A 72,089-nucleotide genomic window follows, 5' to 3' on the forward strand; every position below is an offset into this window, starting at 1 on the left:
TCATCTATTGCAGGTTCGTCTATGTCATCTGACAGATGGGCGTCCCCATCCTCTGCTTTAACCTCAGGATCAAGTATTTCATCAGCAATAGGTGAGTTGCTGTCGACTTTTTCCTTCTGATGTACTACTAGGATTTTAGCTTCTCAGTTATCTGAACTTTTGTTCATCCTTAATTCCACTTTAGTTGCCTTGTCGGGTAGAACTTGGCAAGGAATTGCAGGCAGTTGTCGTCTACGAAATACCACACAGGAAGTAGAAGGTTTCGGTGCATAGTTTTTATCTTTCCTTGTCCATCTTCTCTTCTTTATAAACTGGAATGGTAGTATTATGCTGCCTCAGTACTACAGATGGTTCATATTCCCATTTATCGGCTAGTTGATGGGTTCCTTCAAAAGCTGATATCTTAATCAGCCATCGATCAACTGGTTTCAACACTGCACCTCTAATTCGGGTGTCGCAGCCTTCTTTTTGCTTCACGTTAGCTTTCTTACCTGCCTCTACAGCCTGTTGCTGTGCATAAGTCAATCTCTGTGTCCGTCGGCAATGCATTTGGAATTTGGTTGTTGTTCATCTGTCCTTAAACCAAGAGTAACATCAATTGCTAATCTAGGGTTCCTTCCAAACATAAGCAGAAATGGTTTATGTCCCTTAGATTCATGTCGTGTACAATTGTATGTGTGGACAATATGACCAACGTATGCCTTCCAATTGCTCTTGGGTGGTTTTCCAACGATCTAAGCATAGTTAATAATGTCCAGTTGAATCTTTCTGCCATTTCGTTTCCTTGTGGGTGGTAACAAGCAGTTCTTGATTTCTGCATTCTTATGAGTAGCATAGTTCTTTAATGATCTTTCCCTCAGACTGTGCGCCGTGGTCTGAATGTATCGGCTGAGGAATTCCATAATGGACGATAAAGCTATTAAAGAAAGCTTCGGCAGTGGTTCTAGCTGTTTCATTGCGAGTTGGTATTGCCTGTGCATATCTAGTGTAATGGTCTGTAACTACTAATATATCCACCTTTGATCTCTCAAGCTTTAGATAATCCATGCAGACTAACTCAAGAGGTGCTTAGGTTGCTATAGGAACTAAAGGTGCCCTCTGGTTCGTCGGTGCCTTTCTCGTAAGGCAGCGTCCACAATGGACTATCCATGTCTCTGTATCTTTATACATTCCTGGCCAGAAAAACCGGTCCCGAAGAAGAGACAGAGTCTGATCCTTGCCTTGGTGCCCCATGTCATTATGAAGTGCTTGTAAGACTGTTGGTACATGTGCATATGGTAAAACTAACTGTTTTCTCTCTTCTTCATCTGTAGGTACCCTTCTGTATAATATTCCATCCATAAGTACTCAATCTCTCTATGTAGTAGATTCCGTGTCAACTCTTTCTTCGCATACCTAATGGGTGACTTCAGTATCTGCCTAATGCTGTCATCTAGGGCTTGAACTTGTACCCAATCTACCATGCTGCTAATGTCAGTAGCGACCAAATCATCATCAGGAATAACATCTGGATACACGGCCAAACTCTCCACATAACACTTGGGAATCATTGAGCTACATATGGCCTGAACTGCCTCACTGGTAACTGTGCAATCTTCCTTTATGGGTAAACGGCTAAGAGCATCAGCATCTGTATTGTGCCTCCCAGGTCGGTATTTAATTTCGAAGTTGAACGATGCTAACTCAGTCAACCATTTGTGTCCAGTCGCATCAAGCTTTGCGGATGTCAATACACACGTAATAGAATTGTTTTCAGTTAACACAGTAAACTTATGTTGGTCGCCGAGGTTATCTTTAAATTTGTCGCAGATACTCCACTTAAGTGTGTCAAAAATTCTCCTTTAGGGGGTGGATAATTCTTCTCAGCCTTATTGAGTCCTCTCGAGGCATAGTATATTTTTTCTTCTGTCCATCCTGTTCTTGGTAAAGCACAGCTCCTAAAGCATCTCCTGATGCATCGTTGTGGAGTTCATATGGTTTGGTATAATCAGGATAGGCAAGAATGGGTGAGGTAACTATCTTGCTTTGCAATATTTCAAAGGCTTCGTGTTGTTTCTATATCCATGTCCATGTCTTCTGAGTTTTAAGTTTACCTTTTTGATGTTTCTTGTGTGGTGTTGGCATCAGATCATTTAATGGACGGCTGATAAGACTAAAGTTCTGGATAAACCGCCGATAATATCCTACAAAACCCAGAAATCTTCAAACATCCTCCGGTGTTTTTGGAATAGGCAAATTGATATCTTTTTGTAGTCTTAGCAAGGTCAATCTCTACTCCTGTTTCTGATACCGCATGTCCTAAAAACTTGACTTTTCTTTTGAAGAATTCACATTTCTTGGATGCTTATTTCAGATTTGCAGACCTCATTCTGTTAAACACAAGCTGTAGGTCATAGGTTTTTCCAAACACAATTACATCATCTATGAATACGCAGCAGATTTTAATGTTAAGGTCGGCCAAATCAGTTTCCTTAAGTTGTTGAAAGGTTGCTGGGGAGTTTAAATGTCCACAAGGCATTCTGTTGAATTCAAAGAAACCAAGTTCGCCTACAGGAAAAACTGTTCTCTGCTTGTGAGCTTCAGATATTTCTACTTGGTGATATCCACTTTTGAGATCAATAGTGGAAAAGAAGTGTAATATCCACCTTACTAAGTATGTCTATATTGGAAGGCGTATCATGATGGTTATCAGGTGGGATATGTTGAAAGCCACAGGTTGCATTTCACAAAGTATACCATTAGGTGGTATGGTGATGGTTCTAGTGGTGGTATTGCAGAGATATACTGTTTTGGTGCTTTACTATTGAAGAAATACTGATGTAAAGTAGGCTCAACATCTGTCATTTGGTTCAAAAGCTAGATCACTAGTCTGAAGTATAACTGGAGTAGCCTGGTATTGTAAAGCTTTGTCATATCCCACAATTTCTATGGATGAATTTAAATCAGTGGTAACTCTTGACTCTGCATTCCTGATTAACGCTATGCTATTGTTGTTTCTTCTCAGTTGACGCTCTTGTAATTAAATGCATCTGAAACTTAAATACCATGAAGATGATAAATCTGCCCTCTGAAGAAACTTCTCACCGTGCTGCTGATGCAGGTTGTCCATCATGGTATTCAGCACATTAGTTCAAACTAATAATGGTACTTCCTGATCGTACTGACTATTTGGAACAATCAAAATGGGATATGCTTGGCTTGTGGTGTTTCCATGAAAAGTAATGTTGGCCTCCATATACCCTAGGTATGGCAATTTGGTCCGTCCAGCACACTCAATATTAAGCAGGTTGTTTAACTCTCGGAGTGGGATCCTGTTGGCTAAATGTTCTTTGTAATAACTCTCTGATCAAGTTGTTACAGTAGACCCAGTATCCAATAATCCTGAAATAAATCTATCCACTGAGGCTATGTTACAGTAGACCCAGTATCCAATAATCCTGAAATAAATCTATCCACTGAGGCTATGTTGACCTCAAAAAGTCCTGGTGGTACACTGGATCTGTCATAATAGGTACCATCAGTCTTCTTGCATAAACCTATAACCGGCCCTGCGTCATAGGTCTTCTGATGTTTAAATATCTTCTCGAGTGGTCCATCCTTACTGCACATCTCCTAGCAAAATGTCCATACTGACCGCACTGGTAACATTGTGGTAGATCATATATTGGATTTGATCGCTGAGATGCTTGGTGACCTTGAGGCTGGTAATGTTGGTCTTGAGGCTGATAGGATTGATATGGTTGATCTTGATGTTGAGTACGTGGAACATAATCTGGGTTGGGTTGCTGTTGAGGAGTGTCTGAAGCTTATGGTTGAGACTGGGTTTGGTGTTGACCTAATGGATATTGGAATGGTGTGGCTGACTCCACATACTCAGATAACAGTGCTGGTTGACGGAACTGAAAATTGCGTCGCCGTAGTCTGCCATTCAATCTTCTTCTTCTATTGCCTCTTCTTTCTCTTTGGTATTGTTGAACAGGTGGCTTTGGAAGTACCATTTGACTTTTCAGTTGAGACACAGAATGAGTAAGTTGTTGTACCATCCCCTTCAACTCGTCAATCTCTGAGGTACTGTCCACTTGAGTAAAGATTTGAAAATTTGTGGTTTCTTTGATCTTTTACTCGCACTGGTATGGTCCCTCTCTATCTGCCTCAGGGCTATCCTTAGCTTGTTGAAATCTTGGTAGGAATCATACTTGTGGCCACTGATATCCTTCAAATCTAGTCTTACATCAGTTTACAGCATTGAGTGTAACATGGTGTTGACATCCTGGTGCTTCACAACTTGTTTCTCTAAACCTTTCCAATAATATATTCCAGACGAGCGCTCCAGGAGGTAACATCTCTTCGTCTAGCACTGTAGAATGCTGCCAACAATTGCTCCCTGTTGTCCACATTTCCATACATGTTATCTAGTGTATTCAAAATATCTTCCATTGTGGTATCTTCACCCTTGTACATGGCTATTCGTGCTACTTGACCTTGAGGTGAACGGCGAACAGCATACTCCTTCTGTTCATTACTATATGCTGGGTTGCTACCTCATACTTCTACAAATCATATGGTGTGTCTCTTTTACCCTCTCCACCAGAAAAAATATTTCATTGTTGGTGGATATGCTGATGTAGTAGTGGCTGATGGATCATCATTCTTCTTAATCCTAGGTCGGTCATGATCCACCCTTATCTTTAGGCTTCATGGATCATGACAACTTATCAGAGTGTTCCTGTGTTTCCCTTCTTTGTCATCTTAGTACTTGTTTCAGCCTAGCCTCCAACTCTTCTGGTGCACCCGTCTGCAATAGGTTGTTATCTTCTTCACTTAGCATTTCTGATTTGTCATCCTCAGATGTTGTTGCCATGTCTAGGACTATAACTTCTGTATTCAGGAATATCAAAAACTGATTCTAAATTAGTAATCCAAAAACTTAGTAAGTCAAGTTAGTAATAACAAAAACAGTACACTAAGTTAGTAATCGAAACAAAGTACACTGAAATTGAATAATACACAAAATTAGTACAGTATCAAAAGCAACATGTAGCATAATCAAAACCAAAATTAGCTAAATTAGTAACTAAATCACGTAAAACAAGTCACAAAGTTAATAAAGTCACAGCAATAAGCTGTGCAGTAACTCAGTAAACATCTAATAAAAACTACTAATGTGCTCCACTGTACACCAATTAGCACAACTTCACAACTATATATAATAGGATATCCATATCATAATAGAAAAAATAAACAAAAACAAAGAAATAAAACAAAACAAAACATCAAAAACAAATGATTAAGCAAACATAATACAAAGCTTATAGTCAAGAGTCAACGGACACAAACAACAACAAGAAAAAAAAAACAATCAATCAGTGCAGGAAAGAAGTCAAGTGCAAAACATGCAAAAGCAATCAAATAATCAAATAAAGCAAACGATATAAAACACAATTATACACTACTGATACACTACTGATACTCTACTGATACACTACTGATACACTACTGATACTCTAATGTAAAATCAAACAGATGCAAACACACAATACTTACAACCCTTAACACTATTAAACTGATATGTATCCCTGAGCTCCTGAAATGGCTATATCATCACCTGGTATCACAAGCCCCTCTACAAATGAAAACTGAAATACAAATACAACATAAATAATAATGCTCAGAGTAATACCGGTACCCACTATAACTCACCGGTTCCCTGGAGAAGTCAAACTAAAACAAAAATAAAGTGACTGTAATAATTGACTTCATAGTTCACAACACCAATCAATCAGGTACAATACAGCTCTGAAAATGTACAATCTTACAGTATATGGATTTGCTCTTCCCTTGAACCAATCTCTGTCAGTAGCAATCTGTACAATATAATAAGAACAGCAAATAATAATAATAATAACAAAAATAATGAGTAGTCCGCTACGATCTCTTACACATCTACTGCCAGTACACTACAGGTTTGTGCACGCTAAGCCTCCATGACACTACTCACCTTTAAAGAAAAAAATGAGAAAAAAAAACAATACAGCAATCAAAATAGAAATGATAGTATTAGTAGCAATTCACAGCAAAAAAATAATAATGATAATAGACAATCATCCACAAAAATATATGCAGAAAAATAATGAACGATTCATGCAGTATCTACCCTGTTCAAACTATAATGAACTGTCGAAACTGTTCAAACCTGAAAAAGGGTGGGCCAGAGAAAGTATGAACTCAAGGCTGAGATGTACCACTAAGTGATGTTAGTAATGACTAAAAGTTACGGAAAATGCATACATACTGACACATACAAGCAAGAAGAGTATTTACGCTTAACTTTAGTAAAAAAAAAAAAAATTCTATTTATGCTTATGTATATCAAATCTCTCTAAATTCTAAGAGAGAGAGAAAAAAAAAACAAACAAACAAACAAAAACAAACTAAATGCACTGATAAACACAGGACAAATCAATCATATGTATAAACTGACATAAATTTAATAAATCACAAACATATAAATAAATAAATAAATAAATAAATTAATTAATTAATGCAAATACAAGAAATCAACTCACACATAACATGACACCAAAAATAGACCAAGTGCAATGTAATTTTCAATGTATACTTTAATCTCTAAAAAAGTGAATTTAGAAGAAGATAAACAAATAAATACACAAAATAACCAAAGTTCACTTTAAAAAAAAATACAGGGAAGAAAAAATATGAAGAGAAAAAAAAACAATCTGAAGATTCTAAAGTAAAGTAAATTCAAAGTCTAATTTAAATAAACTTCGAGAATGAAACTGAAAATATCAATGTTTATTCTCAAGTGGGTGTGGCTTTACTTCCGGTTTATATTATCATGACACAATGGGGGTGGGGTGGGGTGGTTATCAGTGTCATGTATTCCTCCTAGAAAAAAAAATCACAAGGGAAAATAAATGTAAAAAATAATAATTTCATTTAAAAATAAACCATGTATTTACACTCAATCAGTATAATGAATTAAAATATTCATGACTGATGCATACTAACGAAATACTTCAAGTATCGTTAAAGTTAAACACAATATAATTGTTTTTGTTCAATCTATTATTTCAGAAATTATCAATGTCAACAGTTTCATAAAGTTTAAAGGGAAAAATTCAAATGGCAATTTCTAAATATGCATGGAAACATATACAAACATACAGATTTTAAATGTCATACATAAATCAACGCCAGATCTGGTTCAGTATTCTCCGAAATAAAAAAAAAAAACTGTCGAATCCAAAATAAGAGCTTTCGAGAAAACGGAAGTGCACTAATAAAGTTCAAAGGTAAACACACAGTCGACGCGTCACTAACTGTTTCGTCCCATTAAGTTATCCACATGTCGAAATCCACGTTGGGCCCATTGAAACGCCTGACTAGCTTACAAGGCGTTGAAATAATAAGAGTATATGGTTGTTCTAACACGGTTTATTCAAGATGCATATCAAGATGAAATTCCCTATAAAACAAAAATTATATTATAACTCAAGTGCAAAGAGAGATAACTATATCACCTTTAAACGACTATTAATTGCACCAAATATCTAAAAAAATAATATATATGAACATCGTCATTATCCTATTTACACTCATACATTTATATATGAAAATATATGCCTGAGAAAACATAGCTCAAATGTGAAATATTAGAGGGTTTGCATGCCTATGTGATAGATAACATTTTTTCACCTCTACACAAAATATAATAGCTTGAGCAGAATATCAATGCATGAAACAAGTAATTGATCAAAAAAGTAAATTGTATGATATTATATTTAAAACAAAATACCATACCTCGCATGAGGTGCAAAGGAATCATCAAATATAAATGTACATGTAGCTACTTTGCATCTGTATGTAATATGAATAGGTAAAACTGTCAAATATCTATTGTCACACTTTAATTATCATACATTCATCTAGTTCAAATTGTTAATATCAGTTTTAACTTCTATTTAAATATGGAAATATTCTTTTATGATTTCAACTAGTTTATCAAGTTTACTATAATTTTACACATTCACACTAGGAGTCTCAATCTTCCATAATAAAGGTATAGGATATCAGTAACTAAATGTTAATAAATAAACGTTAACATAAGAATAACTGACCTCTAAAAACTTCAAGTCAACACAACCTTCTACAAACTCTGAGATAAAAAATATATGGCTACCGACTAAAAAGAACTCACTAACCGACACAATGAAAATTTACCTCCAAAACTCAACTACATAAGGTCAGTGTCATGACTGGCCTAGGGTCACTCTAATTTGCATACTAAAAATAAGTAAACACATGTACTGTAAAATCAAAACATACAGGTGTTTCTAAAGGTAAATCAAAGTACTGAAATACTAAGTACTGGTCTATGATCATCTGAAGAATAAAAACCAATCAGTAAAACAAGTCAATAAGTATCATATAGTGCATCAATTATATACACAATAATCATGTACACATAATACAAAAAATACTGTGCTACAGATATATACATTTATGAATGATTACTTCTTTTCTGCTGAATATCCTGGCAGAATACCTAAATTGGATATTCAGTGTTTCACTCTCCCCAGCTTATGTTTTGATATTATATGTCTGTACATAGGAGTTACTTATGTTATTAACATAAAGTATGAAGTTGCAAATCTTTTTCTAGATTTTCCTTTCTTGTAAAGACGCCTAAATAAAGTGAAGGATCAATGATGAACACCAAAAACCATGCTTTCCTTATGCTATAAAATTGTCCTTTGATAAATTCCCAGCCGCAGCCCTTGTTTCTGTATACTACTAGGGTCCATCATCATGTTTCGGGTTTCCAGAGAAAAAAATCTTAAAGCGTTACTTCGGCAATTAGAAGAAATTAGAATGTGGTTAAATAAGGATTTTTTTTAATTTGGCAAATTTCAAAATTTTAAAACCTATTTATAGATTTTTGTTCATGTTGGACAACAAACGTAACATGACATAACTCCTCATTACTTGACAAAACAATAGAATTCTTATGTCAAAAGTCGATTATTAAAGTTCGATTTATCTTTCTTTGTGTATTCAACATTTGTCCATGACGAATCTGCTTGATAATTTTCACCTGATACCTTAATTTATGACGCAGTATTGCACCAAAATCGTGTGACAAGAGGCAACACCAAAACAGACAGAAGACTACATTTGTAGTCCAATCGATGTATAGGCGGAGGAAGAGATCGGGGGAGATTTAGAAAGAATTGTCTAGATGAAGAAGTAGTGTGTGATAAAAAGTAAAGTAACTGGTAAAAGAAAGGAATATAACGTGTACAATTATTTTAGTGTAGTGTAATCTTGGTACAGCAAGATAAATAATGTTGTAATTTTTTTTATGTTTCTGGGGAAAATTTTAGTAAAAAAAAACATTTTTCTTTGTCAAATCGACAAAAAAGTAAGTAAAATAAGATTCCTCTATTGTGACCTTGGCTATACCTATTTGAGGAGGATATTTTACAGTAAGACTTTTACTGTTTTTGTACAATGTATGAGTATTATTGAAAGTCCTTACCTTGGAGTTACTTCCTGTCTTCTGAGTAGACGTCTTTGTCCATGCTTCTATTTTATTTGGAGTCCTGATTGCTATTTTACTTTTTTTCTCTGCGCCTCCTATTTTGGTTGATCTCTTTTTCTGTTACGTATGTTTTTTTTTTTTTATTCTGGTCGTTGTCCCTGATTGTGGTATTTTCATTAAGTTAAAATACGGGTTACCTATATTTTCCTTTCAATGTCCAAAGGGGCGTGCTTTTTCTCTGAACTAGAAAACACCTGTTCGTGAAATCTAGTGATGTTCATTTTTCTCTGACAGTAACGTTCTCCTTACTATCATATCCATCTTTACGATCCTCAGAACTGTGTGAATAATTTGTATATTTTCCAGCTTATTACTTTTAAAGGGGACTTTTACAATACCTTCATATGTGTATGATATCTTGGGGTTGACGAAGGTCAAATTAAGGGAAAAAATGACGCGCCCTCTAGATCTGCTGGTTAGATACATATTTTGCGCAATTTTATCACCTTCGGCCAAATTGGCAATTAATTGTCGCTTGTGTTATATTTAGATTATAATGAATATTCAATTACCACACGATTTTGGATAATCCATATCTAATATGTATAAAACTAAGAATCAAATCTTTACATTTACGGAAGAATTAAGCAAAATTCCTAACTAATTGATAGCAACGAAAACCTTTACTCGACAATTTATCGGTACTACAGAGATGTTGTTTATTTAAGTTTAGTTTTGAAATAATAATGCAATTCTGTGAATTTTGCGTGCATCGGGAACAATTATAACTATTGTAGAATCCACGTGAACTTATTTTTTTCGCTATTCCAAAAACATCGCCTATATAGCCGCTATTTAAATTTCACAGAAATTTCCCGTTAAACGGTTTATATATGACGTTAACAACTAGTTGAAGTTTATTAATACTTTTAATATGCTATAATCAGAGCGAAAAAGTATTTCATTTGTCAGAACGCATCATAATTGTATGTGTTTCACCATCACTGTTGGTGAAAAATAATCCTCATTTTATCTAAAATATCACAAAACAAGGAGAAAATAGTAGAAAGTAGAAATTGTTACATTGTAAATGTAAAAATAAATAATTCAACATAATGCTTATATTTTTTGTCTCAAAATACCTTCAACGCGTTCCAACACTTTGCATAATGTTATTTTAACTAGGAGTTTTGCAAAAAAACCTATTCGGGGTTTACATGTAATAACTCATATCTATTATAATATCTAAAATAGGATGGTGATCTAGACCTGTAAAACACATTACAAAATAATTGTGCTCACTTAACTATGCAATTTACCTATTCCATACTATATGCTATTATCAAACATTAGACTGTATGGTAAGGGTACGTTGGAAAGTATTATAAAAGTCATCAGTATCATTATTAATCAGTCAAAAAGGTAATCTGTAAAAAGAAGATTCTATGGTGCATATCTTTATTGACTTTATAATTGCAAACGTTTTACCGAATTAAACCGGGTAAACTCGGTAAACACTTAATACAACATCAGTCAGACCCTTGAACTTAATATGTTTAATTTTCTAACGAATATATGTTTACTACTCATCTTCATTCACTTCATCCTTGTGTCTTTTAACCCATGTAAGGTTTGCTGATTTATTCAGAAAGTGGTTTATTAAACGTTATAAGGAATAAATTACCTATAAAATATTAAACAGATGAATGTTATAACAACGAATGTGAGGTTCGAATGTTCAGTCTTACGGACTTCGTCGGAGAGAAAAACCCAAACTCTCTATACTTATCTCTTTATAAAGAGTAATCAAGGGTACCAAAATTATAACGGTAATTAAAAGAATATATGGTACTTGTTTGTTATTTTTTGTTATTGTTTCGTATCCGCGTCTATTCTATTTTTTGTTTTTGAAATCTTCAAGCTGTCAATAGTTCCACGCCTGCGCCAAGGGTTGTGGTCTTGATTTAAAACGATGATAGAAAAGATCGAGCTCATAAAAAGTAAAATATTCTATGGCTGTTTTAATCTATAGGTTTAATTTTCATTATTTGTTCCTCTTTCATGGAATTGGTAGAACAGAACTATACTGTTGAAAAAAATATCAGTGGAGTGTTAAAGAATGGTACAGGGTAAGCTTGAATTGAAGTCATAGCTCACACACCCCTCCCCCACAAAAAAAGGAAGAAGGAAAACAAACAAACAAAAACAATGATTCAATTCAAATTATGAAATTAAGTACCGTAATTTACTCTTGTAATATAGAAAATGTAGAGATGTCTTACTATCTCACGCCAAATGAGGATACAAATCAAACGTTCATCTTCTTACAATAAATACATATCCACATGGTAAGATACCTTCATAAAACTTGAATAATTTCTTCTTTGAATATGGCTTCTTATTTCCATTTAATATACCAAACATGTTCGCTTGGGTGTTGATGCATTTGTGTTTTGACTTGTACATCATTCTGGAGTTATCAATAGTCCAAAAGTTACTGACTAATTTTTGTTCTAAAGAGAGGCGAAAGTCGTTTTTACCCACGTGACGATCGAAAAGGACGGAAAGTATTTCGTCAACACTACATACACTGTGGAGGACTGTTGTATTGGTTTTTCGAGACGGGGAAAGAAAGACAAATGTAAACGTATGTACAGGTGTTGTCTGTATAGAGGAGACAAATATTGCCAAATATACTCTTTATTACTACATGGTACACGTGCTAATGTAAATAAATAAATAAAAAAAAATACGTTCATGTCAATCTTGTGCACTAACAAGACACTTCTCTCTGTCTTCTCCATAATTTACGTTTACAATAGATGAAACAGGAATAGAAACTGTATATTGACCAATGGAATGACGAAGTTCAGCTGCTGTTCTGCCTTTATGTTAGTTTACCTTGTGCTTTTTTCATTACTTCCTACTGTTTGTTTTTGTCTCAATAAGATCCATAGAGAAAAGTACGCTTGAGGTGTACAGGGATTTCATTATCATGATAATTATATATTTTTTTTTATGTTGGAGAATTTTATGCTAATAGACTTAAACTTTAACTACGACCCAATAATTGTTCATTGAATAATACACTAAAGCATATGAATCTCAAAGAATCAGAAAAATGCGCGTTCTAAGATCAAAAGGCTGATGAGAACACTTAGCACTTCTTATTGGAATGCTCACCGCATGATCATCAACGAGAAGATTTTTTAATTTATGATTCATGATTTTTTTGTATGTAAGTTAAAAAGTACAGTTTTTAATAAGGAACTGGATGTATCTTCATCTAAAAAAGCAGGTATATTTTTGACAGTACAATTAAACTTCTCGAAATCGGCCACCGCTGGGGCACGAGGAAATGGCCGGTTTATAGGGGTGACCGGTTTTATGAAAAATAGCAATGTATTCTAAGATTTGTCTTCTTTTATGTGTATTATAACCATACTCGTTGTCAGTTTGCTGGTCGAGACATATTTAATTCCAATTCGAAACTTTGGGCTTTTTATTTATTATTATTACATTTAAAAGCTTGCATCATTTGCAAATGGCTTGGTTAAAACCCGACGGTACTGCCGAAAAATATTGTCTTACGTGTGAGTTTTTATAAACATTTAGGTATATTCATGCATAAAGTTTTATATACCTTTGTGATTATCTAAGCATCCGTTTGATATCTTTTAAGCAGTAAGTGTTATATTGAAAGTCATACATAGGCACTTAGTATGATAGATATTTTATACGCATTGTCTACTAATAGCAAATTGTTGAGCTGTAAATGGGAAACACTTTGGTTTAAGTAGACATGAGGATTATTAAAAATGTTCATTTTTGTAAACAAAACAAATTACTAATTACTGAAATTACGCTAAATGGAAATCCTTATATAGAGGGGGAAGAAACATTAAGCAATCCTCGCAATTTGTCAGGGCTCCTATGTCCACTTTGGTTTATTAAAATGGTGGATCTGGAAATTTATAAAAAATAAGATTGCTATCTTTAACTGTACACAAAAAAAGAGGGTTCTATGGATCACATTTGAATGCTAAAATTAACACAACTTTACCACAACTTGTTCTTTTTTACAATGGTTTGTCCAACGTGAATTCTGTATTACTTTGTTTATCAGCATGCAAACATGGGACATATGGACAGAACTGTTCAGAAATTTGTGAATGTGACGAGTGTAGAAGATGCAATCACAAGACAGGGGAGTGTAGAAAATGCAGGGACCCCATAGAACGTAAGTAAATCAATTTGACCAAGCACATCCTGATACATTGTATAAGCACAAGGAAAGGATTTGTTTTCGAAATAAGGGTAACAACAAAAGTACTGAACACTAATCTGATCCATAATCAAGTCAAATTCAGCATAAATTCAAAGTGTAAATGTGGTTACCGACAATATATAACCAGAGCTTGAGATAATTTAAAAGGAGACTGTGATTTACATGTATACTGCTATTCAAAAATGCTTGAAACTCGTTCATCGATATTTCCTAATTCATGTGAACTAGTTAGTGTGTAATACAACTTCATTACTAACAAAGCTAACACGTATATTATTCAATTAGTTTTAAATCTATTCGTTTAGCTCTTATGAACTCGACAACTACATTGACTCCTACTAGTACTAGTACAACGCCAACAACTAACCAAGGTGAGAATTTGGTATCATTTTACACTTATTTGCGAGTTTTTTTTTTATATGATCGCACATAGTTCTTTCCGGTCGTTTAATGGTATAACCCTATTGTCATATGCTCCCAGTTTTTAGTGGAGTCCGAGTTGCTCATTTACTTATGTTACTTTGTATGTATGATTTTAAGTTACTTTATGTTCTATCAAGAAGCCATCGCTACATAATTTGTTATATAATATAATTTTCAGAAAGCAACGAAGACGGCGATGGAGATTCCACTACAATTCTAATAGCTTTGATACTGTCATTGGTAACACTCATTGTTATTCTGCTCATAGGATTCGTGCTAAGGGAAAGGTGGGTATGATAATATACTTATTGTTTGTATATTTACCTGTTAGCTGTGGACTGAACAAACACTTTTGCACTCCTTTTGCTGACGTAAGCTTGGAAGTATAAACCTGCCTCTTAAGAGTGCAGAAAAATCTAGACCAGTAGAGGTGCACATTCGATGCCTGTCTTGAGAGTGCATTAAATAATCAATCAGTAGTGGTGCACCTTTGATGCTTATCTTGGGAGTATGGAAAATGATCGATCAGTAAAAGTGCACATGTGATGCCTATCTTGGGAGAGTAGTAAATGATCGATCAATAAAGATGCACATGTGATGCCAGCCTTGAGAGTGTAGAAATTGATCGACCAGTAGAGGTACACATGTGGTGCGCTTCGGTGTTCCTAGTCTAATGTTACACGTATGCACTGAATTGAATGTCCAAATATACCGTCGATCATATTTGTACAAATGAAACTTAAATAACATTATGTTTTTTTCACATTAACATTTCTACTCTTGACAAAAAATTATTTTAATGAAGTAAAAAAGGGGGCTACAATTAAATAACAATTATGAATAATTTATGATTTTTGTCTGTAATCTGTTCCAATATTTATATATATGTATTTTATACACCCGTCTTTTGGAAGTTGTATTACATCCGTTCCGTCCTCGTGAGACGTATCATACGAGAACTCAAAACCCCTATAGCAATAGAGTTTTTTTTTTTGTATAGTGCTGGTCTCAATGGAAGGAAGCTGCCTTTTTCGGTTTGCTGAATTTTTTTTTACATAAAGATTGAAAGAGGGGGGTGTGGGTAGGCGTTTTGATTCAGCTTCTTGTGAATTGTTGAATTCTGTCCTTTAAGGCTATCAAATACTTTACATTTTTCAAAATGTTTCCTGTTGTAAATGCTTTACTTCAAATACGGCCGATAGATATTGGGAGCCAAACTCTGCTTTGAGTTTAGTTTTAAACATATTTTATTGGTAATAAACAAAATGGACCAGACACAAGTAACATAACACACTAATGAAGTCTTCTCCTGAAATAATTACGAAATGGGATAGTACTATGAGTCATTGCTTCATACCAACATTTATATATCTGCATTCAGTCAAGCAAGAAACAGATGGCCTGGACTACGATTGTGTATCGTATATAGAAAATGATAATTTTTCCATCCGAAAGCTTAAACTAGTATGGTTCTACCTAAACACCTGGAAGAGGGTGAGTCTTCATAATTATATCTTGATAATCAATGACACTGTTCAAAAACATATGTTAGGTCCTAAAACAACTCTACCTATGTTCATTACCTTGGATCTGATATTTATCGTGAAATATTTTTTAAGTGTTTTTAAGTGGACATGAATCTCTTATCTTTATTCTATCACTCATATTTCTACGTTAATATATACTGCTCAATGTTTTGTCGTTTCCGTTTGTTTTTTTGTGTTCAATGTCCAATAATTCGAAATAATACTTAAAAATAGGGCATTACGCCCTTAGTGGAACATTTAAGTGATACCCTGCCACGTAGGAGTAAACAAGGGGGAATGCAAAACGTTTAAAATAGTCTTACTCGAAAATTACATTTTTGTTTCTGTTGAAAATTGAACTTAATTCTTATTTGATGACACTAAACAATTGTGCAAAGTTCCGAAATCCATGGATTCGTTCTGAAGTTATCATCTGGAAGTCTTCGGGGATGGACAGACGGATGGATATGGAAGTTTTCGGAGGGTATCACATTTACAATACATCGTCACTTCCTTCCAAAACTATATTACTGTGAATTCATTTATTTTCGTTGACATCAATTTTCGTGGATTTACAAAAAAGACATTGTCGTGGGTTGTTAAATTCGTGGAAAACAAACTTTCAAAACAAAAAAATTATGTTGTAAATTTTACATGAATGGTTTAGCTGAAAGTCGTTAGTTGATTGACAATAACGACTCAAATCAAGATTAATCATTTGTTTGATTGCCCAGTCCCAGTCCAGTTCAGGAAAAAGTTAAAATTAATAATCATTACTCGTTTACCTTCTTGCGTATTTGCCTTTTATTCCACCAACATTGGCTTAACGTCGAAATTTAAATTCTTACTTTTCTTTACAATTTTGAATTGTCTACCCTCGGGTTACAAATTTGTGTTAAACTGGCACAAACTTATTAGCAAATCTGATTGTATAATCCGTTAAATAAACAATTGTTATGGAATTAATTTGATTGAATTTTTTTTAATGATTTTAACGGTTAAAGTAAATTTAAGATCGGAATTAATTAACTACTGAATTATCTTGATTTATTACAAAATGAATTTATCAATAAAATTTCGTTATCTTTTTTTTCAGTTGGTACCGAGATTTCTTTCATCTGCAAAATGTACCACCAAACCTCTTTCAAAACTTTTAACTTCTATACTCACAACTGTCAAAGAGGGTCTAAAGTCCTACCACAACACTTGTTACTCCCGTAGTGGTATTAATTCAATGTGGATCCTGAAAAATTCGAAAGATCTTTTCAAGACTATTATCTGAATATAATAGCATTAAAACCTATGATTTATCAACACTGTATACTTCTATTCCCCATACTCAGTTAAAATCCCGACTTAAAAACATTATACATCGTTGTTTTTTCCAAAAAAGATGGTACACCTAGATACAAATATATAGTTCTTGGTAGAGATTCCTCATACTTTGTAAGAAATAATTCCAAAACATCTTCCAAATATACAGAGGAAGATGTTTACAAAATGCTGGAATTTTCAACTGACAACATATTTGTCCAGTGTGGTGGACGTGTTTTTCAACAAACGGTCGGCATTCCAATGGGAACAAATTGTGCTCCTTCACTTGCTGACCTATTCCTTCACTCTTATGAGGCTGACTTTATAGCTGATCTGATCAGAAAGAAGGAATATCGTTTGCCTAGAGCCTTCAATCTCAGTTTCCGCTATATAGATGACGTATTATCTTTAAACAATCCTAATTTCGGGGATTTGATACATCGCATCTACCCAAAAGAACTTGAGATAAAGGATACTACAGACACTGTGAAGACAGCCACATATCTTGACCTACACTTAGAAATCGATGGTAAAGGAAAACTATTGACCAAACTTTACGACAAACGTGATGACTTTTCATTCAGAATTGTCAACTTTCCTTTCATCTGTGGCAACAGCCCTTCGGCTCCTGCGTATGGAGTGTTCATATTACAACTCATACGTTATGCCAGAGCTTGCCGAAACTACGCAGACTTTTTGTATCGCGCTAGAACTCTAACAAATAGGCTTCTGGAACAGAGTTATGTTGCTACAAGATTAAGTCATCACTACAGAAGTTTTATGGCCGTTATCATGAACTCGTGGATCGTTATGGTGTATCCATCAGCACCATGAAAACTGATTTATTCAACGGGTCATAGTTTTCCTTCACTCGTTTGTCTACCCCGGATTTGACTTTTTATGAGCAACTCGGCGGGTGTTTCTAGAAAAGCAGAGGACGCTTACCCTACCGGTGCACCTGGTCCATGCTCCCAGTTTTTAGTGGAGTCCGAGTTGCTCATTTAGTTTTGTTACTTTGTATGTATGATTTAATTACTTTATGTTCTTTGTTGTGTATGTTTGTTTTCCATGTCTGGTCTTTGTCACTGGATTACATTCTTTTGATTACCGCTATAACCTTGGTTCTTTTGATTACCGCTATAACCTTGGTTCTTTTGATTACCGCTATAACCTTGGTTCCTTTGATTACCGCTATAACCTTGGTTCTTTTGATTACCGCTATAACCTTGGTTCTTTTGATTACCGCTATAACCTTGGTTCCTTTGATTACCGCTATAACCTTGGTTCTTTTGATTACCGCTATAACCTTGGTTCTTTTGATTACCGCTTTAACCTTGGTTCCCTTGATTACCGCTTTAACCTTGGTTCCCTTGATTACCGCTATAACCTTGGTTCCTTTGATTACCGCTTTAACCTTGGTTCCTTTGATTACTCTTAGACGACAATGTTAATGACTGGATCCGTAAAGTCCGACTGAACGGTGGCGTTATCAACACTCGCATCGTCATGGCGGCAATAGAAGCAATCGTTACTAAATTTGCCCGTAACAAACTTCAGCGGTATGGTGGTCACATCAACATTACCAAGTCTTTAGCCAGATCTATCCTACAACGTATGGGTTTCGTCAAAAGAAAGGGTACAAAGGCAGTCAAACACCTACCCACCGACTTCGACGACATTAAAGCAACCCACCTGGAAAAAGTCAACAAAGTCGTAGAGGAGCACTATGTACCAGACTCTCTCATCATAAACTTGGACCAGACTGGTTGTTAACTTGTGCCTGGCGGAGACTGGACCATGGAACAGCAGGGGACTCAACAGATCACCATTTAGGGGTTAGACGATACACGACAGATCACGCTACTTCTTGCAGTAACCAAATCCGGTACACTTCTTCCTCCACATCTGATTTATGCAGGCAAAACCAACCGTTGTCTTCCAAAGGGTGTTGACTTTCCTGACAACTGGGACCACCTACACCGAGACCCACTGGAGTAATGAGGAGTCCATGATCCGTTACGGTGACAAAGTCATAATACCATACGTAGATAGATCCGCGACGAGCCGTTGGTATACACTACAACCCAGAAAGCCATAGCGTTATTCGATGTCTCTTGTCACTCAACCGAGAGTACAAAGAAGAACTAAAAGCCCACTTCAATGACTTGTACTCATCAGAAGTAATACAACTATTGAAGCAGCAAGTAGATGACACTGGCGGTGATGCATCATCAAACAACGTTGTGGTTGATACCAAGACTTCCGTGCTAAAACCCATCCATGCAAACTGGATTATTTTTACTCACCATAAAATGTCAACACGTACCGACCTGATCCAGATAGGCTTCTGTAAAGCTGGTTTACTCTCTTAAAAGTGATATTGACATTATAAGCTGTTGAAATTTATAGTATTCCTGTGATTTATCAGTGTGTGTTAAAATTACATTGTCTACTGCTTTATAAAATATGTTTTTATCTCATATGCACCAAAAATAGATTGTTACTAATATGATGGTAAAAAATACAATAATTATTAAAACAATTTCTTCAGTTTTTCTCTTTATGAAACCTCAGCTGTTCCAGATCGATTTTCTCAAAATAAACAATACGCAAATTATACACTTAAAATGAACACTTTACCGATACATGCTATTTTAACCGGAAGTATGAAATAAACATCTCAATAAAGTAACAAAATCAGTTTTTTGGTGTTTTTATTCATTTAAGGAGTTTTATTACTGATTGTACATCTTCCTTCATTCACTGCAGGTACAAGTAACATTGTTAAACTACGTTTACACTGAAATATAGGTAAACAGGGTCTGACATATGTACAAGTCCATACGGGCAGTATGTCGTTCATGTTCTTCTTCCTCAAGGTTTTGGAAAATACATTTTTCGTTGGGTTGTTAAATTCGTGGTTTGGGCACATACGAATTCCACAATAATTGGATCACCACGAACAATTAGTGTTTCACAATATTTCATAAAACGCTTTATGAGTTATTGTATGACATGGTCTGTCGTATGGAGGGCAGTATTCAATAATAAACATGTTCATCAATTTAAGGAGAGTCGTTGCTACATTTTCTCTGCCTGGCGTATAGACCTTAAGTAGGTTTCAAAACTTGTATGCTAAAGGTTTTAATAATATGTGTAAGTGGTAGAGTAAAAAACATTACTGTGGTAGGTTCTTAGTGAGCTTAATATGGTACGTAAAACCAACTGGTTGCACTTTTTCATTACCAGCAAAAACAAGGGTCAAGTTCATTTGTAAGCCGTCAATAAACAAATATATATTTCTAAAATATATTTAAGTGCTTGCTCAGTTTCAAAGTCAGTATTGAATTCTTTTTTCATGTCTCAGGCGTCACAGATTGAAGAAACAAAGACAACAAGGAACAGATCCAGGTAAGACTATAAAAACTGTAGGCACAGCTCATTTGTTGATACTCCTGCCCCCTTTTCACAATATTAGAGTACCCAAAAAACTCATTCAGATGAAAAAAACTAAGTAGGAGGTGCACAATAGCATTATGTGTAAAGAAAGAGTAATCAAGAGAACCAATATTCTAGCGGAAATCAAAAGAATGTAATCCAGGGACAAAGACCAGATATGGGAAACGGACAAACACAACAACGAACATAAAAAACAAAAACAAAACATACAAAGAAACAAGATCAACTCGGACTCCACTAAAACATTAGTTACCATGGTGCCGTTTTCCATACTTATCTTTTATTAAATCTGTGTATTGTTTTAGAATTACTTAAAAACTTAAATTGCAACGGTCTATACAGAACAGCAGAAAATTCTTGATGGTGCATGGTATGAGTTGCACGGGTTTTCTTTAAAAAAGGACCAGAGCTGCACAATACAGAATCAGGGCCCGGTTTCATATAGAAATTCAAATTCAGATTTTTCTAAACTCAAATTGTGTTGAATACTCTGAATGGAAATTTTCGGAAGAAATAAAGGATTGGAAGAAAATATCAATTAATTTGAGATTTTTTAAAACAAATCCAAGCCAGATTATTTCCTTAGTTTTATTGATTAAAGAACTCTTACAATTAAAATACGTTCTGGTGAGAAAGTCTTGGAACGAATTTATTTTAATATAAGTACATATAAATTAAAACCTAAAACATACATAGAAAATAATAAAAAAAAACCCGACTGTGGATTTTGAACGTATCAGGTATATATTTTCTGGAAAAAAGCTGCCAATACATGCATTTTTTCCCTTGTTTTTCTAACACTACAACGAGGATATTTAAGAAATAATTCATGGAGGGGGTAGATTTTAACTCATTTTAACATGGTACGGCATTTATATTCGATTATTTAACACCGAGCGACAATGTTGAACCCATGTTAAAATGAGTATTTCTTTTCTAATATGACAAAAAATTCCCTAGGTGTAGTCAAAATAACGGCTGCTCCATTTAACCTCCCCTGTATGGAAGTTGGACTAATTAAAAAATAAACCACATATGCAAGTAAACCATCTATTGAATGAGTATCAGTATCAGTATAGTATTAGATACATGTAACCTCTCAGCCGTTAAATCATCGCGTAAACGTTTTTAAAGAGTAATCAAGGAAACCAAGGTGATAGCGGTAATCAGAATGGAATCCAGGGACAATGACCAGACATGGAAAACAGACATACACAACAAAGAACATACGGTAACTAAAATCATACATACAAAGTAACAAAAGTAAATGAGCAATTCGAACTCCTATAAAAACTAAAGTAACAAAAGAAAACAGGCAACTCGGACACTAAAAATTAGTGTTTTGTCTCGAAACGACAGCGAAAGAAAAGCGATAGTGCGCAGGTGTTAAAGGTGTGGTTGTACCGACAGGAAGACGTCATATTAGAATAAAATTCTATTATCTCTAACAGTTAAGTTTTCGGCATTAGAAGAACGTCAAGAATATGACGATCCTTGGTCAGAGACAAGGAGGTTGAGGCGATTGCAAGACTAGATGAAATATACAATGTAGGTAGAGAACTTGACAGTTGACGGGATCTAACATTTTTTTTTATCAGTCATAGATTCAAATGCCAGTGAAATAATTGAGCCTGAATCGACTTCACAACCTAAGTGAATACATACACGTTTCATTAAGTGAAGGGCATATTCTATACAGGGCCGGCAACTTTATCCCCTGTCGTTTGCTGTTTTACTTACTGTGACATGACTTCTGTGCCAGTCATTATTTACATTTGTACAATTCAGCCTAAAGACAAGCCTTTTTTCAACTAATACTTCTTGTCTGCAGTTATCAATTTTGGACCACCATATGCATTCTTTCAGGGTCTAATGAATATGGAGAAATAAGCCAAAAAACTTCCTGTTTGCGTTCACTTCTCCCATTTGTCTTCCACAGGGAGAATATTTTGTAATAGATAACATAGACAAAAATGTTTGTGATTTCTTTAAATTGAATTTACTAAAACTTCTTGTCATTGGCGAATAGATTATGTTTGTGCTATCCAATAATTAAAATGTGCGTATAGAAATTATTGGAAAAGAGCCTCAAATTTAATATAATGACCATAAATGTATAATAAAAATCATCAAGATTTAATAACAGAAATATTCTATTTTTTTTACTGGACACTACTTTCTTTAAGTAGCAGCCTTTACTATTTTACTTTAAAATTTGTCTTTTATTGTATGAAAATTGTAGTCTTATAAACTAAAATGCTAGGCAAGGGCCTATTTTACAGATGGGCAGGATGTTTGTCATTAATATTTTGAGATAATGACCTATACACACCTATAGGAGTGCATCCAAACCTACAAAAGAAGTCCAGGAGTTCCAAACAAAAATGCGATCCCTTCAGGACATCCTGTCCGTACAACGATACATCTTTCTTCATAACTCAAGCATAGGAATTATTGTAGTTTTAATAATCAAAAGTCTGATATTAACTATGTGTATAGCTAGTGCATGCAATAATTGATCTAGGAGGTATTTCTGGGTTTTTGACCTCCCCTTTTGTTGGGAAATTGTGTTTATTTTGTGCATTATTTCTATAAAAAATATTCAATAATAGCTCAGTATTCCCCATGTTTTTGTGTTTGTTCTTGACATGCACTTTCTCTCAAGTTCTATAGCAAAACAATAGTACAACACTTTTATAAGTTGTCAATCTATTTAACTTCTTGGTTAGTTTGTTAGATTTCTTCATGATCAAGAATGGGCAATATCCTGTGTTTGATGGGAATCGTTCACATGTACTAGTGGCAATAATAGCTATCATTCAAACTAACACAGATATTCAAGAAACTCAGGCAGTAGTACAAATTTGTAAATTACTAACTTGATATTTAATGTCATGTAGCCATGTAACATGGGAACTTTTAGAGTGAATGCAAAATCTGTTTCTGAAAAAATTAGTGTGTAGTCAAATTTTTTTTTCTTTTTTTTTTTTTTTTGGGGGGGGGCTAAAATAGGAGGGGGTATTTAAAGAAAAATGTCCTGATTTAAATACCTTCACTTGCAAAAAAAAGTTTCATCAATTTTTTAGCTTGTTTTAAACAGTGTTTAACTCATTTGTTGCTTCCAAGACGATATATTGTTATCCCCCTGTCTTCTATAGTAGCAATTTAGTCAAGGTTTTAACCTTTAATCTACAAAAATTCACCACTCGATAAGTAAAATGCAAGTGTGTATCACAAACTTATTTTTTGTGTAGACTTTATTACTATGGCAAGCCAAAGTGGACAAAATTCAAGTTTCATTTTCTAATATTTTGTAATATTAGAAAATGAATTTTTAATATTACAAAATCATTTTTTATATTAGAAACAAAATATTAGAAATTCATTTTGTGGTATTAAAAATTCATCTTTTAATATTAAAAATTCCTGATTTAGTAATAATATAAAACATCACACATTTTGTAATATTACATATCAAAATTAAAAATTCATGTTCTAATATTACACATTCCTAATTTAGAAATGTTATAAAATATCACACAGTTTGTAATATTACAAATTGAATGTGTAATATTAGAAAAAGAAATTATAATATTAGAAAATGAATTTGTAATATTAAAAAAATCATTTTCTAATATTACAAATTCCTAATTTAGTAATACTATAAAACATCACACATTTTGTTATATTACATATTGAATTTGTAATATTAGAAAATGAATTTGTAGTATTAGAAAATCACTTTGCAATCATGCAAAATCAGTCACATTTTTTAATATTTCAAAATTATTTTCTATTATTAAAAATTGGTAATTGAATACAACAAATTCATTTTCTAATAATTGAAAATCAATTTTCAATATCGAAAAATCTTAATATTAGAAATTCAATTTTTAATATTAAAAAATGTTTCGTAATATAAGAAATCTAAATTTTAATATTAGAAAATGAATTTGTAATATTAAGAAAATCATTTTTAAATATTGGGAAATACTCATTTCTGTCCACTTTGGCTTGCCATATATTACTCTACTGAATGAATCCAATGGTGTCCTTTCTGCAAATTAAGTGTTGCAGGTATTTTACTCCAGTTAAAAAGCAATGGAAACTTTTCAGCCATTGCCACAACACTGAAAATACGCACAAGAAGGGTTGGGTGAAGTCGTAACAATTACAGTTGGAAGGTTGGGCAAATATTTACTTTTATTTTTCACTTCAAAATTTGCGAATTAAGCCACTGCTATCACATTTCATGATGGTTAAATATTTTTATTATTTATTTAAGTCTTTAAAAGCAGATATGATATCCATTTCCACCATTTTCGTGTAAATACCACATAAAATTAACATAAAAGTGAAAATAGAAATATGTAACAGATCTACATTAAATGCTGAATTCATGATCCTTTCATAAGCCTGATATTTAAATATAGTTGTACTCAAAATAACAGCTATTCATCACTTATGAATTACTTTGTAATGGACATGATAAAGTGTTTATTTCAAGCATCACTAGATCTATTTATTAACCAAAAGTGTCTATGTAAATATTGTCATGACAAATTAGCGACCATTAACCAGTGTGAAGTGATGGCACCTGAGTTCAAAGACAAAGTTTCTGCTTCCTAATATAAGGATGAACCACTTAGTGTGTTATTTAACATTTCAGATGGTAGATCAGTTAACAATATAAACAGGGCCAAGTTAGGCAAAATACATTGTTAGCATATATATACCACAAAAACAAAAAACAAAAAACAAAAAAAACAAAAAAAAACAAAAAAAACAAAAAAACAACACATTTTCTTAATCATATTACATTATAAAGAAGTTCATTTAAATTTTTTTTATCACCGTGGGAAGTTGTTGCCTTGTACACTTTTAATATATTTAGTTTTTTTCCTCAATTCTGGGAAAATAATATATATTTCCCTATTCATTTAATGATGCAAAGCCCCGTCCCTTTGGCCATATATACATTTTACAATTGAAATTTATTTTGGACATGAAACAGTCACAAAACCGTTTCAGATACTCAGAAAATGGGAAAGGTTAGGCAACAATTAACAATCAAAATAATACATTTGTCTGGCCTTAATAAGTTTTATACTCCATTCCAAATATGGTAGGATATTTCATTGACTGCTAATTTAAGTCAGCCGTTGTAAGAATGAGGCAGTGGAAGAAACATGGTATTAAAATCCCATCATTTTGATAATGTAATTTGACTATTTGCACGATAAGAATCAAGGAAAAAAGACAATATGTTCCATATCATGTTGGTGCATTGGATTATAATTTCATTAAAATGCACTGAAAATCAATATATCAAGGGCAGATAACTCTGCAAACAAACCTCACTATTGAATAATTCCTGAGCAAAGCCAGAGATTAAATACTGGTCTTTTGAAATAGAGTAGGTATCCTTGAGTGACATTACATTGTTAGATCAGTGGGGTTATGGCATGTTTCTAATTGTAACCATTTTGCCTGATTCTTACACTTAACTTTGATATTAAGGTGTACATTGTACATGTAGTATTTTGGGAATGGATTTTAATTTAGCATAATATTAACAAATCATGGCACTGTATCAGCTGTATCGTCATGAATGTCTTTTGTTATTAAGTATTCATTTTGTGCAATAAAAAGATTTTACACTTGAAAGAATGTATTAATGTTTTTTGTGCGAGAGAGACCTTCACACTGCCTCATAATATAAATATGATGTTCCAAATTCCATACACATATATGATCCAAATCTTCCACTTATATCTATCACAGAACTAAAGGATAGATGCTACACAGTCCCTGAACTGATCCATACAACTATTTGATGGATCAATGACTGAAAGCTGATACAAGACAGACCGATGGATCATGACTGATGACCAGAGTTTTGTTATGTAAAATGACAGATGATTGGTTCATTCAAATTTTGGCAAACAGTGAATCAAACATATTGTTTTGTAATTTCCACTTGTCTTAAAATGATATGTGATTGCATTGGTAATATCTATGTAAAAAGAGAAAGGAAACAAACTTATCCATAAATACATTTACTGTAATGTACTGATCAGGAGTCATGTGACCTATCTATGATGGATCCTAAAAAAAGTTGCATGGATTGATTCCGGTACTGTTCCACAATTGTTATCAACAAAAATGCAGAATAATGGTAGTTTTGAAATTTGGAAGAAATCATCAAGGTGGCCCTAATAGTATGAAATATGATATTTTGTTGAGGCCTACAGAACAAGTATTAATCTGTTTTTCAGCAACATAGCAGAAAATAGATGGAATTGTGTCATTGGAAATCATCAATAAAATTCAGATTCATGATAGAAGTCTAAGACAGAAAATAGCAGGCAGATAGAACAAAGGAAAAACTTGTACATCAATATGGTCTGGAATAATAAACTAGTATCACACTGTTTGATCTAAACATCACTGTCAGTGTCCTATTGTGTCTTCATACTGCTTCTTCAGTGATTTAAAGTAAAGTTTCAGTCCATTTTCATCCAGCCTCGAGTTCCTAGCAGTCTGTATCAGGCGTGTGGCTAACTTAAATACTGCTCTTTGTTGCTTAAGTTCTCTTTCCACTTCCTGATTTGACTACAAAATACAGAAAATAATTTACAATTTTGAAAAACCCTGATTAATTTTCAATATGTACTCTCAAGAGGATGCAAAAAATAATAGGTGTGCCTAAAATTTTTGAACATCATAGAGTAAAATGTAATAAAAAGTCCTTATTTTGCATAGATGTTGATCAGCGATCAGAAATTTTGGCATTTTTCATGCTTGGAACTCCCAATCCACACTTTTTCTATTTTATTCTGATCTACAAGTTGGGTTTTCTATATAAAGTTCAGAAATATATACCATCATTTTTTCTTCTAATTAATGCATATGGTAATGACCTGCAGATGGGGTGAACATGACAAATGGTGAGACTTGGAAATAGGGTATATATGACATATGAACTGATTTAAATGTCCTTAATTTTGACCTTCTTTCAATGGACCACATCACATCCTGTAGTCAGAATTGTTTACTTAAAAAAATCTTATATAATTTAATTTGTTTTCTACTAAGTAATGACAAAACTTAAGTTCCTAGAAAAAAATATCACATATGAGGAAGGTATTTGCTATCAAAGTTGAAACTATATATGTACAAGGGTAGTCTGCACCAATACATAACGATAATGATATTCAGTCATTTTTCGAGAATCCCTACCAAATTAGAAGCCCACCCCTAAATTACTTGTTTAGGCGTGAGAAGTGTAAATACAAATTATTATTTTACCTGTTTCTCTGAAGCTATTTTCTTTGTTACTTCCTTAGATTTATCAATTACAGCTTTAGGCATGGTAGATATCTCTGCTAGCTGTAGGCCTGTGGAAACAGACAGGAAATCAAGTGAACCAGGCGTCCAATTCACAAAAAAATCGTAACAGTAAAGTTAATTGTAAGTAATGAAATAGCCTAAAACAGTCATAATTTAGGATCAATTTCACACTTACGACTTTTTGTGAATTCGACGCCAGGATTTGAACGATAGGTAATCCTAGGATAAAGCAAAGACAAAGAAAAAAGACACAAACAACAAACAACATGAAAAAAACAAAATTAAATCAGCAAACCAGTCTCCACAAAAAAATGTGGGAGCATGGACCAGGTGCACTGGTTGGGTAAGCATTCTGCTTTCCTAGAAACATTCACCATGTTACTTGTAAAGTGTCACATCTTGGGTAGATAATGAGGATAAATATGACACAATAAACAAATAAGTTCTGATCATGCAGATGTATATATTTTCTAAACATTCCATTTGAACCACAAGTTTATCATGAACTTAAAAAAATATGAAAATGTATCAAAAATGCATAGTGAGATGTTTACCATAATGTTTCTCCATAATTTTTCCTTTAGCCAGTACATGTGTATAGATGATCTTTTCACAATTCCACTCTGTGTTCATTACTCTCTGTATCTGAAAGCAGTAACTGTAAGAGAAGATCAAACCAGAGTTCATACTACTGATTTTGTAATGGAGGAGTATACTGCCAATTTGTATCACTGTATTCATGTAAAAAGTAAAAATCAGTGATCCTTTTCACAAAATATGGCAATAGTAAATTAGTCGTAAGTTATGATGTCATATTAGATTAAGTATTGTGTTGTTATAACTTTTCACTAATTTTACTTTTACCATTTGTTTTGTGTGAAAACGGCTACTAGTGCAGCCACCTTATCATTTTTCTAGTCAGGAACAATGTAAAAAAATAGGACAAAAAAAAGAAAAAAAAACACACGCACACACACACACACACATACACAGAGGATTTCCTGTGAAATTAGTATAATTAATGGAAAATAGGCCAAGAGCCAACATACCAACTTTTCAAGGACTCATGCCAGAAAAAAATGACGTACATATGCCAGACAGATGTACGCAGACCATATAACGTGTATCAATCCCTTTATCTTGTTGTGATAGAGAACATGTAATGAGAATGGATATGGTGATAGTCAAAGAAGCAACAATCCAACTGGGATGGCAAATGTCAGCTCAAGGCCATCCACAAGTCTTCAATGAACGAGGAAACCCTTATACCACAGGGCAGTCTGTAGCTGGCCCCAAAACAACATTATACACAGGTACAGTGAAATAGTTACCCCTACATACTCCAGAAACATAAAAGTAAAATTAAAGTGAAAATGAAACAATACATACACATGCCAGAACTTCCTGACCTGGGACAGGCGCTAAAAATACGGTGGGGTTAAAATACACTGGCATGATCACAACCCTCCCCTTTAAACACACCTAAAAATTATTTCAAAAAGGTCAGAGTCCCTTGTTAAAACAGACATAAAGAAACTGATTATACATTACACAAATGAACATTAAAAGGACTACTTGCACATATTTACTTACTTTTCCACATTAGGGTATAAACTGTCCAGATTTGTCAGCTCAATGAAGTGAGTTACAAAAAATGTAAAGGCCTAAAAAAAAAGGACCATATGCTGTAAAGAGACTACTTAGACATAGAACTTTTACTTATAGTATTGCTAATAGTACAAGTGAGCAGAAGGGTGTTAAATCTGTGTCATATAACCAGCTAAACCTAATTAAATATGGTCGAAATATATGGGTGGATGCTACCAGGTAATAATTTGTATCTCAGCCTTTATAACTAACCCTAGTAAATGATTAATTACAAGCACAACAAATGACAATATGTCATGGTTCTTATTCTTTTTAATTTTCTTACTTCAATTCTAAGCAGGTGAATTAAAATGCATGTCACTTTTAATCACCAGGTGGTGATTTAATTTCTACAATAGTTTTCCCATTTTCCATTTTCTAAGTTTTCTACAGATTTAATAGGAAAAACAGATGGTTTTTCAGCCTATTCTTGATTTGAAGTATTTCTCCACTCTCTATGGTAAATTCAAAGTTTCAACAAGCTCACTAAAGCTTGCAGGATGAAAATCTTAACTTTACCAGCAAGATTGGAGAAATAATTTTAACCATTCACCACTGAAGGAGAATCTATGTACAGTAATTATACTCATTTTCGCAGGTACTTAATTTCATAATTACTGGTCTATGAACTAATTGATGGGTACTTGTTTTTCGCAGAAATTGTAGTTTTTGCATAAAGAACAATGGTAGAAATACTTCTTTGCATGTACATATTTTTGTGGCTAGTACATGACTGCAAAATTCTTGAATACAACAAGAATGATTTTACAAGGTCATCAAACAAAACAGAAATTGGTAAAATGGGAAATAAATAAACAGAAACAGTACAATCCGGATTTAAAATAGCAAAATTCTGCTAAATGTCGGAAAAAAATCATTCTGGATATAAGTATCACACGAAAATAAGTACAGTTACAGTATATATTTTACTAGAAGAAAATATTGTATGTTAAAAAAATTCTATAATGAGGTATAACAAACTTTAATTCCAAGAAGAAATTCACAGACAGCATGACAGATACCAACTCCCTCCTCTGCACTGGTTCCTGTGACAGACAAATGGGTTAACAGTTAAACAAGAATTCACTTTATATCACAACTTTAGGGTTCAGAGTTGAACAGTTCTATAAAGAGGGCGGGGTACAAATCAGATATTTCTACAAAGTTAATATTTTTTTTCTAAACAAAATGCAGATTGGACAAACCTTTTAATGAGGACTGCTTTGATTTCTTGATTTGAAGTCTTAACAATACTGCATATTTTATACAGTTGGTATAAATATCTTATTTTCACTGGTTTTATGACCACTACATGTTAACTTGTTAGTTTTGTGCAAAATCATGGCTTATATGAGCCAATAATACATTCATAGTCCACATCCATACTTCATAACTAAAAGTGTTTTTCCCCAAGTTAAGAAATTTAAAAATCAAATACATTTCATTTTCAAACATATGTGAGTTAATCACCTCTACCAAGTTCATCAATTTTGATTAATGAGTTGTTGGTGGCATTTTGTATGATGTAGTTCATTTCTTTCATCTAAAATTAGAAAAACAAACAATGATTTTAAAACTTAAATAAAATCTCAATGTGAATTATCTCCCTATTAATCCTAATAAAATCAATGAATTGCTTCTAGTTCTTATTTGTTTAAAATGAATTTGTCTTGAATAAAAGACGACATAGAAAAATAAGGTCAATTTATTCTCATCAAAATGAGACCTTTGAAAGATATTGAACAAATTTTACCACATATAGTGTACTTCATCAAAAAGGCATGGAATTTATTTCAAAAACATAAAGTGGCCACAAACTACATGTATGTATTATACATGAACACAAGAATGAATGTTATAAGAATTGATCTCATCATTTCTTTTTTACATATACACAAGTATCATTATTACATAACAGTGTAGTGTACTAGGGTGAATTTAAAATACCATACCTCAACCATAAATGTAGACGAGTTAGTTTCCATATCGTCATCACTGCCTATTCTAGAGAAGATTTGATTGGTAATCCTAAATGAGGCGTATTCTGCTGGAACATAGGAACCAATCTGAGCCATAATCTGCAGCATGGCTATCTGTCGCAGGTATGTACTCTTACCACTCTGGTGAAAGAAAGGATGTTTTAGAAAGTGTATTAGACATAAGATATTTTATCTTTCTGCTGATTTAGTTGTTTCTTAGAACTAGTTACAGCAACATGCTAGTGAAGATTTTAAGTGAAGTGAAACCTGGCTAAACTGAATTTCCTTTGGACTTCAGAATCAATTTCTTTTAGACAGGTATTTTTAATCAAGGTTCAAAATGCATTAAAAAGGACCTTTTCCTGTGTCTGTTTTAGACTGGTTTCACAGTGATATGTGTCTGGTTTAGACCGGTTTCACAGTGTTAAGTGTCTGTTTAAACCTGTTTCACAGTGTTATGTGTCTGGTTTAGGCAGGTTTCACAGTACTGTGTCCAGTTTAGACCAGAAAATTTTCCCGCCATTTTTCCATAGTGCATTTCAACTAAATTTGACCTATCAATTTCTTTAAAAGGCAAACTTTACAAACACTTTGACAGTTATTTCTTGAGGTTATGAGGTATAAATTTTTTTTCATGTGCCACACCTTATACACATTTGTACTTAAGTATTATAAACCATGTATACACGTAAGTATGACTGGTGACATTATTAATATCAATGCGAGTATGAACAGGTAATGACAGTATACTGTGTGTGTACTTGTAGAGAAATGGTGCCAAAATGTATGATACAATGCATGTATGCTCACAGTATCTACAAAAGCCAAGCGTGTTAACATTTCAAGTTTCTTAGAACAAAAGCTGAAATTACAATGTGTTGAAAGTGTAAAAAAATAATAGGCAGATAATAAAGGGTTCTGGTTAAACCATAAGTAGATCATTCAATGTAAGCTTTTCTCTGTAAAAGAACCATAAACTTCACTCACTTTCTGAAAATACACTCTTTCACGGCTAAATCACTATCGATGGTGGCAATTGAATAAGTATGTGTAATTTCCTCCTGTTTGAAGTCAGCAAGCAATCAAAGAATTTTTGTAATATTGCAAAAGTCATCAAAAAAGGAACAGATATAGTGAAACACAACAAATGTACCACCATATATAACCTTTATAAAAATAGAAAATACTTACAGAGATGATCAAAAGGTCTTCAATATGCGTAAACACATGTAAAAAACTCTGAAAGGCCTGGGCAACAAAAGTAATAAAATCCAAAGTAACATAACAATGACACTCCTTCAATATATAATGCTAACACAATTCCCACCAAACAAAATTATGGCTCCACAGATATTGGAAAAGGTTCTATTGTTTTGCCAAGCCTATATCATATAAGATTTCATAGTATTGTGGGTATTTCTCCCAGAACTACTAATATTGATGAAGTATGTGTAGCATGGAATTTATAAAATACTAACCATATTGGGACCAGTGATTACGAAGAAATTACTATCATCAGAGGCATACTGAAATGGAGAAAAAAAAATAAATAAAAAAATCAGTAATCTTTGTTCTGTATTACACTAGATAGAAGTCCTCTTTGACATAGAAAATAAATTAGCATTAATTCTTGCACGTGAATGCTTACAATCTGAATATCATTCTACATGCACAGGAAAAAATAGTTGATATTCATGGAAGTTTCACATGCAACTCAATAGTTGATCTATCATAAAAATCAGGCCCATGTAGGATTGCACTAAAACCTCTTTATTATAATACAAATGATACATTGAACTGTAATCTTCATGGAGTTAACAATGAATAATTCAGAAATAAAGAAGAAAATATGGAAGAACAATTTTTTCCTGTAGAATGCAATTAAATTAGTTCATAGTAATTTTTTTTTTGCTCTAAGTTAATGCAGCAAAACACAGGAACGAAACAGAAACTTGGTATGGCCTAAATATTAACTTGGTATGGCCTAAACAGTAATTTGATATGGCCTAAATATTTATTTGGTATGGCCTAAACAGTAACTTGGTAAGGCCTAAATAGTAAATTTGTATGGCCTAAATATTAATTTGGTATAACCTGAACAATAACTTGGTATGGCCAAAATATTAATTTGGTATGGCCTAAACAGTAACTTGGTATGGCCCAGTGTTTTTGGACTTTTTCTGACTTGAGGGTCATCATGACCCTTTGGTGTGTATTTGAGGGTCAGATGAGATTTTGAAGGGTCACATTTTCAAACCTTGAGAACCTGAACCAAGTCAAAAAATTAAAATGTGGTTAAACACATGATATCTTGATTTCAGTTCGTAATTATATTTGTTTTGTATTGTATCATAATTGCGCAGCCCTATCACTTACCGTTGAGTGTAACGTAAACGTCTGAGAGTTACTCTATATTTAGAAAATCGATACTCAAACAAATTTACGTAATTAACAATTTTTTTCAGTGAAAGCGTTTGGGGGGGGGGGGGTGGGGGGGTGTCCGTGTGACCCTCTAGCAATTTTTTGGGAGTCAGATCACATTTTATGCGTAAATTACGCAAAGATTTGTGTTAAAGGAAACACTGGTATGGCCAAAATAGGTAACTTGGTATGGCGTAAATAGTAACTTGGTATGACCTAAATAGAAATAGTAACTTGGTTATGGTCTAAATATTAACTTGGTATAGCCTAAAGAGAAACTTACGGCATTGTTAGGAACTGGTGGATCACATGAGATTTTCTCTAAGATAGGATGCCGCCCTAGTTTTATTGCCAAGGTGTCTGTAAATTCTGGTCTCACTGCAAAAGAATTGATGCTGTTATTATATAATACCTGATTATATCCATTCCATTAATTAAGGGTAGTATCAGGTTTAGGTGGTTTTGTTTTCTACATCCAAGTCTGATACTAGAAATAATGCCAGCATAGCTCATGGATACTTTGCTATCAATTTTGCAAACGAAACATAAAACCCCCAATGTTGTTCAGATGGAAATACAAGAAAAGAAGGTGCACAATATCATTGTTTCATAAAGAAAGTATTAAAATGTCATGAAATTCTTTCAAACTGCAGATTGGAAGATTGCTCCCTCCTTGGTCAATGAATAACATAGCATATGCTTTTCATTATGAAACCTTAAAGTCATTCTGAAGGAAATGAAAAATAAAAGGTGTACAACAGCATCATGTGATAATGAAGTTCAAAAGTTTCATCAGAGTTAATTCAGCAGTTTCTGTTGAGTTGCAGATGAAACTTGGAAGAGGAAAAGCAAGATCCCTGTATAAAAATAAAAAAAACAGATATGAAATATTTCAACTAGTTAGCAAACTTTAATTTTACATTGGTGCAGACCTAGCAAATATTCAGTTGAATCCCAATTTTTATTTGCATAACAGTTGTCTCAAATTTGCCATTGAAGAACTTATAAAACTGAAGATTAAACTAACCATAGTTGGAGAGAGTACAGCTACTGGCAAAAGACAGTAGCATGTCAAGTAAAGATACGGCCTCTGTCAGCTTGTAAAGACATCCTATCTGGTCTCTGATGTTGTCAAGTAACTCTTTTACTACTCTGATAAAATGTAATTAACATAGTTAAACAAACATCTCAATTGAAAACATAACATGAAATTGCACATGTTAGTGTGATGGGTACAACCCTACTCGTACTATATGTTGATATTTGACAGAGCCAAAAATGGCTTACTACGTATGCCCAATCTATATGAAGCTATAGACCAAAATATGATATCAATCCACCCATTGGGAGCCGAGAAATTACTACCAAATTTGGACAGATGGATAGATAGAATGACAGACAGAGAAGGTGATTCCAATATACAACTCATTCGATGTATAATTGATCAAAATAGAATCGTTCAGTAAAGATAAGTTTCTCTAATCCTGTACATACAGCCTGTCTGGTCTACGATGTTATTTAGTAAACCCTTCACTAGTCCGGTAAAACAGTATCAACAAACTGGTTGGTAAAACAATTCACCTTTTTATTCAAACACTATCAAACTAATACCATGAATACTATCAAGTAAAGATTATTTCAATATGTCGATAGACAACTTAAATATGGTCTACATTAAATCAGCTGTTTTTTCTCAAGTAAAAATACAGCTTCAGTAAACATATACCAGGTATATAGACGGCCTATTATCACATATCATAAATCAAATTAAATTGCTCAAATTAGTACCATATTCATTATCATTCTCTTCAACTGATTCTACCATCAATAGAAGGACATACAATAGAAATTAAAAATAAGATAAAATAAACTTACATGTTGGTCATTAGGTAAATCTCATGTAATGATTGTCTAATTCTGTCTGAAACAGAAAAAAATGTAATTAGGTCATCATCCAATCAAATACAGAAGTCTTTATTTCTTACATTTTCTTCATAAATGACACTTTGATTGGAATATCATGTGTTTTAGCTTATAAAAAGCTTAGCCAATTATATAAGGACATTTCAGGAACAGGGAAACATAAACAATGTTCTAGATATTCTGTCTTTGATGGTTTGTCTACTCTCAGTGTTTCAAGATTTTTTTCATCACTTTATTTTCAGAAGTTTCCACAGGAATGCTATGCCATAATGAAAAAATACCTATCAACAAACAAATTCTTCTTTGCAACAAATTGCAAAAATTCTTTTGGTAATTACTTGCAAAGAGGAAAATGGAATAAAATAACTATCCAGCAACAATATTCTACCTGCCCTGGGTAACAGGAATATGGAATACTAGAACACTGGACTATCTGTACAGCATGTACAGTCTTTATTGGAAAATAATTGTTCACAAATAAAACAATCAAGAAATAAACAAGAACTAAACAACAAGATATTTAACAAAGTAAAATAAGAAACCAAAACTCATAAGTCTATACATTATTTCTCACCATTCAATTTGATCTGAAATTAGAATTAGAACTTGGAAAGTTCAGAAAGTGCAAGTAAAAGGTAAACAGTAGTGATATGAGAGAGAAAATAATGATGTTCCATTTCTTTCTAGCAAAGGATTCAGTAAAGCCAAATAATTATTTTATTCAACAATGGACATTACTAAATAAGGAACTAAATTGACCAAATTCTTACGGTACCTTTCCTCCACATCCGATGCTAATCTCCACCTCTTTATGTTAATCAGATACAGTCGTGACAGATTTGTAATAAGAAATGTCCATGCTTTGTTAACATTAAAATCAAGGGTAACTGATCTAATAAGTCAGAATTACTTACTAAATCTGGACAGGTGAAAATGAAGGTACCCATAATATTACTACATCTGGACAGGTAAAACTTCAGGTACCTGGTAAATTACTTACTAAATCTGGACAGGTAAAACTTCAGTACCTGGTAAATTACTTACTAAATCTGGGCAGGTAAAAATGCAGGTACCCAGAATATTACTACATCTGGACAGGTAAAACTTCAGGTACCTGGTAAATTACTTACTAAATCTGGACAGGTAAAACTTCAGTACCTGGTAAATTACTTACTAAATCTGGGCAGGTAAAAATGCAGGTACCCAGAATATTACTACATCTGGACAGGTAAACTTCAGGTACCCAGAATATTACTACATCTGGACAGGTAAAACTTCAGGTACCTGGTAAATTACTTACTAAATTTGAGCAGGTAAAACTTCAGGCATGATAGATATCTCTGCTAGCTGTAGGCCTGTGGAAACAGACAGGAAATCAAGTGAACCAGGCGTCCAAGTCACAAAAAATCGTAACAGTAAAGTTGATTGTAAGTAATGATGCCACACCTAAAATAATATTGTCACATCATAATTTAGGATCAATTTCAAATTTACGACTTTTCGTGAATTCGACGCCAGAATAGGTATTCCAAGGATAACGCAAAGACAAAGAAAAAAGACACAAACAACAAGCAATATGAAAAAAAAGTAAATCAGCAAATCAAACTCCACAAAACATGTGGGAGCATGAACCAGGTGCACTGGTTTGCTCTTCTAGAAACATTCACCATGTTGCTGGTAAAGTGTCACATCTTGGGTAGATAAAGATGACAAATATGACACAATAAACAAATCAATTTCGATCATGCAGATGTATATACTTTCTAAACATTCCATTTCAACCACAAGTTTATCATGAACCTAAACAAAATATGAAAACGTATCAAAAATACATAGTGAGATGTTTACCATAATGTTTCTCCATAGTTTTTCCTTTATCCAGTACATGTGTATAGATGATCTTTTCACAATTCCACTCTGTGTTCATTACTCTCTGTATCTGGAAGCAGTAACTGTAAGAGGGGATCAAACCAGAGTTCATACTACTGATTTTGTAATGGAGGTATACACTGCCAATTTGTTTCACTGTATTCATGTAAAAATAAAAATCAGTGATCCTTTTCACAAAATATGGCAATAGTAAATTAGTTGTAAGTTATGATGTCATATAAGATTAAGTATTGTCTTTTCACTAATTTTACTTTTACCATTTGTTTTGTGTGAAAACGGCTACTAGTGCAGCCACCTCATCATTTTTCTAGTCAGGAACAATGTAAAAAAGAAAAAAGAAAAAAACACACACACATATACACAGAGGGTTTCCTGTGAAATTAGTATAATTAATGGAAAATAGGCCAAGAACCAAAATATCAACTTTTCAAGAACTCATGCCAGAAAAAAAAAGATGTACATATGCCAGACAGATGTACGCAGACCATATAACATGTACAAATCCTTTATCTTCTTGTGATAGAGAACATGTAATGAAAATGGATATGGTGATAATCAAAGAAGCAACAATTCAACTGGGATGGCAAATGTCAGCTCAAAGCCATCCAAAAGTCTTCAGTGAATGAGGAAACCCTTCTACCACAGGGCAGTCTGCAGCTGACCCCAAAACAACATTATACACAGGTACAGTGAAATAGTTACTCCTACATACTCCAGAAACATAAAAATAAACTTAAAGTGAAAATGAAACAATACATACACAGGCCAGAAATTCCTGACCTGGGACAGGCGTTAAAATATGGTGGGGTTAAAGTACATTAGCATGATCACAACCCTCCCCTTTAAACACACCCAAAAATTATTTCAAAAAGGTCAGAGTCCCTTGTTAAAACAGACATAAAGAAACTGATTATACATTACACAAATGAATATTAAAAGGACTACTTGCAAATACTTACTTACTTGTCCACATTAGGGTATTAACTGTCCAGATTTGTCAGCTCGATGAAGTGAGTTACAAGAAATGTAAAGGCCTGAAAAAAGGACCATATGCTGTAAGGAGACTACTTAGACATAGAACTTTTACTTATAGTATTGCTAATAGTGCAAGTGAGCTGGAGGGTGTTAAATCTGTGTCATATAACCAGCTAAACCTAATTAAATACGGTGGAAATATATGGGTGGATGCTACCAGGTAATAATTTGTATCTCAGCCTTTATAACTAACCCTAGTAAATGATTAATTACAAGCACAACAAATGACAATATGTCATGGTTCTTATTCTTTTTAATTTTCTTTCTTCAATTCTAAGCAAGTGAATTAAAATGCATGTCACTTTTAATCACCAGGTGGTGATTTAATTTCTACAATAGTTTTCCCATTTTCCATTTTCTAAGTTTCCTACAGATTTAATAGGAAAAACAGATGATTTTTCATCCTATTCTTTATTTAAAGTATTTCTCCGCTCTCTACGGTAAATTCAAAGTTTCAACAAGCCCACTAAAGCTTGCAGGATGAAAATCTTAACTTTACCAGTAAGAGAAATATTTTTAACCATTGACCACTGAAGGAGAATCTATGTCCAGTAATTATACTCATTTTTGCAGGTACATAATTTCATAATTATTGGTCTATGAACTCATTGATGGGTACTTGTTTTTCGCAGAAATTGTAGTTTTTGCATAAAGAACAATGGTAGAAAATCTTCTTTGCATGTACTTATTTTTGCGGCTAGTGCATGACTGCAAAATTATTGTATACAACAGGGATGATTTTACAAGGTCATCAAACAAAACATAAGTTGATAAAATGGGAAATAAACAGACAGAAAGAGTACAATCTGGATTTCAAATAGTAGAATTCTGCTTAATGTTGAAAAAAAATCATTCTGGATATAAGTATCACACGAAAATATGTACAGTTACAGTATACATTTTACTAGAAGAAAATATTCGATGTTAAAAAAACATCTATAATATTTAACGAGGTTTAGCAAACCTTAATTCCAAGAAGAAATTCACAGACAGCATGACAGATACCAACTCCCTCCTCTTCACTGGTTCCTGTGACAGACAAATGGGTTAACAGTTAAACAGGAATTCACATTATATCACGACTTTAGGGTTCAGAGTTGAACAGCTCTATAAAGAGGGGGGGTCCAAATAAGATAATTCGACAAAAGTTAATTTTTTTTTCTAAACAAAATGCAGGATGGACAAACCTTTTAATGGGGACTGCTTTGATTTCTTGATTTGAAGTCTTAACAATACAACATATTTTATACAGTTGGTATAAATATCCTATTTTCGCTGGTTTTATGACCACTAAATGTTAACTTGTTAGTTTTGTACAAAATCGTGGCATATATGAGCCAATAATACATTCATAGTCCACATCCATACTTCATAACTAAAAGTGTTTTTCCCCAAGTTAAGAAATTTAAAAATCAAATATATTTCATTTTCAAACATGTGTGAGTAAATCACCTCTACCAAGTTCATCAATTATGATTAATGAGTTGTTGGTGGCATTTTGTATGATGTAGTTCATTTCTTTCATCAAAATTAGAAAAACAAACAATGATTTTAAAATTTAAATAAAATCTCAATGTGAATTATCTCCCCTTGACAGTGTCAGATAATATTTTAAGCAAAAAGCCTAATAAAATCAATGAACTGTTTCAAGTTCTTATTTGTTTAAAATGAATTGAACACCATTTGTCTTGAAAAAAGACGAAATAGAAAAATAAGGTAAATTTAATCTCATCAAAATGAGACGTTATAAACATATTGAACAAATTTTTCCACATATAGTGTACTTCATCAAAAAGGCATGGAATTTATTTCAAAAACATAAAGTGGCCACACACTACATGTATGTATTATACATGAACACAAGAATGAATGTTATAAGAATTGATTTCATCATTTCTTTTTTACATATACACAAGTATCATTATTACATAACAGTGTAGTGTACTAGGGTGAATTTGAAATACCATACCTCAACCAAAAATGTAGACGAGTTAGTTTCCATATCGTCATCACTGCCTATTCTAGAAAAGATTTGATTGGAAATAATGCACTCATAAATTACTTAATCCACCCATCACAATATGTACTTTTAATGAATCAAAACATAACACTATGAATGTTTGTTGCATCAAAATCGTCACGTTTTGAAAATGTCTTAACAGATCCATTGTTGGATTTTTACAGACATTAAATGTTAAAAATCGAATAAAAAATGTGTATACCTTGTATTGCTTCTTTCGTTGACTAGCTAAAGATAACTATAATCACGATTGGAACCGTGACTTCAGTTTTTGCTTGATTATTTACTATGAGTACCATCTAAACTTGTAATATAAATCAAAAGATCATCTTAAACACATCGTTTAGTATTGCATCCTCCTATGATACTTCAAGTTCACATCTTGGACGTTTTTTCGAATTGGTAATAATGTGCCAAATTGATATGTACAATATGTTAAAGTATACAAGGCGTAGAGTAGACTTTTGAGTTTTCTAAAATATATGTGTATTATACACATTTGCAAATAGTCAACATTTGAGAGACACTTTTAACATATCATTAAGGGCTTCCCCTACCAGGGAAAGACCTTATTTTTTCTGTTTTTTATTTTCTTTATCTTTTTCTTTGACATGCCCTTCCCGATTCATCTTTCAAGATATCATTACCAAATTTGGACCAACGATAGAGCTCATAAAGGACTTTTATCAGATTACCCTGTAAAGAATTCCATTATCCATTGTATGGGTTATCTCCCTTTTATTGGCGTTTTTTTCAACATGGTCCCCCGAACTCATTTTTCAGGATATCATGACCATATTTGGCGAACATGTGGATGTAATCAGGTTCAGTAAGAAAATGACCATGCTAAGGATTTCATTACCATCTTTAAGAGTTATGTCCCTTTAAAATAGTTTATTTTAATCGCTCATATCTTAAAAATCATAAGAGATAGAATATTTCTGGAAACGGTTTCATGCACATAAGCAGACGGCCTAATTAACAAACATAAATTTGTATTTTATTATCGAACCATACGGAAGTTATATTCCTTGAAATATCATACTTAAGTTTTAAAAATTTATATTCCGAGAACCGGAAGTTGTAGAGACGTATGACCTTCATCAATGATCTTTGGTCTATGTAATCATTCATCTGCACCCAAGGTCAAAGGTCACAGAGTGCCCCTTTCAATATTTACTTTGGCACGGCCCTGTTGCGTCATCTTTCAAAATATCATTACAAGATTTGGACCATCGATAGACATTTCCTAGTAGGACTTTTACAGGATAATTCCATGAAGAATTTCATTATCCATTGTAGAAGTTATCTCCCGTTTATTAGCGTCTTCTCAATATGGTTAATAGGTCCCCATAACTCTTTTTTTTCAGGATATCATTATGATACTTGGTGTACATGTAGATGCCATCATATTCTGTTAGGAAATGACCCTGCTAAGGATTTCATTATAATCTTTAAGAGTTATGACCCCTTAAAACAATTTAATTCAATCCCTTATATTTTGAAAACCATAATAGATAGAATCAATCTAAAAAGTGTTTCATGTACACAAGATGAATACCTAATGAATAAACATAAACATGGTTTTTATTATCAAACCATACAGGAGTTATATCCCTTGAAATATCATACTTAAGTTTTTTTCCAATTTATATTTCAAGAACCAGATGTTGTAGAAACATGGGACCTTCATCAATGATCTTTGATCTATGTGACCTTTCATTTGCATGCAAGGTCAAAGTTCAAAGAGTTCTAAAAAGCCTTCTCACTGCAAACTACAGGCCTTGATATTGAGAAAACAATAAGAGATAAGTGCATACATAAATGTCATGAAATGACCCTTCCGATAAGCCCTACATTTTGAGATAAAATTTACAACTGTCAGACCGTCTGTTCAAAAGTTATGACAATTTAAATGTTTTGCAGAATCCGGTTAGTGACCTTGACATAAACTAATGACCATAATGTTGTAAGTTTTTTCAAGGTCAAATAATGTATGGTGGTAGTTTCATGTATCTAAGACATCCGGTTCTGGAGTTTGTTATTGCATCATATTTTAATAATCATTGGGCTCAAAATGAGCTCCAAAATTGCCCAAATTATTTTGTAGTTTTGGATCTATTGAATTTTAAGTTTTGAGAGCGAGGGTATAAATTAAAAAACCCACAGCAGACACACAAATGTTCATACCACAGAATGGACGATCTGCACAAGTACAACTGTTTTACAAAATACCAATAACCAATATAAAAATTTTCATATTTTCCAATGGTTTGATATATTTCACCAATACTTATTTATAGATTTGATATTGCATCACTTTTGCAACTTTGTCGAATGGGGTTCATAAGATATATCCTCTTGAGGGTCTAAATGAGCACATTTCAAAAATCAGAGTTTCAACCATGATAAGTAATACATGTTCAAATAGTAGGGTCATTAAATGCAGCAAAAATAAAGTTCTTAGAGGGTAAGGTTGTTGCATATCAAATGAAATGTCTTAAAGTGTACATCCGAAATATCGATGTTTTGTCTCGAAATAAATGACTTGGGTGAGGTCAATGAGTGCAAAACTTAAGTTGTTAATATAGTTAAGTTGTTGCATATCGAACTAAAGGTCACAATGTGTACATCTCAAATTTCAAATTTATTTATATAGAAAGAGAATCCAGTTGGGGTTAAAAAGTGCAAAATTCAAAAGTTCACAGAAAGTAAGGTTGTTGTATACCTAACGAAAGGTCGTTGAGTTAACATTACAAAAGTCATGATGGGAACATCGACAATTGCATTTGACAAGGTCACCAAGTGCAAAAAGTCAAACTTTTGTAGATGTTTTAATGTGTATATTACAAAGAGAATGTTTTCAAGGGAAAGACCTTTTAATTGTTTAACAAACAATTGACATACTAGTTTGATTTGAAGTTTTGCTGTAGTTGTTTAAGCAGTAATAAAAACATTTGTGATTTACAATACGTTCACGTCCTTTTTACAATTCTTTACTTCCATTATCAACATTTTACAATTATGTCTTGTTAGTGTGATATAAAACAACAAGTAGAAAAAAAACATACACCATTAAATGAATTGGTAAAATAAACACTTAACATTACTTGTATTCCCCCAATGAGATTAGAATAAAAGCCTTTATTTAGACTATATTAACAGTGAGAAATGCTCAATGGAATATATGTGTTACAAAATAGCAAAAACATATCCGGGTGGAAATTTCTTTATTGTCCCTAAAACAAATACCATTCATCGGAGTGATAAAATATTGAAGACAAAATACAAAGCTTGAAAAGTTTCAAGTTCAATACCGACCAGTATCTGAAATAGGTAGTAAACACATTGTGACAGTTTCAGAATAATGGCGTCAATGAGAAATGGTTATTAAAGTTTGACATGCAGACAACTAAGAAGGTAATCAAGGGAACCAAGGTTCTAGCAGTGATCAAAAGAATGTAATTCAGGGACAAAGACTAGACAAGGAAAACAGGCATACAAAACAAAGAACATACATTAACTAAAATCATAAATATAAAGTAACAGAAACAAATGAACAACTTGTGTGTGTCTTGGAGAGAGAGAGAGAGAGAGAGAGAGAGAGAGAGAGAGAGAGAGAGAGAGAGAGAGAACAATTTTATAACAGGTGTATACACACACAAAAACACAAAACACAAAAATTGTAAGATAATCGCGGTCATTTCCACCATATCGTTTTTTTTTTCTATTATATACGTGAATCACTCGATGGAAAGATAGGTAAAAGAAAACTAAACATTGACAGGTTTTAAAGCCCGTTACAGACCCCCAGAGTGTTTTATCTGACAGTCAATGACAAGAGTAAATAAATTGCCATAATTTCAGATGAATGGTGTTAATTGGAAATGAGACAATTTTGAAATGCTATGCAAAATAAAAAGGATTTATATTTTGTTGACAAAGTAAAGACTGAGTTACAATGCAAGCACTTTCCCTAATGTCACGTTACGATATTGACTTTTAAAACAGGTCTAGATAACAAATTGATGCAATGTTTTAAGATTATAAAATCTTGTGTTGATTGCCCCTTGCATGTCCGGGTGTAAAAAGAATCTTCCTACAGCAGCGCTTGACGACTAAAAACCGCTCAGATCCTTGGAAAGGGGCTACGTCGCTTTGCCCACAGAGCGACTGGGTTGTGTTTTCCAGATGATGGAACGGGATACACCTGGCATGCTCACTCGGGGTCGCCAGGCCATAATAAGGAAAACTTAACCGCATATTGCTGCACCTTGTTTGAGAGAGTAATCAAGGGAATCAATGTTAATGCGGTAATCAAAAGAATGTAAACCCGGGACAAAGACCAGACATAGAAAACAGAAATACGGAACAAAGGACATAAAGTAATTAAAATTATACATACAAAGTAACAGAAGCGAATAAGCCTTTGAGAAAATGCAACGTCCCTAGCACGTTGACGAACCCTGCTGTTAAACACCATTCAATCAATCAATCTCGAGTTGAAATTCCTACTTTGTGTTTTATTCAGGTATACTATTACGTTTGTTTCATTCATATCACTCTGAGTAAAGATTGTTCAATTTGCTTACTTCCTTTGCGTGAGACACACCAATACCGAATGAAACATTTTATTATACATTATTATACCGTAATTACCGATGGTATGGTAGATTACCAAAATATTATCCAAGACGAAGATAAGTAAACACTATTTCCAATTCACGTATCACATTCAGCATGAATTGTCAATTAAAGTAAATATGAAATATACATTTTGACTCCTGTATAATGGACCAGAAATAGTCACACATGTAACATAAACGTTATAATATCCTTTCATATCTACCCTGATGGGAAAGAACATGTCAACTTTTTATCAATTTTCTTAAATTTACCAATAACTTGGGAAGCCCGTTAACAATGATGTACCAATGCGGTAATTTCGAACTTGTTTTCTGCTTTGCTAGTGAAATTTATTTTATGGACTTTCCTTCTTTTTGGACTCAACCCAATTCAACAAAACTGTATATGTTGTATCATTGCGACAGGTCATCAAAGAATGAGTAGTTGAAAGAAAACAACAGTAACAAATGATAAACGAATCACGAAACATCTAATAACCCAAGGACCAAAGAAAGTAACCAATTAATGCTATTTTTTCTAAATAAATCTATGACGCCTGTTTTTCTCTTTATCGATAAACAATCATAATCTGATTTCAGAAAACACAACTGTTTGGAAGTATAAAAGACAAGATTTGAGGATGCTGTTTATATAAACTTTTTAAATGGTATAATGGGACAATACACATAAGCCGTTTTGGTAATTTTTTATTAAAGATATTCATCAAATCTGATTTCTGCCGTGCTGAATCTGAATTCCGTGTTCTAGAATATATATATATATATATATATATATATAAACGTCTCAGAATGTGACGACTCTATTCGCTACACTACTCCATCGGATCAAATTGATACAGGGAAGATAACGTAAACTTATATAAGGGTCTGAAACTGAAAAATTTCCAACGATGTTAGTACTGTCAAATTTGTGATGCAAATTTTTGGTCGTTCCCTCCGCGGGACTCGAACTCGTACCGCTGTGACATCTATGGCAACACCGCCTGCACTAAGACCAGGTTAGTAGTGGTCTAAGACGCCGGATATATAAAATATATAAAATATGAATATATGTCATATTTATTTCAAAGAGATGTCTTTATTTGTGTTCTCCTCTTCAACACCGGAATTATCACACAAAGTAACACAATTTAAAATTGAATACCCAAACTGTCGCTAAGATATTACCAAAAAAGCACTAGTGGCTTGGGGTACTAACAATAGTCATTTAAAAGAAAAATATATGTGAGGTTCCTGCCATTGTTCATGCTATTTGTAGCTAAAATAGTTTTGCTAATTCATATCATTGTAGTTCCCATTATTTTTGTAATATCAGGAGAAAAAATAGAAACCTTGTATCGGTATTTGACATTTGTTAACCATTTGTTTTTGTGTGCAATTTCGCATGTGTGCTCAGCAAATCGCTATTTGTATTTGAGGAACTTGTCATTTAATGAATATCTACCTTTTTGTAACTACTAATCATATCTGTCTTAAGACGTCAGATTGATCTAATCTTACCTATAAATTATATAAGATTTATGACGGTAGTCATGTGTCGTCTTGTGAAAAATAAAAACAAATAGTGGCATGCGGTCTAGTATTTTGGGCTTTCCGAATTGTTTATTAATTCAAGAACTAGTTACAAACACAAACAAAGTACAAAAATTAAACTTACAAACACCAATTTCTATATATGCATGATTAATTCTTTCACTGCTCACATGTACGTCATCTTTAACGGCAAGAGAAGCAACCCATCAAATGTTTAATACCAGTTAAGACATAAGCACCTTAGTCTGTCTTTAAAAGTGTAATCAAGGGAACCGAGGTTCAAATTAAGGATATTGTACTTTTTGACAAAAACATTTGTCTTTAATAGTTTGTTGCCAGTGAATGCATCGAAACTACAACGTACATGCATGAATCTTAGGGAACTTAAAGTGAAGTAGAGAAAATGACGGAGTTTTATTCACTGCGAGAATTTAATATAGACTGGTTCTTGATAATTGGTTTGAATTAAGTTTGAAAAATATAGTAAAATTAAAGACATTGAGGAGGAACAAAAACTGTTTTAAATTCAAAATGGTTTTAAAGGATTTTAAGTGAAATTATTTTCAATCAACATGATAAACGATTAATGCTATCTTAACGACAATGCTTTATATGTGAGTATAGCATTGCTTTCATATAGAAAAGTTTTACTTTTATTACACTAAAGTATTTTTTATGGTAAATTGAATATAACTGTTGACTTTACCAGCCTAAAAGTCTTTTTTTGAACATTTACCGGGCCATTAGGTTTTACTGTAATCCAGAAAAAAAGTATGCTACTTATATTTCGTGGTTTCCTTTATTTTCAAATTTTTATTAATAGAAATCATTGCTTTCAGCATTTTTAGTTGAAAAAGGTAAAAGTCAGACACGTTGTTATCAGACACCAAGAAATAATCAGGACCACACAATTTGTCTTCTGTACCGGAAAACCTTTCATATTTCATTTTGTTTCTGTCTATCCAGGAATCTGTCTTACCGGAGGGTTTCTATTTATTAAAAAAAAAAACAGCGAAAAAGCCTTGCCCAAAATGTATTTCGAAATCGTGTTTGTTTAAACTCACATTATCCCTCCCATTTTGTTTACTACATATAAATGTATATATTCATGATTTTTTAAATGTCGGTTTGTATAGATGAAGTTTTTATATTGTTTTTATTTTGAAAATGGACTTATTAGGTGTTAAAATTCCACCGTGGCCAATTATACGATTAATACGAAAAGAAATCATAAAAAAATAACCCTTCAAAGATTGGTTGAATTCCTTGACCAAGATATGCGATATAACAAATTCTGGAAAATTTACGCTTCATGAACCGCGAACACGATTGTATTTGATAAATTGTGTATATATTATAGCACACCACACAATTGTAGGTGTTCGTATTCAGTTGTTTTTTCTTTTACATATAGATATAAAAGAATCAAACATAAAACCATGTAATGCTGACATAGAGATCAAATAAATGAATTCCACGGTTCATTTGGTGATTGAATAAAGAGTTTCTAATGCCGAAATAGGCATTCACAATCCAACAATAATGGCGCATCGAAGCATATATAAAGGATGGTTTATTTACATAACCTACGCAGGGGTCATAAGAGTCTATGCAACTCACATACAAAACTTCTATTCCTTACAACACGTACATTCTTGAATAATCGAGTTATTACAGTTGTTTTATAATGCATGATGCGACCCGACTATCGGTATATACTTGGTGTGTCAATGGCAGATTTATGCTGCCTGCTCTATTGCAAGTAACCGGAATCAATTAACCGTAAAGATGGTTTACGGTGCTTTAAAACCTGTAGAGACCCATCATTTCCATACGAAATGCATGTACCAAATCAGGCCCATTCCGGTTGTTTCAAACTTGTGTTATTGTCTTGATATCGACATTTTTTGTATGAACTGTTTAACTATTTCCTTAGACTACTGCCTCGAGTAAACAAGTTCTGATTTGTGACTTTTATCTGACGAAGTGCAAGATATACATCTGTGCCATTCGACACGCACAATGAATAATCTTGTCTTCTATATTTTTAGTCATACACCGGGGATAAAACATGCATGTGGCTTCTTGACCATACAATAATGATTATTTTCCTATCATTTTACATTTTCCATGTCTTGATAGGGAGAAAGCGAATCAAATTTTGCCAGTTCTTGATCAAAATATTTTGCCACTCTCTGTGGAGCATTTAAGATTTCGACATTACCACTTTAGGTGGCAAATTGAAAGTCTTAATTTCATCATTTCGAAAGGAAAGATAATTTTATCTTGACCTACACTTTGAAATCAATGGTAAAGGAAAACTATTGACCAAACTTGACAACTACGACAAACGTGATGACTTTTCATTCAGAATTTTCAACTTTTCTTTCATCTGTTGCAACATCCCTTTAACAAATAGGCTTCTGGAACAGGGTTATTATGCTACAAGATCGAAGTCATCAGAAGTTTTATGGTCGTCATCATGAACTCGTGGATCGTTATGGTGTATCCATCTGCACCATAAAAACTGATTTATTCAACGGGTCATAGTTTTCCTTTCCTCGTTTGTCTACCCCGGACTTGACTTTTTATGAGCAACTCGGCGGGTGTTTCTAGAAAAGCAGAGGACGCTTACCCTACCGGTGCAACTGGTCCATGCTCCCAGTGTTTAGTGGAGTCCGAGTTGCTCATTTTCTTTTGTTACTTTGTATGTATGATTTTAGTTACTTTATGTTTTGTTGGTTCCCTTCATTACTCTTTTTAACCACTCAGTGCTGAGGGAGTATCTTTATTTAACAAATGATTTAAATGGACAGTATATTTTTTTTTCAAAAAATAAAGTGCATCTCTTTTATAGCGTACAAATTCTCACTTCATCAGTAATATACAATTGATTTAAGGATCGAGTAAATACCGGTAGATATGACATAATAAATGTATGATTGGATTTGCAACCTGAGATGAAGTTTGGTTCCTAGGTTAAAAAAACAATTCTATTCATACACCGGGCGTAAAACATGCATTTGACTTCCTAATCATAAAGCAACGAATATTTTCTCATAAGTTTACATTTTCCACGTCTTTGAAAAGGGAGAAACCGATTCTACTTTTGCCAGTTCTTTATTTCGCAACTCTCTGTGGAATAATTAAGATTTTGACATTATCACTTTAACTCGGAAATTAAAACTCTTAATTTCATCATTTCGAAAGGAGAGATAGTTTTAACAACTCAATGCAGAGCGAGTATCTTTCTTTAACAGATGATTTAAACGGACAGTATATTTTCCAAAACGTAAAGTGCATCTCTTTTATAGCGTAAACATTCTCACTTCAGCAGTAATATACAATTGATTTAAAGTGACGCAAGAATCGATTAAATACCGGTAGATTTCACTGAAAGAAAATTATGATTGGATTTCTAAGCTTAGATATAGTTAGGTTCCTAGGTAAAAAAGCCTTGAAAAAACAATCTTTCCTCTGAATATGAAATTAATCGTCATACCTTAACTTGCATAAAGTTCCCAATTAATCATCATTTGGACATTTAATACAATAACGCGTACAATCATATATTTCTTATTTCAGATAAAAAAGCGATTTCAAAATGAATTTCTTAAAGTAGATGTTGGTGGCCTCAGAGGGTAGCGAGTTCGCATTGGGGAGAACATGAGTTCAAAACCCGGCCGAATCACATTAAAAAAACTTTAGAATTGGTTGTCACTGCTTCTCCATAAAACATGGGGAAAAGAAATTAAATTGATAATTGGTTGGCTCGGAGTCAGAAAAATGTTTCCGAGTGGGTTGACATGTCTCCCCACGGACTCTGGCCTCTTGCTTCTAAGAACTAGCACAATACAATCCAACTGAACGTGCTGGATTTAGCAGGTTCTGGTTAGTCAGTCAATCGTTTTCTGTATTGAAATGCATGAAAATGTTTGCCAAAGAAAGTTTTATCATAATCAATTAATTGATATACATGTACAAATGTAGTCGTTATTGCGCAAATGTACAAATGATATAAGACATTTGTGTTCTGACATATCTTAAAGACAGGGACACAAAAATGCTGTATGCCTATAAAGATTTAAAAGTTTATTATAAAAACTGAAAACTAGATCAAAGTAAACAACATTTAAATGATGTATAAAATGTTTCATATCACTGAACTAAAAATGAAAAGTATGAATACAAATGAAGTATAACCAAATAAAATATAAATAATAAAAAAAAACAATATTAAATACGAATAAATTAATTAGGTGTCTGAAATTTTGACCATTCAGCAATAATATGGTAAAAATTGTTTATTTCACCAAAACGATATCTGTCTTATGCTTACTGATGTACTTGAAAAACCTGCATTAAAGTGTATGTAGATTTAAAGTCTGATGCCATCTTATTGCTAATGCACTACTTTATTGTCAGCTCTCCAAATTCGACATATTGGTGTATACGACGATACCGCCAAACGGAAACGTCTATATGTACTCCGTGGTCATTTGTTACTGCCTTGCTACAAATCAGCAGACATAGATACGGAATATTGACAAAAAATAGCAATGCATCAGCAGTGGACTGATTCAAATACGTCAAAATCACAACGTGGACAGATGAGACAAAGACGATATACATTTACGTGTAGCGAACCGAATAAAATATTACACAGACAAGGAATATCGTGGAAACGTCTTAGATTATCTAGTTGGAATTTACCAAAAACAATATCATATGTGTCCCTCTCCAAAGCTGATATAATACCATGTTATACACTAAGACACAATACTACTTTCATATTCTAAGGATTTTCTCATTTCGTATTTATGCTTCTTTCCTTTTTAGATTTGATGCGTCTTTGGTAAAAATATAATCTTTTCCAGTTTCAGATTCAATTTCATTTTTGTTATTGAACTTTATAAAATTTTATATCGCATTACATAGCATTTCATTGTTTTAACGCTGTTGAAGGGAATTATTTATTGTTTGTTTTTTGTTTTTGTTTTTGTTTTTTTTTATCACATTGTGATTTTGAAAATATTTAGACGTTTATTTGATTTTGTTTTTGTTATGTTGTAGATCGTTTTTATCGATCTTTGTTAGATGGATTGTTATCATTATTAACATTATTATTGGACTATTATTCAGACGATTTTTATGAATATTCAGGTTTATATATATATAATCTAATGGAATGTTGGAACGCTTCATATAGCATGCTTGGCGAGTATCAACATGGAATGTTCACACAAGGATGGATATACGTATATAATTAAGTCTAAGCTACATGAACATTCTGGGGTCTCTTTCTGGTCCCTGAATTATGGATAGCATGTCCTTTATAATAGAGTACCTTTATGGGATAAAATTCGCACTTGCCCTATATCCATTGCCCCACTCCCGTTGCCTTTTGCCCCATTCCCCATAGCCCATAGCCCATAGCCCCATTACACCATTCCCCATAGCCCCATAGTTCCATCCCCCAATACCCCATCCCCCATTGGCCCATTCCCTATAGTCCCATTACCGATTGCCCCATCCCTATTTGCACCGCATTATTTCCTGTTGTCTAATCCCTATACCCCATTCCGAAAAGAAAAATGAAAGTAAATGTTTTATGTAACACATATATTTGCATTAAGATGCACAAAGTTTAGTACAATCAATATCGATTTTAGAATCTCACATTGAATCGGGTTCGGGAATTACTGAAATCACGTGATACTTGCATCAAGTATTATCGCCACTCCGAGCTGTATTAGAAATAATTATGCTAAATATTATTTTAAACTATAAATAAATGTATACATTTTAACGAATCTAATTTTTAAAATGACTATAAATAATGTATCTATGAATATTCTTGCTTTATTTTAAATTTCATATTCGTTAACACTATTTTCCTAGTTTACATATTCAGTCCACAAAACAACTTACTTCTAATAATTGTATGGGTGCAACCAAATTCAATTTTAATAATGGACTGATATCATTGTTTAAAATGTAAACAATGTTAAAATAAGCATTATGTATGTGGCTGTGACACAGTTATTTCAGTCCATTTTTTTCAAAAATGACATATTTCTGCAAATTGTTTGAGTGCAAACAGTTTAATTTCAATAATGGTCCAATATTATTGTTTAAATTAAAAAAAATGCCAATATTAGTATCTGGTTGGGGGTGGCGAGACTCATATTTAAATTAAAAATCTTCAAATGACATATTTTTGCAAGGTGTTTGTATGTGAACACTTTGTATACCTATCAGTCTAAACCTATTGTATAAAATGTTAAAAATGTCAATACATGTATTATGTTGATGACTGTGATACATATATTTCAGACCAAATTCTTCAAAATGAGCTGTTTTTGCAAATTGAATAAGTGCATACAGTAGAGGTTTCCCTCGTGGTCTTAAATTATTGTTTAAAATGTAAAAATTGTCAAAATTAGCATCATATATATGGCTGCAACACATTAAATTGTCTAAAAAATGACATATTTCTGCAAATTGTTTTGGTGCAAACAGTTTTAATTTCAATAATGGTCCAATATTATTGTTTAAAGTATAAAAAATGACAATATTAGTGTCCGATTGGTGGAGGCGACACTCATGTTTCAATAAAAACTTCCAAATAATATGACATAATTTAGCAAGATGTACGTGTGCGAACACTTTTAATATACCTATCAGTCTAAAACAATTGTGTGAAATGTAAAAAATGTCAATATTACTATTATTTTAATGGCTGTGATATATATATTTCACAACAAATTCTTGAAAATGAGATGTTTTTGCAAATTAAATGAGTGCGAATCCTTGAAAGTTCCTTAATTGTCTAAAATAATTGTTAAAAATGTAAAACAAAATGTCAAATTGAGCATCATATGTATGGCTGCGATACATTTTTTTCAGTCGAATTTCTCAAAAATGACATATTCTTGTTTAAAATATAAAAAAAAAAAATATAAGTATCTGGTTGGTGGTGGCGAATTTTGGTAAATTCAAAATCTCCAAATGACATACTTTTGCAAGGTGTTTGTATGATGACACTTTGTATACCTTTCAGTCTAAAACTATTGTATAAACTGTTAAACATGTCAATATAAGTATTATGTTGATGGCTGTGATTCATTTATTTCAGACCAAATTCTTAAAACTGAGCTGTTTTTGCAAATTGAATGAGTGCATACACTGGAGATTTCCCTCATGGTCTAAAATTATTGTTTGAAATGTAAACATTGTCAAAATTTGCATTATATATGTGGTTGCGACACATTTATTGCAATCAATTTTCTCAAAAATGAGATATTTCTGCAAATTGGGTGGAAACATATTAAATTTCAATAACGGTCCAATATTAATGTTTAAAATATCTTTAAAAAATGGCAATATGAGTATCTATTTGGTTGTTGCAACACTCGTCTTAATTCTTCAAAATGTCATATGTTTGCAAGATGTTTATGTGCAAACAATATTTATAAACCTATCAATCTAAAACTTTTGTATGAAATGTTAAAATTGTCAATATAAGTATTATTTCGATGGCCGTGATACAAAAATTTCATAACAAAGTCTGAAAAAAAATTAGATTTATCTTGAAATTTAATGAATGAAAACAATTGTAAAGAAAATCATATTGAGTATCAGACTTGAAGCTGCGATACATCTATTTCAGTCAAATTTCTCAAAAATGACATATGTCTGCAAATTGTATGAGTGCGAACAGTTTTAATTTTTTTATAATGGTCCAAAATTCTTGTTTAAAATAAAGAAGGGCAATATTAGTATCCGGTTCGTAGTTGAGACACTCATTTTTCAATTCAAAATCTTCAAAATTAGATTTTTTTGCAATTTGAAAAGTGTAAACACTTGAAATTTCCTTAATGGTCTAAAATGATTGTTTGAAATGTAAAACTTGACACAATGATCATTATTTGTGTGGCTGCCACACATTTATTTCAGTTCAAAATTCTCAAAAAACGGCATATGTACATATCGGGTTCGTGGTTGCGACACTTATCATATATGTCTGACAATTGAAAGGGAATCAACGTTTTCAATTTAAAAAAAAATGGTCTTGTTTTTATTGTTCAATATGTTCAATATATCAATATCATACATAAATCATGCGAGTGTCTGTGACACAAAATTCTGTCAATTTAAAAAAAATGCGTATGTTTCGAAATCGTATGAGCGCGAACATTTTTAATCTATGTTGACCACGAATCAAATATTCTACAAAGAAACTAAACATTAATAAAATAATAAACTGCGACACCTGTAACCATAAAAAATATTCTAAAATACTTTTCTCTCAACTCTTTCAATTGCTGTGACAATCGTAAAATAATAATAGGTAAGTTGCTTCGGAAAACTTAAGGCAGAAGATTTTTTTTCGATTGACCAATCAAAATTATTCCCACGCCCCATTCCCCATTGCCCTATTCATTTACCCCATTCTCCAAGGAACACCGTTAATGTAGATCCATTAATCTCGGTTTCTGCTATATAATTGACGTATTATCGTTCAACAGTTTAGGGGATTTGATACATCGCATTTTCCACAAAGACATTGAGGTAAAGGATATTATAAGCACTGTAAAGTCAGCATCATATCTTGACCTACACTTTGAGATTGATGGTAAAGGTAAACTATTGACCAAACTTTACAACAAACGCGATTACTTTTTATCCTGAATTGTCAACTTTCCTTCCATCTGTGGCAACATCCCTTCAGCACCTGCGTATGGAGTTTCCATATAACAACTTTTACGTTATGCCATAGCATGTCTTAACTACGCAGACTTTTATATCGCGTTAGACTTATTACAGTTAGGCTTCTGGAACAGGGTTTTGTTGCTACAAGAATGAAGCCATCACTACAGAAGTTTTATGGTCGTCATCATGAACTCGTGGATCGTTACGGTGTATCCGTCTGCACCATGGAAACTGATTTGTTCAACATGTTATAGTTTTCCTTTCCTCTTTCGTATACCCTGAACTTTTTATGAGCAAATCGGCGGGTGTTTCTAGAAAATTGCTTTCTTTTCCGATGCACCTGGTCCACTCTCCCATTTTTTTTATTGGAGTCCGAGTTGCTCATTCCTTTTGTTACCTCTTTACGTATTTTTGGTCATTTTTAGTTCATTGTTGTGTTTGTCTGCTTTCCATGTTAAGTGTTTGTCCCTGGATTGCATTCTTTTGATTTCTCTTTTACACGTTATAATTTTAGCATCTCATCTTGCTTTCAATTGTAGTAGACCAGGGGTACCTCATTACGTTCCCATGTTTTAAAAATGTACACAGTATCATACTGAAAGTGTTACATCTCTTGACATTTCACGCCCCTGCAGACTTGGAGTAATACGAACTGAAAATGTGTTATTTTTCTTTTAATTTAAAGACTTCAACGGTGCTTATTTGAAGTATTTCAATCCGTAATCAAACAGAACGCTGCCTACTTTCAAGATGTCTTTTACTTCAAAACATAAATTCAAACAAGTTAATATGTCATACCGACTAAAAAATAAGAAGGACACGTTTGATATGATATTGGTCGTTTGTTTATATTGAGGGTGAGAAAAGGTGCTTTTTTTAAAAAATACTACAGAAAGTTAGTAATTCTAGTTTTATCCCTATGTAAATAGCTTTATTTTCCATGAATTTCCCCTCGTATTAATGGTAATTATTATATAACACTCTAACTAAAATTTTCGTTGATGCTTATATTATCTTCTTTACTATTTGTTATACAGAGTTTCATCTTGACTATTCCTTTTGACTACTCCCTAAATATCAGTTCGGTAATTTTGTTATTACCCTTCATTAGTAATTTTCATAATTAGAATTATCAAAATAAATAACAATTTTAAGTAAAGTAACACGATTTCAAATCAATATGATTTATATAATCAGTCTACCTAGGACCTGCTTTATATTTAGCAACTCGGCGGTTGTTTGTAGAAAAACAGAAGGCACCTTCCCTACTTTGTCCTTGCTCCCAGTTTCTGGTTGAGCCCGAGGTATTTGTACGTGTTTTTTTTTAGTTCCTGTCTGGTATTTATACCTTGAATGCATTCTTTAGAATCTCCGCAGGAATATTGGATCCATTCACTACTCTTAGATATCTGTTTCACCCTAACCCTTAATAAAAAAAAGATATCATGTGTAGAATGATTCGACCTCTATGTCCAAGTAAAGTAATGTCCAAGTTTTCAGGTAATTTTTTCCACAGTACATTCCAATTCTGAAATTCTAAATAACCTTGGTTCCCTTGATTACTCTTTCTACAGAGAGTCAAGTCACCAAAGAACATCGTAAATCAACTGCTTAAGTTTGGTGTCTGCTTACACCAATCACATGACCGTTTACACATTATTAAACTTCACAAGCCATTCAAATCACGTTTTATTATATCTTCCGGCAAATGTTCTACCGATATATCTTAGCTATATACCTCTTGTTTAACTGTTGAAATATTAGTAATTATTTATTGCAACAAATGTCATGAGATCCAATTTGGAGTGATAAAAAACATTTTGGTGGTAATGAACGTATGCTTTGGTTGATGTTAGTGACTTTTTATCATACAACGCTGTCACATTAACCAATTAAAGAAAGGTTCACACATTTTATCAAATGAACCTTTGACAAACTGGCTTTCAATTAAGTTCTTGTAAAGACAAGAATGCAGACGGCAGTGATTTAATACGGGAATAATCATTAATTTGACATATTTAAATATGATCATTGTTTTGAATTTTTAATCTACACCATTTGTATTAATTTTATACATTATATACAGACAATTTTTTGGTTTAAAAAAGGACTACTTAGTAATTGCGCTCATCTCATAGCCTTTTGCTTCGCTTTTGTTTTAAGTTCATTGCTATAAACATTGTAAAGAGACTTCAAAACATGATATGATGCATGAACTAAATATCCCGAAGAGACACCAAACCTGCTGGAATGAAAATGTCAGCCAAAGGCCACCCATCTTTCTTCAATGACAGGTCAGGTTGAAGCTGGCCACAAAACATCAACATCAACATGTGAGGGATTTGCTCCTTTCTACTCAAGTAACATGAAACATAAACAAAACAAAGCAAGTCATACAGACACCAGAAATTCCTGGGAAAGGCGCAAAAAAAAAAATATCGGCTGGGCTAAGTTATTTTGCGTGATCACGACATTCCCCCTTTAAAATCTGTTCACTGTGGCAGAAATTTAAAACATATATAATCTGTTCAAAAAGATCCTTTGTTATAAGGGAAATAAAGAAACTGAATATGAATTACTCAAATGTACAAACTAAGAAATACTAGTATTTAACTGACATTGCAGCTTCAGACAAGTTTATATCTACAAAAAGTTATGTCCCCATCGTATATAGATCCAATCCTAATTCCTCCCAAGCGGGGTTAGGCATCATGGTACATCATCAATCACACATTAATAGCGTAACCTAAGTCATGCCAAAACTGTTTTAAAATATAGTTTAATTTCTTTTATAAATATATGAGGGAAACAGTGTTAATACAAAAAATCCTTTTCCTAACGATTGACAAAAGAACAATAACTATATTCCTTACGAATAAGCCTATTCAACGGTTTACCTATTCATTTGGTGAATTTTGGGCTTTCCTTGCTATGAGTAGAATATTATCGTAAATAAAAGGGTGCGAAATTTCCGCATTATGTGGGACATGGAATTGCATGCACTAAATTCACTGTTACACTGTATTCGTACTTGTATCACTAAATTTTACAATTTAATTTTAAATCTAAATTTTCTCATTTAATGAAGGTAGTAATGTATTAGTACGAGCATCCGTAAGTTTCATTTGTCTTACACTATTGTTGACATTCAAAAGTCTAATATCATTAAATACAGGAAAGTTAATTCTACGTCTATTATCTATTTTTTTTTTTTGTGATGTAAAATGAATAAGAATTTTTTTAACCATTTACCAAAATGTCGCTGAGCTGATTAATTTGCAGGTTTTAATATTGAATGTTATTCTCCGACAAAATAATGTGATTATTGCATTTAACACTGAACTCTTCAATTTTCTTTTTTAGTGTAATCCTGGAACAAGGACCATGTATGGAAAACAGAAATACACATCAAGGAACACAAAGTAAGTAAAACCATATATACAAAGTAACAAAAGCAAATGGGCAACTCAGACTCCACTTAAAACTGGGAGCATGAACCAGGTGCACGGGTAGGGTAAGCGTCCTCTGCTTTCCTAGAAACACCGGCAGAGTTGCTCATAAAAAGTCAAGTCCTGGGTAGACAAACGAGGAAAGGAAAACTATGCCCTGTTGAATAAATCTGACTTCAATCTTGTAGCAACATAACCCTGTTCCAGAAGCCTATTTGTTAGAGTTTTAGAGCGATACAAAAAGTCGTTTCGGCAAGCAAGCTCTGGTATAACATGAGTTGTGATATTAACACTCCATACGCAAGTGCTGAAGGGAAAACAAAACCTTGAACTTATTTATAGTTTTAAACATTGCTGCATGAACTAGATGTTAAATAAAAAAAAAACCCGGAAGCTTATCTGTTAGATATTAAGACACGTTAAAGAAATTCACAGTCCAAAATAATAAATGAAAACGTCATGCAAAGCAAAGATTACAAATGAAAACAAAAACAAAAAAAGCATAAGATGCAAAACAATACCAAAACTACTTTATAAAGGTACGACGTGTATGTTGTAGACATAAGTTTTTTTTCGCTATTCAAAACAAAACAAAACAAAATGAAAAAACAAAAACAAAAACAAAAAAACAGCCAAACAAAACAAAACAAATACAACCTCAGATCAATCAGGCTTTTATTCAAATACAATCAGTCAGGCCTGTTTTTGATCTGATCATTTATTTCACTTCATTTTGTGGCTTTGAACATAATAAGGTTTTTGGACCCTTTGACAACAGTAAACCATATCGACTGGAAACGATGGACATGATATATAAATAGATTAACTGCATCGAGTATAGAAGTTGGTGATTATTTACAGTCAAAATTCATGAAGCATAACAACAACATCAACAAAAATAACCAAAAATCATTTAATATGAATACGTTGAATTTTATTGTCGGCTAAATTATCCACTGCTATTTGATAGAGGGAAAATGTCTTTTGAATTAGAACGATTTATTATTTCACTTGCATGTCTCGTGTTTTGTTTTACATCTGTCAACTCTGGAAACGGCCTTTCGGGTAAGTTTATTTTAATATAAAAAATGTTATTAATACAAGATTAATACTTTGATTTACATTATTGTAATTGTGTCTGACACTGTGTTATTCGAAAATGTGTTTTTAATATGTTTATACCGGCCCTTTTTTTACTACAATAGGGAAAAAATCCTGTAGGTGCATATATTGAATTCTTTCGGTTTGTAAGGATTTTTATTGTTTTTATTTTTAGAAGGGCCTCTTTAGGGGTTTTATAAAAGAGCTAACGAATGATCATAAACATATGCGATATGTGGTATGTATGTATACATTCTGACGTCATTCTCCAACCATAAATATGAAACAAAAACATGTAAGGCAAAACAAAAAAAAAACAAAAACAAAAACAAACAATTGCACTTTAGTCATGGTTTTCATTATACAAAAATAATTTGTCGATTTGAAACGATTTTCAAATGATTAAATCATAATTTTAAGAATCTTTATACGTCATGACATATGTCTCTAGATATCAATATTTTATATATAAATGGTATTAATTTTTATGAAATACAAAAGCAATGTGACAAAATAGTGTGTGCCAAAGCAAGCAATGTCACTAACTTTAATGTATTTTCAACTACTGAATTTTAATGTATTTTGTGTTGATTCAAGAAACAAATCGGTGATCTGAAAGCTGCATGTGTTAGTATCAGGATATATATATTGATCTTTTTAGCTTGCTTTTGTTTTAATTTGTTATATTTCTGTTTTTGTTTTTTGTTTTCTTGTGTACAAAAAGATATTTTTTATATAAATACTTGGAGAAATCACTTCAAATAAGATTAAATTTCAGTCTAAGTTATATTTTGGTTGCTATATTTAAAGTTTTTACGTCCTGTATACGTGCGATGAAATCGTCATACCAAAATGCGCAAAAATAACATAATAATATTGATTAAAAATGCCCTTCAGGAACGTGAACACTCATACACTCATTTGTTTTTTATCGTTGTTGAAATGATGTTAATTAAAAACAAGGGACTAGAGTACACTGTTGTAGTTCAATATAGAAATAAAAACAAATTGACGAAAAACAAAATCAAAGAAAAGCAGTATCTAAATATTATTAACTGAATAACAACAAAATACCGAATAATTTTTTATACATAATAGCTGGATTTATATTAAAACAAATAAAGCATAACAGAAAAAAATATTACAACAGTTCAAACATTAAGTACAAAAACATTGTAACTAGCTGTTTGAAGTTTTCACATCCGCAAATTGTGAACAAATGTTGTTGCCTCAAAAAGATATCGGATTTATATTTATAGTTTTATATTTTTATATTCTTTTGATATTTTATATCGCACTTTGAAAAAAAAAAGGTTATGGTAAAAACGGAACAAATGCACTAGCGTATATCCTAGATATAAAATAGTTGTTTGTTTCAAAAATAACCTAAAGAAGTTCAATAAGTGTAAACACACTTTTACGTAAGATCTGGAAGGCGCGACAACAAAGTAACAAAATCCACTGTAACTGAACGATGACAATTCTTCTAAGTCAAACTAAAAAGTGATATAACGACACAAAGAAATATTAATGACCACCATCACCTGACCTGACTGTGGACAGTCGCACTAATTCAATGGTGCGGTCAAAATTGAAAAGCCAAATATTCGAATATAACATTTTGAACCTGTTTAAAACATTTCAAAATTCGTAAATTTGGAACAAAAGTATTTTTCTTTTTCTACATAAATGCAGTTGTTTTCCTGCAGACCCTTATTCACCAAACTCATGTCAAAATGGTGATACATGTTCAGGAGTACGAAACTGGGTTTGCATATTAAAATGTGTGGAGTAGGTAGATAATCTGATTTGCACAATCAGAAAATCTGTTATGATACAGATTATGTTTTCTTTGTTAGTCAATCATAACATTTGAAACTGTTGTAGTTAATTTGGAATGAAACGCCAATAGAAATTTCAAAGTTACCTTTTGCAAATTTGGAATAAAATAGTTTTTGTCCTTGTTCGTCTTTAATGCATTTCTTTTCATGTAGATCTTTGTTCACCAAACCCTTGTAAAAATGGTGGTACATGTTCAGGAGTACACAAGTATTCATGCACATGTCCAGGGGAGTATTCCGGCGACACATGTGGTGAGTCACTTTATTATCTCTCATATGTTAATTGGGAAATATTGAGCTATAATCAGTCATTGTTGGTTATTTATACGACAATAATAAAGAATTTAATATTAATTGTCCAGGAATTATAAAAAAAAGTCCAATTCAAATGATTGTGTATATCATCCTGTTCACACTTGAGCATTTGATTTATTGCAATCATCACCATGTAAAAAATGTCGAACAAGATGTTCTTACTGATCGTACTGTCAATCAAAAGAAATTGTTTATCTCATGCTATAAGCATATATTAAACATATCAAAACATATGAATCGTAAAAAAGACTTCTATCCTATAGTGGACAAGAACCCCGAACCTACGCGTAACTATGTTTTGTATAGCACAAAACATATTTTTATGAGCTGGATTTGACATCCTCTTTCGAGAACGCCTTAACACTCTTTACTTTTGGAAACGTATATTTATCTTTGTTTTGTTCAAAGATGCCCTTTTGAAACACGTGTAATTATTCTTCTTCACCCGCTTCGTGCATGGGTCTCTTAACTAGCTATCGCCATAAATTACTGCCTTCACTTCTGACATTAACTTTAATATCTAGTCCAGCTCACTAGTTATTTTTCTTTATCATGCTCCATGTAGTCTGTAGCAATATCTTTTCCCCAGTTGGTGTCCATTTCTATGAAACATTTGCGATGTTTCCTCCTTACAACATATTCATCCCATTTCAATTTTCTGTTGTTACTTTCCTAATGAATCTTTGTGATATGATTCTGAATAGGTCGTCCTTTATTTTTTGTTGTTGAGACAAAATAACTCACAGAAGTTCTGCAGACACGTTATGTGGAATGCAGTCAGATTATTGATGTCAGATTGAAATATTCCCCGATTTTGTGAAGAATGGAGAAGTTCAAATTAGACATTGCTATCAAACCGGTATTATCACATATTATGCTGCCTATGTATGTAAAACTGTCTGTCTATTTCGTCTATGTTTGACAAACCACACTTAATTTTAGTTAACTATTCAGGGTGTTCACTCTAAGTTCAAGTAGATATAGCTTAATGCGTTTGGCTGTTTTCTGTGGCACACCTTTGCTATCTTGCTTAAAAAAATTGTATAATTTTTATATAAATACAAACATTTCGTGTCAACTACTACATTTTTAATATTTATAATTTTAAGGGTTGGTATAAGTCGGAGATATTTGCGGTCCCCAGTTAAAAAAAATCATTTTTTTTATTCCAAAATGCCACGATGACAAAGTCTATGAGGCACTACACAAAACAATGAACATCTGTTTGTTACATTTATAACCATATTTGATTACAAATATACCAATCAACTGAGTACAAATCGAATCAATACCAGACAAAAGTAGCCAATGATTTATTTTCTTACAGATATCATTAAACCTTCAGAAAAGTTGTCTGTCGGGTAAGATTTCAATATAGTTTTTGGCTTAATGACAGGTTTTATTATTTCGAGGCCAACTTTTTTTTATTGTTATATATTCTTGTCTCTCAATTCTTACTCGTCTCATTTTCTTTATCACAGTATCCATCTTCAACGTTCCACTGGCTTATTCATGTATGTTATTTATAAACACCATCGTTCCACGGGGAGAAAATACCGATAATATCATATTAAAATGAATATTGCTCTCATTTAATGTCATACAAGACATCTCGATGTTGAACCGGAAGCTTGATTCAAGTACGAAAGAGTAATCAAGGGAACCAAGGTTACAGCGGTAATCAAAATAATGCAATCCAGAGACAAAGACCAGACATGGAAAACAGTCATACAGATTTTGGATGACGACTGTTACGATAAGATCAGAACGTTGTGTCTGAGGGGTTGTCACGCTTACCTGAATGGGTTGACACGCTTACCTGGATGGGTTGACACGCTTACCTGTGGCTTTTGCTTTAGTGTGTTAGAGCATCAAAATTCCGGCTCACTGGTTTGGACTAAACCATATACAATGAGGAAGACCGCTGGATAGATTTCACCCTAAAGGGCATGGGATGTCTTCAATAAGATGTTAAACTAAAATCAACCAGTCAAAATATATTCATAAATGAAAATGCAAAAGTTTGTTATTAACTGTCTGTTGCAATTTTAGTCTGAATTGCACTTGACCATTTCCCTAGTGTCAATACACAACTAATTGAGTCATATATTATTACATTTTGGTAATGTATTCTTACTTTTCTCCACATATAATTTCAAGGTTATATAGTTAAAACACCATCCGTACGAACAATTCGCAACGGAGTTGACTGAATTTACATAGATTTAAGTTTTGTTGCATAGTACATGCCATCACAATAAGCCTTTTCAGAAAAGTCATGCAGAGAAGTTTATTCGATTTTAATAGACCATTTGAATAATCTCTGTAATGTCGATTTACCTACAAAATCGGTATAATATCAAATGATATTTGAATGGTTATAGCACAAAATATGTTTAGTCGATTTTCATCTATTTAATGGAGTATTAACCGCCACGTCTTACGTAATATAATTACCATATATAAATTTAAACTCTATCATTTGAGCCAGCGGGAGCACTTTTGCACTGTTTTTAAACGTCATTTGAAACAAGCCTTTTTTTCTGTTAAACGATATTGACTAATAATTCTACCGTTGTAATTATTGTAAAATGATACATTAAGACATGATCTTGTTGTTATGGTTTATGTATTATAATGTGTCTTCGAGGTCATAAAAGGCCAATTAATGGTGTTTAAAATTTACTTGTTTTGAAACAATTATTCTGTAGAATACATTAACTATCACAAACTTAATTTTTTATACAGAATATATAACTTATAATGGATACGTGTTTTTCATATCCTCTTTCTTTGGGGCATGTTATTAGAAAGTCATGGCCTTTACATCATATGTTCAGTCGGTTTTCGTCGCCATGAATCACCTCTACCTGTGTCTGAATTTTACTGGTATTTAAAAGTAATCAAGGGAACCAAGGTTATAGCGGTAATCAAAAGAATGTAATCCAGGGACAACGACCAGACATGGAAAACAGACATACACAACAAAGAACATAAAGTAACTAAAATCGCACAAACAAAGTAACAAAAGTAAATGAGCTATATTTAAAACAAAATAAATTACCCTCACTAATTTTAGTTAGACTGTTATCGTTAACAATCTAGTTAAAAATTCCTTTTGTATTTGGTGTACAGAAATAGGATCTCCCGTTTACTTAGTTTTTCTTTTGATAAATTCCTTTCTTTTCCTTAATATATTGTTCCTGCCAAATCTTAATAGTATAACCAACGAATCAGATATATTATGACCCCTTCTCCTCAACTGAACCTTTACCGAATAGTCCTTAATTGATAAGGTCGTTGACCCTTGTTACTCTATACGTTGGTATATCAAAAAACCACTAAATCGGTGCAATTGCAATGTGAAGTTGATTAATGTTTTTTTCTATCGTCATTTATACTGGATACACATCATATTAGTCCATGATCTGAATTAAAAATCAATTAATCCAACATTAACTATATTAATATACTGGTCCAAGTAAAGGGCACCAGAGTGTGAAAACATCATTTGTTTACTTTGCAAAAAGTTTCATTTCTGAAATGCATTCAACATACCTTAAATTGTCATTTTGCGTATATTTATCAAATGCAGGTTCTTATTATTGTTCCCTTGAAATGTTGATGTTGTATGCATGTAGATGTACTACATGTACCCCTTAAATGATATTTTTAAATTGAATTTAAGATACTCTTTTCTTTGTTTACTCACATCTCTTGCGTGTTGTCATGAGGTCAAATACTGCAATGAAAAAAAAAAATCAAGTTCGAACATGAATAAGGATTTTCTTCATAATCTTACTGTCAAATAATCTTATTAAAAATCGTTCGCGGACCTTTGTGTGCAACTATCAATCCAACTTATGACTAACGATCTGTGATTTGTAAAGTAGTGATAAAAAGTGAAAATTGGTGCAATGTAGTATGCTAACGAATAATGAATTTATGATGATTCAAACACTTCAGTCAATGTCGTAGAGCCCTGTTGTGCATGACATGCCACAATGATGAATGTAATAAAATATACTTCTATTAAAGTAAAACTTAGAAGCAAGACAAATCATGTGTTTCGTGTAACAAAATTGTCAAGGTGAACCAGCTTCAGCGCCCAATATAAAGTGTTTGTTACACAGAAAATGTTATTTAAATTTGTTTGTAATAAGTGGACTTTTCCAGCTAATGTTTTATTAACTTATACTATCAACAAATTTCCATTACATCATTTTTCACTTTTTTCCTGTAATAAGTTACAGATGGTATACAATATTTCAAGAGAAAGATACAGTCAGAGGTTTACTTTAAGAAATGTTCTGTACACTACGTACGATACAATATCAGATTGATGATTAATCACACTGTGCTGGATTTTTAAATGGAGCCATACTTAACGACTAACTAAATTGGGCGACTCCTGTGTATTACTGATATAATTTGAATAAAGAAATTAATATTTAAATCACTGTAGTATAAGGTACAAATTTACGACAAAGATAACTTTTATATCTAACAAAATTTATGATCTTATGATTTAATACTTAACGTGGATTTCAACAGTATGAACCGACATTAATCAAAAAAGAAATACTTCAATAAAAGCTATGTAATACAATCTCAATCTAAATTATTCATAAATGATAGATAAATATTTTGATTATTTTTTTTATTTGCATTATTGATGGGTACATGGTATATGTGTTATTTCATGACACAGGGGAGTAAACCTGTCATACATTTTCTGGATGATAATTTGATTACTGTCTGGCTGAGTATTTTAAAAGTTTTGTGAAAAATTGTGCCATGGCTCGAACGATCAGGGCGTCTTTTTACGATAACATGATGTTTTTTTTTAGGTCCGAATCCATCCCAGCAAATTCCTTCTTAGGCGAATGATTACAATTTTTCATCATAAATACATCGAAATTCGGTTACTTAAACTATAGGAGTCTTATGGCATGTGTACTTTCGCGAGTGGTTTGTTAGTAATGGTTATAAAATTCAAAGTCTCAGTGACGTATGTTCAAACAATTATATTCATGGCAACTATCGATGGTAGTGATTTCTGAGCAGGACAATTCAGAACCCAGGGCCCACTTGTTTAAAAGATTTATCCGATACAATCTAAACAAGTTATCTTCTGGATATATATGAATCCAGTAGATAGAGGTTGACCCAACTGACCCTTGTTGACAAAATAGTATATATGATAAAACTGGTACCAATTGTCGTCGCAATGACGTTCTGAAAACTGTTTTGAAAACAAATTGATTGTGATTTCAGATGTAGATGATATGTATTTATTCTAATGTGCAATCTCAAGAAAAAATAAAATACCGATTGATTTTTTAACCGAATGTGAACAAGTAAATTCGACGGCTAATAAAAGTATGCTGGAAAGTATAAGAAACTAAACTTGAGGCAAAACCAAAAAAAAGCCATCTTGAAGTACAAAAATAAAAGAAATAAGGCTGACAACATGAAAATAAACATTGTCAAGTATATAATGGAAATTATAATCAATGAAATACGCATTTAGATCTAATGATCAAACAAAGTCATCAGTAAGATATTTGATAAAATCAATATTTCAAAATCGTGCCAAGTTCATTTTATTCGGTAGTATGTCTTAAACATCAAGCCGTTTTATGTTCTCATTCTTGGACATAGAACAAGCTGAACCCGTCCATTTGTGAAGTAGAAACTTTTTGACTTTTTGTCTTTAAAATGCAAGATATCATCGAGGGATAAATCCTAAAAAAGCAATACCGCCTTCTAATTATTCATTTGATAAACTCAAACTGAACAATTTTTGTTCTTTCATTACTGTATAATTTTGTACTATTGTACAAATGTACTGATAGGAGAGGACTTCATAAGACTGACTTACTTGTGTATTACGTGTAAACGTATCTTATTTCCTGTAGTCGGGGATATACAAGTAAAGTTAAAGGAAACATCGAACTTTCTGTTTAACAGGGAGACCACTACAACGCAAGGAACGCAGGAAATTATTATTTGTTCTTAAGGTTTAAACAAGTGAATTTAATTTTATTATATTTTTTTTAACTCGTTGCATCACAAACTGCAGTATATGGATACATCTATTATTATCACTTTATTATTATTTTGAGGCATTAATTTGGAACTAAAATGTAATTTCAATACAGTTCACGTTCGATTCATTCGGCAAATCAGTTATCAGATGATCCCAATGGCAACCACTGTTTAAGCTAAAACAGAAATTGCAACACAAAAACAAAACTTACGACACACTCAACAACAACAACAACACAATATGAAAAAAGAAGCAGCAAACAAATATCTAACAAGATATTTTGTATTTGGTGTACAGAAATAAGATCTCCCGTTTACTTAGTTTTTCTTTTGATAAATTCCTTTCTTTTCCTTAATATATTGTTCCCGCAAAATCTTAATACTATATCCAACGAATCAGATATATTATGACCCCTTCTCCTCAACTGAACCTTTACCGAATAGTCCTTAATTGATAAGGTCGTTGACCCTTGTTACTCTATACGTTGGTATATCAAAAAACCACTAAATCGGTGCAATTGCAATGTGAAGTTGATTAATGTTTTTTCTATCGTCATTTATACTGGATACACATCACATTAGTCCATGATCTGAATTAAATATCAATTAATCCAACATTAACTATATTAATATACTGGTCCAAGTAAAGGGCACCAGAGTGTGAAAATATCATTTGTTTGCTTTGCAAAAAGTTTCATTTCTGAAATGCATTCAACATACCTTAAATTGTCATTTTGCGTATATTTATCAAATGCAGGTTCTTATTATTGTTCCCTTGAACTTGATGTTGTATGCATGTAGATGTACTACATGTACCCCTTAAATGATATTTTTAAATTGAATTTAAGATACTCTTTTCTTTGTTTACTCACATCTCTTAGGTGTTGTCATGAGGTCAAATACTGCAATGAAAAACATAAAAAAAACAATCAAGTTCGAACATGAATAAGGATTTTCTTCATAATCTTAGTGTCAAATAATCTTATTAAAAATCGTTCGCGGACCTTTGTGTGCAACTATCAATCCAACTTATGACTAACGATCTGTGATTTGTAAAGTAGTGATAAAAAGTGAAAATTGGTGCAATATACTATGCTAACGAATAATGAATTTATGATGATTCAAACACTTTAGTCAATGTCGTAGAGCTCTGTTGTGCATGACATGCCACAATGATGAATGTAATAAAATATACTTCTATTAAAGTAAAACTTAGAAGCAAGACAAATCATGTGTTTCGTGTAACAAAATTGTCAAGGTGAACCAGCTTCAGCGCCCAATATAAAGTGTTTGTTACACAGAAAATGTTATTTAAATTTGTTTGTAATAAGTGGACTTTTCCAGCTAATGTTTTATTAACTTATACTATCAACAAAGTTCCATTACATCATTTTTCACTTTTTCCTGTAATAAGTTACAGATGATATACAATATTTCAAGAGAAAGATACAGTCAGAGGTTTACTTTAAGAAATGTTCTGTACACTACGTACGATACAATATCAGATTGATGATTAATCACACTGTGCTGGATTTTTAAATGGAGCCATACTTAACGACTAACTAAATTGGGCGACTCCTGTGTATTACTGATATAATCTGAATAAAGAAATTAATATTTAAATCACTGTAGTATAAGCTACAAATTTACGACAATGATAACTTTCATAGCTAACAAAATTTATGATCTTATGATTTAATACTTAACGTGGATTTTAACAGTATGAACCGACATTAATCAAAAAGAAATACTTCAATAAAAGCTATGTAATACAATCTCTATCTAAATTATTCATAAATGATAGATAAATATTTTGATTATTTTTTTATTTGCATTATTGATGGGTACATGGTATATGTGTTATTTCATGACACAGGGGAGTAAACCTGTCATACATTTTCTGGATGATAATTTGATTACTGTCTGGCTGACTATTTTAAAATGTTTGTGAAAAATTGTGCCATGGCTCGAACGATCAGGGCATCTTTTTACGATAACAGAATGTTTGTTTAGGTCCGAATCTATCCCAGCAAATTCCTTCTTAGGCGAATGATTATAATTTTTCATCATAAATACATCGAAATTCGGTTACTTAAACTATAGGAGTCTTATGGCATGTGTACTTTCGCGAGTGGTTTGTTAGTAATGGTTATAGAATTCAAAGTCTCAGTGACGTATGTTCAAACAATTACATTCATGGCAACTATCGATGGTAGTGATTTCTGACCAGGACAATTCAGAACCCAGGGCCCACTTGTTTAAAAGATTTATCCGATACAATCTAAACAAGTTATCCTCTGGATATATATGAATCCAGTAGATAGAGGTTGACCCAACTGACCATTGCTGACAAAATAATATATATGATAAAACTGGTACCAATTGTCGTCGCAATGACGTTCTGAAAAATGTTTTGAAAACAAATTGATTGTGATTTCAGATGTAGATGATATGTATTTATTCTAATGTGCAATCTCAAGAAAAAATAAAATACCGATTGATTTTTTAACCGAATGTGAACAAGTAAATTCAACGGCTAATAAAAGTATGGTGGAAAGTATAAGAAACTTAACTTGGGGCAAAAAAAAAAAGCCATCTTGAAGTACAAAAATAAAAGAAATAAGACAGACAACATGAAAATAAACATTTTCAAGTATATAATGGAAATTATAATCAATGAAATACACATTTTATACATCTATTATTATCATTTTATTATTATTTTGGGGCATTAATTTGGAACTTAAACGTAATTTCAATACAGCTCACGTTCGATTCATTCGGCAAATCAGTTATCAGATGATCCCAATTGCAACCACTGTTTAAGCTAAAACAGAAATTCAACACAAAAACAAAACTAACGACACACTCAACAACAATAACACAATATGAAAAAAGAAGCAGCAAACAAATATCTAACAAAGTTGGTAGAGTGAAAGATATGCATCTTTATTAATTCATTTCATTCCAGTGAATATTTTTTTCAGGGAAATTGCCGGGATCGCAGTAGGATCGGTAATATTTTTAGCTATTGTGATTGTAGTAATCCTTGTATGCTGCTTTTTCGTTTGTAAACTCTGTAAAACAGGTGAGTTATTTGATGTGTTTCAGAGTTTACAACAATGACGGTTTGTTGGAAACAGTTTACTGTTGATACTTTATAAACGGAAACCGCTGTGCTAGACAAAATATTCCAATCTGTATGAACCTTTAAATAGAACGTTAATTTTTTTGTAGAACTCCTTCTCATGTTAAAATCTCATTCAAATTTATTAAAATAAGCACTGAACAAAATAAATATGTATTTGTTTAAAAAAATGTATCGTCGTGAACTTTCACATTATTTTACAATGGTAAAACAAAATAGAGAGTCTAATTTGATCAAATATTTTTTTCTACGCATTCATGCATATTTTTTGTCTCTAGTTCTGAAAATAGTTACGATGATAGAGCCCTACTTAAAATGTAGACTTAACATAAACATGCCAATTTTTACAGAATATAACTGATTCAAAAAAAACTTTCACTGTAATATATGTAAAATTAGAACAAATAACACTGGAATACGTACGTTACATTTATTTTTCAAGACAATAAA

The 72,089-nt window shown here is 32.6% G+C and overlaps 4 protein-coding genes across 6 annotated transcripts in view; 2 read left to right on the forward strand and 2 right to left on the reverse strand.

Moving 5' to 3' along the window:
• Positions 1–11,623: 11,623 nt before the first annotated feature.
• On the forward strand, positions 11,624–23,569 carry LOC148606109 (uncharacterized). Its single transcript, XM_088546080.1, has 7 exons — positions 11,624–11,691; positions 12,082–12,209; positions 13,689–13,802; positions 14,156–14,221; positions 14,452–14,560; positions 20,481–20,524; positions 22,024–23,569. Exons 1-7 carry the CDS (start codon positions 11,624–11,626, stop codon positions 22,104–22,106), a joined length of 612 nt encoding a protein of 203 aa, XP_088402206.1. The 3' UTR covers positions 22,107–23,569.
• A 3,456-nt stretch (positions 23,570–27,025) lies between these two features.
• On the reverse strand, positions 27,026–39,830 carry LOC148606110 (mutS protein homolog 4-like). The gene is made up of 5 exons (XM_088546081.1): positions 39,785–39,830; positions 29,519–29,589; positions 28,480–28,583; positions 27,884–27,972; positions 27,026–27,187 (listed from the first exon to the last, which is right to left on the reverse strand). Exons 3-5 carry the CDS (start codon positions 28,556–28,558, stop codon positions 27,026–27,028), a joined length of 330 nt encoding a protein of 109 aa, XP_088402207.1. The 5' UTR covers positions 28,559–28,583; positions 29,519–29,589; positions 39,785–39,830.
• LOC148606111 (mutS protein homolog 4-like) lies at positions 30,533–36,417 on the reverse strand. Its single transcript, XM_088546008.1, has 7 exons — positions 35,848–36,417; positions 35,000–35,124; positions 34,256–34,350; positions 33,030–33,077; positions 31,525–31,692; positions 31,043–31,115; positions 30,533–30,618 (listed from the first exon to the last, which is right to left on the reverse strand). Exons 1-7 carry the CDS (start codon positions 35,856–35,858, stop codon positions 30,533–30,535), a joined length of 606 nt encoding a protein of 201 aa, XP_088402134.1. The 5' UTR covers positions 35,859–36,417.
• Positions 39,831–60,017: 20,187 nt separating the features above from the next.
• LOC148606112 (uncharacterized) overlaps positions 60,018–72,089 on the forward strand; it is a 125,338-nt gene continuing 113,266 nt past the window's right edge. The window contains exons 1-4 of one of the 3 annotated variants that reach the window (XM_088545734.1): positions 60,021–60,248; positions 62,279–62,377; positions 63,768–63,801; positions 71,479–71,506. In XM_088545734.1, coding sequence (XP_088401860.1) covers positions 60,161–60,248; positions 62,279–62,377; positions 63,768–63,801; positions 71,479–71,506 — 249 coding nt within the window. In that variant the 5' untranslated portion in view covers positions 60,021–60,160. Of the gene's footprint in view, positions 60,249–62,278; positions 62,378–63,767; positions 63,802–71,478; positions 71,580–72,089 lie in introns of all 3 variants that reach the window. The other 2 variants (XM_088545732.1, XM_088545733.1) reach the window with 2 other exon arrangements.

The sequence above is a fragment of the Perna viridis genome, chromosome 9 (assembly GCF_037379345.1).
Source record: "Perna viridis isolate PV_CMFRI_1.1 ecotype Kerala chromosome 9, ASM3737934v1, whole genome shotgun sequence".
Lineage (NCBI taxonomy): Eukaryota > Metazoa > Mollusca > Bivalvia > Mytilida > Mytilidae > Perna > Perna viridis.

Excerpts from the sequence above, each read along its gene's own strand:
- LOC148606109 (XM_088546080.1), top strand. The coding sequence starts at position 11,624 with ATGGAATTGGTAGAACAGAACTATACTGTTGAAAAAAATATCAGTGGA. Across the intron at positions 12,210-13,688 it reads AAAGAAAGACAAATGTAAAC|CATGCAAACATGGGACATAT; the intron begins GTATGTACAGGT and ends TTTGTTTATCAG. Across the intron at positions 14,561-20,480 it reads GGATTCGTGCTAAGGGAAAG|GCGTCACAGATTGAAGAAAC; the intron begins GTGGGTATGATA and ends TTCATGTCTCAG.
- LOC148606111 (XM_088546008.1), bottom strand. Across the intron at positions 31,693-33,029 it reads TAATCACTGGTCCCAATATG|AGTGGTAAGAGTACATACCT; the intron begins GTTAGTATTTTA and ends TTCTTTCACCAG. Across the intron at positions 31,116-31,524 it reads CGTCTACATTTATGGTTGAG|ATGAAAGAAATGAACTACAT; the intron begins GTATGGTATTTT and ends TTCTAATTTTAG.
- LOC148606110 (XM_088546081.1), bottom strand. The coding sequence starts at position 28,558 with ATGAACACAGAGTGGAATTGTGAAAAGATCATCTATACACATGTACTG. Across the intron at positions 27,973-28,479 it reads AATTATGGAGAAACATTATG|GCCTACAGCTAGCAGAGATA; the intron begins GTAAACATCTCA and ends CTGTTTCCACAG. Across the intron at positions 27,188-27,883 it reads AAATAGCTTCAGAGAAACAG|TCAAATCAGGAAGTGGAAAG; the intron begins GTAAAATAATAA and ends TGTATTTTGTAG.